This window comes from Rattus norvegicus, assembly GCF_036323735.1.
Source record: "Rattus norvegicus strain BN/NHsdMcwi chromosome Y unlocalized genomic scaffold, GRCr8 chrY_unlocalized_5, whole genome shotgun sequence".
Taxonomy (NCBI): domain Eukaryota; kingdom Metazoa; phylum Chordata; class Mammalia; order Rodentia; family Muridae; genus Rattus; species Rattus norvegicus.
Genome location: NW_026947408.1, coordinates 593408 through 665496, shown reverse-complemented (window position 1 = coordinate 665496; position 72089 = coordinate 593408). Strand labels below are relative to the sequence as shown.

Genomic DNA, 72089 nt, shown 5'->3' with positions numbered 1-72089 from the left:
AACAACATTTTTCTCTTCTTTGGCTAAACCATATATGTCATGCCTAGGCAAATTCTTCTAAAAGCAAGGTCTTTACTTTGAAAAAGCATGTATGGATATATGTATATGTGTATATATGTCTATATATGTATGTGTACATCAGGACATATGTATATGTCATATACATGTGTGTATGTGTATATACATATATATGTGTATGTTGACACAGTTAAAATATGTATATATATATATGTATATATATAGATATATTTGTGTGTATGTGTGTATGTACATGTATATACATATAAATATGTAATATAAAAATGAACTCTATTTTCTAATTTTATGAAACTTTATTGCTAAATACATTAGCACTCAAGAATTTTAAAACCTGCTCTATAAATTTGATTCATTTTAAAATCACTATTCAGAAAATAGATTCAATGTAGGTGATTAATTATTATACTATCAAATTTCCTTATCTATTTGATAAAAACACTAAGACTTAATTTAGTAATGTCACTGTACATATGTTTTAGCATGTGACATATCTCATTAGTTTTTCTAGCATGTGATATAATTTCAGGATTCTAGACCTATGTAAGGTAGAAAATAAAACAAATGGATTGCTATATGTGATAGATCAGAGCAATAGATAGATAGATAGATAGATAACTAGATACATACATACATATATACATACATACATAGTTACAAAGATGAAAGATCACAGATGAAAAGTAGACAAATATCACATACTCAGAATCATCGATCATGAAATAACTAGTATTAAAATGTGAAAATATCTTCCTATATGAAGCAAAATTTTAAATGTGAATTACGTTCATATTTTAATACCTAAAGGGAGATTTATCAGCCATAATATTTAAAATATAATGTCTATTTGAAATATCCTCTCAGGTAATTAAGAGACATTAAATACTTAACTTCCTTTACATTAATCTGTTAAATTATCCCATCATCTTGTCTTTGTTACTTAAATGGAAAACATCAAACTTTGTCTCCATGTTAAAATCTTCGTTACTTTCCACCCTGCTCTGCATTCTATCTCAAATCCTATCACAATGTTTAAGTCTCTAACAATTCCTCATGTGCTCTCATGAAAATTAATCATGATCCATCATTTTTTATCTTTACTACCATTGTTCTCTTACAGATAACTATTATTTCTCTGTCACCAATGTGATCACTATCCCCTTCTCTCTTTCAAGTACCATTTTCTTTTCTTTTTTTTTTTTTTTTTTTTTTTTTTTTTTGGAGCTGGGGACCGAACCCAGGGCCTTGCGCTTGCTAGGCAAGCACTCTACCACTGAGCTAAATCCCCAACCCCTCAAGTACCATTTTCAACATCAACCATTTTATAGTTTCTCTTTATTTGAGAAAATAAAATGATCTATTTTTCCCCTAATAAATTATGTACCAAGAGTTTTTTTTTTTCCATTGAAACTTTAGACAAGAAAAACAAAGTTGTTACAAAGTTCTAGTTCTACTCAGACCTAAAACAGAAACCTGGCTATGTGACAGGAATCATAGGAAGAACACTTCTGGAAGAGAACGCAGAGTTGTAGAAGAAGACCTCGTGCAGGGAGGTGCTTCATTCAATTGTAAACAAAAAGGGTAAAAGACCTGAACTTTCATATTGAGTGAAAGTTGTTGAAGAATATACACAAGTGATTCTGAGTGGGTTACAGAAACAGGTTAATTTATAAATCCATGGTAAATACTAGAAAAATGGCATCAAATTGTAAAAGAGCAGAAAAGGAAGTAAAGTTAAAAGTTGGTACAGGTTTCAATATGGATGTTGGTAATTTGAACATGCTGAAGATTATTGGACGATTTAATGGGATGAATGCCTCAGATACATTAACAATATTGCACGACCCTATAGCGAAATTACACAGTGTGAGAACATTAACAATAACCTTTGACAAAAATCTGTTCATGTATGGGTATATTCTTTAATGTTTCTTTTTGAAAACATTCATTTAATTAAATAAAATTCAATAACGAACCGAAGATAACCCTTTTCATCTCTGACATATCCAATCTCTAAACAGGGGTATAGTGGATGAAACTTCATACAGCATTTGCCTACTCCAGGTATTATTAATTTAAAATAATAAGCAGAGGAGTGTATCATATTTGTGGGCATTGGTTACTAAGGCCCAATTATCTCCTCAGAAGATTACCATTAAAAGCAATCTAACATAACTTTGATTCCATTACATATTTAAAATCTTAAATACTAAGCTTGCTTATCATTTTCACAGCAGAGGACACCATATGTAATTACATCATTTTTACATGTCAATATGAGTCACTATACCTTTCTGATTTTGATACATACCAAGCTTAACAAAGTGGAGACAGTACGCTTTACAGCAATCCTTACATTTCTCCTATGGTACACTACATGTGGTCCATATTACAATCGATTAAATTAATAGTTTAAGTAAATGATAATGGCATGTCAATGTAGATTTTGATATTTCATACAATAAAAAAATCAAGATACAATAAATAATTACTTACAGAATTTACTTTTACAGGGAGACAGTAGGTTAATAATACCTTATACTATCCACCCTAATTCATATTGAGTCAGTGCTGGAATATGAGTAACAATGTTTGTAAAAAGAATAAGTACTTTTCTGTATCTTTTTAACAGCAATTGGACATAATCAATAAAGAAGTATCAGATAAATGTAGAAATAATTCAAAAACTTTTTAAAATTTTAGTGAAAGATATTTCTAGAACACCTGAGTTCATTTCTGAGGCTCCATATAACTAGCTAATATAGTGCAGAGCACTTGTATTCCATGTGTATAAACAATATTCATCTCCATAGGAAATAAATGTTTTAAAATCTCAAAAGCTATATTTCTTTAAGAGTAAGATTTTTGAGGTTTAAGATTACAATTTTTCCCATTTTTATTAAATTTGGTATTTACTATTTACATTTCATATTTTATTCCTTTCTATGGTTCCAGGCATTCAGCCCGAACCTCTCCTTCTCCCCTTCTATAATGTGGTTGTACCCTCCACATCCATTCCTATCCTTAAAGCACCCGACCGTACTTTCCCCTACATGAAGGGTCCAATCTTATTAGGACCAAGAGCTTCACAATGGTGCCCCAAAAAGGCTATTCACTGCTACATATGGAGTTGGGTTGTGATTTAGTACCTGAAAGATCTAGTTTGCTGGCAGTATTTTCTTTGAGGTTGTAAGTCCCTTAGCCTCTTCAGTCCTTCCTTTAATTCCTCCAAAGGATGTCCTATGCTTAGTTCAGTGATTTGCTGTTGGCATTTGTCTCTGTGTTTCACATGCTCTAGCTGTGTCTCTCAGGAGGGATCTATATACAGTTCCTGCCAGCATGCACTTCTTAGCTTCATCAATCTTTTCAAGTTTGTGTATATATATATATATATATATATATATATATATATGTATATATATATATATATATATATATATATATGGGGGAACATGTCCAGCAGACTCTGAATGGCCATTCCTTCAGTCTCCTAAAAACAATGCCTACCTACACCTATTATTTATATTTTAGTTACTCTAAATATAAGGAAGGAGTGAATCATCTGCATTTTGGCCCTCCTTGCGTTTCATGTGTTCGGTGCTTTGTATGTTAGGTAATTTGAGCATTTGGGCTAATATCGACCTATCAGTGAATCCATACTTTGTGTGTTTTCTGTGATTGGGAAACATCACACCAGATGATTATTTTCTAGGTCCATCTATTTGACTATGAATTTCATGTACTCATTGTTTTTGATAGCTGAGTAGTAGTACTTTGTGTAAATATATGTCATTTTCTGTATCCATTCCTCTGGTGAAGGGCATCTGGGTTCTTTACAGCTTCTGAATATTATGAATAAGGCTGATATGAACATAGTGTAACATGTATGTTTGTTGTATGTTGGATCTTCTTTTGGGTATATGCCCAGGGGAGGTATAGCTGGGTCCTCAGGCAGTGCAATGTCTAATTTCTGAGGAAACTCAGGACAGATTTTCAAAGAGGTTGTACTAGTTTGCAATCCCAACAACAATGGAGGAATGTTCCTCTTTCTCCACATCCTCTCCAGCATCTGCTATCACCTGAGTTTTTGATCTTAGCCATTCTGACTGATGTGAGGTGGAATCTCAGGGTTGTTTTGATGTGCATTTACCTGATGACTAAGTATGTTGTACATAATAGAAAGCATTTTAAGAAAGGATGCTACCTAACTGTTGGTCTGGATATAGCTGAGTGCCAATTGATCCATTTCTTTCTCTTTCTTACAAGTTCGCGTCCAAGTGTATCAAGGAAATCTATATAAAACCATATATGCAGAAACCAACAGAAGGGAAAATGTCAGAAAGTGCCTAAAACACATTTGCCAGGAGAAAGTTTACAGAACAAAATACCAAAAGTTCAGGCTCCTAGATCACCAGTCAATATATGAAATTTCAACAATCTTAAAATTTTTGTTAACGCAAAGATCACTGCCAATAGGATAAAACAGAAATCTACACATTTGGAAAAGATTTTAACCAACCCTATATCTGGTAAAGTGCCATAATAATAAATATAGAAATAATTCAGAAAGGTTAACTCCCACACACCAAAGTATCCAACTTTTAAACTGGGTTAGCAAGCTAAAACAAGAATTCTCAACTGAGGTATCTCAGTAGCTGAGAAACATATTAAGAAATCTTCGAAATCCTTAGTTATCAGAAAAATACAAACTGAAATGAACTTGAGAGTCTTACATTACACCAATCAGTGTGACTAAGACAAAAAACTAATGCAGTAGCAGACTAGGCTATGATGTAGAGAAAAAGGAACACTCCTTCACTGCTGGTGGGATTGGTATATGTATAGCCACTTTGGATATCAATGTGGAGGTTCAGAGAATATTGCAAATAGCATTGCCTGAAGACCCGGCTTTACCAATCACTTCAATGCAAATACTCAAATATGATCCACATATAACAGTGACAAGTGGTTGAACATGTTCAGGGCAGCCTTACTTATATAAGTCAAATGCTGCAAACAGTCATGATATACGTCAACTCAACTTAGGAATAAATACAGAAAGTGTGCTATATTTAAACAAAGAAATACTACTCAGGTATTAAAAATGAGGAAACCAAGAACTTTGTAGGCAAAGGGATGGACCTGGAAATTAGTGAAGTAACAGAGATCGAAAAGGACATAACATGGGATGTATTTAGTGAGAAGTGAATGTTAGCCAAAAAGATCAGTATACCCAATACACAAATCATTTATCACATGGAAGGTAAAATGTTAGAAGGCCATACTGCAGATTCTTGCAACCGACTTAGAATTGAGAGCAAAATGATAATAAAAGAGAGAGGAATGGAGGGACTTTGCTAGAAGTAGGAAGGGTGGACAAAATGGGGAGTGTAGAAACAATATAAAGACAAAAGAGAAATCTAAAGGAACATTGGAATAAATAACAATAAGCATCAGTGGTGGGTGTTGAACTTGGGCATTTCCAGGAAAGTCACAGATGCCAGGGATGCAAGAGGATTCCATAAATTTACTGGGACTATGGTAGTTGAAATAGTAAGCAGCAAAGAGATAGAACCACAAGAGACTACCTCCTGTAGCTAGACATGCCCACCTGTTAAGAGAAGGTGATGCCCACACATTTCAAAATCTTTAACTTATAAATGTCCAAAATGAAAAAAAAATGCAAAGACAAAAAAGGAGCAGAGACTGAAGGAAAGGCAATCCAGAGACCACCAGACTAGAAGAACAATTTCATCCACAGACTCCAAATCCTCAGATGACTCCTGATATCAAGATGTGCTTGCAGATGAGACCCTAATATGTCTGTCATCTGAGGGGCTCTGCTATTACTGGATGGTGACAGATTCACATACACATAACCATTTGACAGAAACTTAGAGCCAGAAAAGCATGGCTAGTGGATTGCCTGAAGGATCTGAAGGGGATTGGAACCCAATATGAAGAACAACACTATCAATAAAGTTTACCCTTCAGAGTCTCAGGAAATTTAGCACAAACAAATGTATATTTGTGCCAGTAGATGGCTTCTGCTACATAGATTGTAGAGCATATGGAGAAGACTACTGCCTCATCTTCCATTTCTGGGAAGGGAGTCAATTGGTCCTGTGGAGATGCCATATCCCAGAGAAGGGGGATGGTAGAGGACTAAAGTGGAAGTGGGTATGTAGATGGGGGAGCACCACCTTAGAAACTAAGAGGATCAAAATGGCTTGTGTGATTCAAGAAAGAAAGGCCAATTGGGGAAATGACATTTGAAATGTAAACAAAGGAATAGATTATTGTATACATATAATGTTTATAATATAATATGTTCATGTTTCCAACAGAGACATTCACATCTCATTCCTTAAGGACTATACAAAAGGTTTGCTCAAAGGTAAAATCCATATTTTGGGATATACTTATTATTGAAAAATTACATAGATAAACCCAATCCATATTTTATCTTCTGTCCCTGTACCTATAATAAATCTTTATTAACTTTGATAAAAATAAAAAAAGTGTTTCTACTCCATTACTGACAACTGACAGAAAGAGAGGAAGACTGAGTATTACATACTAATTTACACCGATACACACATATTCTCAATAAAATCCGTGCGAACAGATTCAAGAAGACACTAAAAATAAAAATATATACACATATATGTCAAATCTAATTCTAATATGATCTTTGTGATAGGATGTTGCATCTTTAACTCAGAACTTTAATCAAGATCTATTCTTATTTTTATATTTTTAGTCATCTGCAGATACATCTTTTTTAGGAATGAATCCTTCGCACTGGAGACCAGAGAAGAGACCTGCAGTTGCATGATTAATAAACATCAAAGCAAAATATAAAAGTCTGAATGGAATAAATATTTTAGGACAGTGTTTTGCAAGCAAATTCTTTCATAGACAGTCTTTGAAGAGCTCTGAAATTTTGCATTTCATATTTGAATTTTCTGGGACTCTGACTAGAATCAACTCACAACTGTTTGGGATTTTCTTGGCAATTAACCAGTTTGTGAACAGAGCTGAATTTATCATATGCTCTTCCATCTACATTAATATTGCTACAGTGAGGAACAACTATGGTAAAACTCTTCATCTGATTTTTCAAACAGCATCCTCATACCACTGCGGACTTTTGTGCTTGTGGAGGGAAAGGTTGAGAACACCATTTGAAAGTTGGAAATGCTGAAGTGGGAAAGGCCTGTGTGTGGATCATACACAACTTCAGAATATCCATTGTTTTAATATTCACTAGGAAGTGGACTTCTGCAAAATGACTTCAGCAGAAAATCATGGTAGAAAAACGGTAATTGATTCACTGGAGATATAGATGCACTGGATTGTTCAACATGGGCTTAGAGGTAGAGACATGTGAGCACATAAAGTATGGAGAATCAATCCTGTGTGATGTTAAGTTTCCCTACCCCATGGTTTCATGCAAACAGCATTATATTTAAGCACTGAGGAATAGAATAAAAGTCAATTTTTTGAAAATCCAAGTCACAAAAAGTACTGTCCTCCTCCATGATGCACATAAACTCTCAGGTGCACTGGCCTTCACATGCCTGGATGACAGCTGTCAGCATGGGATTTACTGCCATCCTTTTCATAACAGCAGAGCTCCAATCTGCTTCAGCCACGTCATCAGCTCCCAATTCTGATGGAGGGAGACTAGTTCACTGAGTATGCCTATGAAATCTTTGATTAGCTTAAAGACCTAGGAACTATTTTCACTCCAGTGAGCTGTTATAAGTAATCTTGAATTGAGTTGGTATTGTTAGTGGCTGTGATGTCTACAAATCCCAGAAGACCATGTTTCAAAGGGAGTTGATTGAGAATTTCTTGGGTATTTTTGCAATACTGGTAGGTGGGCTCGATGAATAGGAACATCTTCCCAGACTGGGTCTTGCAGTTCCCATACTCCTGAGCCATGTTGTGAGGCTGCAGTTTACCTGAAAGGAACGTTCTATTGAAAAATGGTAATCTCAATGTATTCTGAACAATGCATTATAATTGAAGACCATAGAAAACATGGAAGAAAGAAACTTTTACTTTTTCTAGCTTACACTCACATTCCTACCAAACCCTCACATACCATAGAACCTGCTTACTGAGGATTTAATCATATAATAATGAACAGATGAGACATCCAGGCTTGTGGACTTATCAACTACTGGATTCTTGGACTTTACAAATATCCATCCATTGTTAAATTATGTGGACCACAGACTGTGATCATTGTGATAAATCCCTTTTCTCTGTACAAAGAGATTCATCCTCTACTCTCTGTTAGGGAACAGCGGCTTCTACACCTGGAATCTAGAGAAGACCTTTTACAGCAGTTTGTGTCTAGTAAGTGTTTCAGCTCAGTTACAAATTACCAATGGCCACATTCCCTTAGCATGATTTTCATATGATGCTTTGATACAGTGCTTCTTATTTCCTAGAGTTCTTGGCAACAGAATTCAAATAGCAAAAGTAACCTATCAATGAAATCCACAGTAATATATTTTCATGAGTGCATTGGAAAGAATTATTATAGGATAAACAAGAATTGGAAAACTAGATTCCCTTCCTTCTGTAGATCAAGACCAGGAAACCACAACTACAAAAAATCTGAGACAAGTTGTCTGAAATTTGTTCTTTTCTTCAATCATGGGGCTCATGGGGAAGGAACTCAGGTCTCAAGAGTTGGCACAAATTTCCTTAATTTCTGAGCCAGGTCAACTGCTGAATACCTCATTCATGAACCTGAAGAAACTCAGTATCCATACTGCTATAATGTGTATATATCTATGTATCATTCATAGGATGGACACGTTTGGCTGTTGCTTTGAAAGCAACAGTCTGGAAAGACACAGAATTTATTCTTTCACACATTAATTCTCAGGCTGATGGTTGGTCTCAAAAGTTCATTCCATGAGTTATTTTACAAAAATCATTCACTGATCTGAAAGAAACACTTTTTAAATGTTGGGATGTCTTCTAAAACAATATCAACAATCCTTCTCCATACCCAGTTTTGAACTGAATCATTCTCCAAAGATCTGTTGACTGTGCTGAAGGATGCATCCCCCCAGACTAGATTGAATCCTGCTCTTAGCACTGCATTTATGATACATAAGCATGATTTCCTTACCACTTTCAACCCCAGGAGATTTTTTACAATTCTTAATTTAATCTGATGAGTCTAATCTACATCATAACACAGGATGAGAATGACAGTTCTGCTCCAAACCTTGCAATAAGCGATGCTAAGGTTTGATTGTGCATCTACTAATGCCCTCATGGATGACTGGCAGTTTAGACAGTAAGCATTCCTATTCCTTATATGTATTTTTTTTTTCTAGAAGGGAGGGAAATGGAAAGGAGGAGAGAGGAGAGGAAGGGAGAGGAGAGGTGGGGGGGAGAAAGGGGAGGGGAGAGGATGGGAGTGGAGTGGCCATTTATGTATTTCTGTAGTTCTCACAAACCTTCTTTCTTTGAATGAGTTTGTTCAAGTTCAACTAATGCAGTACAAAAGGAAGGACAAAAGTCATGGGCAGGTTCTGGAGAGATAGCTCATCCATTTTTTCAAATTTCCTTAACATAGGACCAAAAGGATAACCCAGTTCCAAGTGGAATTCACTAACCTTGACTGGATTCTGGGGTAATTGCATGTATGAGGTGCATAGCACTTACATCAAATGAAAAATTATGTATAAAAGAAATAATAGCGCTCTCTGCTCCCAAACCTCATGGGAGAGAGACCTCACCGCCTGGTCAGGTGAGCCCTCCTGAGGCTGCAGAGTGGAAGAGACCACCAACACTGCCCACCCCTGGCCACATCCCTGGCCCAAGAGGAAACTGTATACTGACTCTGGATTCCCGTGGGTTAGGGCCCAGGAGCGACAGGACCCCTGTGCCTGAAGGGAGAGACCGGATAAACAGTTCTCTGCACGCAAATCCCATGGGAGGGAGAGCTAGACCTACAGAGAGGCAGACACACCTGGGAAACCAGAAGAGACTGCATTCTGCACACATCTTGACACCAGAGGAAAACACCAAGTGCCATCTGGAACCTTGGTGCACGGAGGCTCCCAGAAAAGGCGGCGCAGATCTTCCTGGTTGCTGCCGCTGCAGAGAGTTCGTAGGCAGCACTCCACGAGCAAACTTGAGCCTCGGAACCACAGGTAAGACCAACTTTTCTGCTGCAAGTGACGTGCCTGGTGAACACCAGACACAGACCCACAGGATCAGCTGAAGGACTATAGATAGGAATAACTACACGCCCGAAAGCAGAACACTCTGTCCCCATAACTGGCTGAAAGAGAACAGGAAAACAGGTCTACAGCACTCCTGAAACATGGGCTTATAGGACAGTCTAGCCACTGTCAGAAATTAGCAGAACAAAGTAACACTAGAGATAATCTGATGGCGAGAGGCAAGCACAGGAACTCAGGCAACAGAAACAAAGACTACATGGCATCATCGGAGCCAAATTCTCACACCAAAGCAAACATGGAATATCCAAACACACCAGAAAAGCAAGACCTAGTTTCAAAATCATATTTCATCATTATGATGGAGGACTTCAAGAAAGACGTGAAGAACTCCCTTAGAGAACAAGTAGAAGCCTACAGAGAGGTAGCACAAAAATACCTGAAAGAATTGCAGGAAAACACAATCAAACAGTTGAAGGAATTAAAAATGGAAATAGAAGCAATTAAGAAAGAACACATGGAACATAGACATAGAAACAACCCTGGACATAGAAAACCAAAAGAAGAGACAAGGAGCTGTAGATACGCGCTTCATCAACAGAATACAAGAGATGGAAGAGAGAATCTCAGGAGCAGAAGATTCCATAGAAATCATTGACTCAACTCAAAAAAGATAATGTAAAGCAGAAAAAGCTACTGGTCCAAAACATACAGGAAATCCAGGACTCAATGAGAGGATCAAACCTAAGGTTAATAGGTATAGAAGAGAGTAAAGACTCCCAGATCAAAAGACCAGTAAATATCTTCAACAAAATCATAGAAGAAAACTTCCCTAACCTAAAAAAAGATATTGCCATAGGCATACAAGAATCCTACAGAACTCCAAATAGATTGGACCAGAAAAGAAACATGTCCCGTCACATAATACTCAAAAAACCAAACGCACAAAATAAAGAAATAATATTAAAAGCAGTAAGGGAAAAAGGTCAAGTAACATATAAAGGCAGACCTATCAAAATCACACCAGACTTCTCGCCAGAAACTATGAAAGCCAGAAGATCCTGGACAGATGTCATATGGACAATAAGAGTATACAAATGCCAGCCCAGGTTACTGTATCCAGCAAAACTCTGAATTAACATAGATGGAGAAACCAAGATATTCCATGACAAAACCAAATTTGCACAATATCTTTCTACAAATCCAGCACTACAAAGGATAATAAATGGTAAAGCCTAACATAAAGAGGCAAGCTATACCTTAGAAGAAACAAGAAACTAATCCACTTGGCAATAAAACAAAGAGAAGAAAAGCACACAAACATATCCTCACATACAAATATGAATATAACAGGAAGCAATAATCACTATTCCTTAATATCTCTCAACATCAGTGACCTCAACTCCCCAATAAAAAGACATAGATTAACAAACTGGATACGCAACGAGGCCCCTGCATTCTGCTGCCTACAGGAAACACACTTCAGAGAAAAAGACAGACACTACCTCAGAGTGAAAGGCTGGAAAACAACTTTCCAAGCAAATGGTCAGAAATGTAAGCTGGAGTAGCCATTCTAATATCAAATAAAATCAATTTTCAACTAAAAGTCATCAAAATAGATAAGGAAGGACACTTCATATTCATCAAAGGAAAAATCCACTAAGATGAACTCTCAATCCTAAATATGTTTGCCCCACCTACATACGTAAACAAAACCTTACTAAAGCTCAAAACACACATTGCCCCTCACACAATAATAGTAGGAGACTTCACCACCCCACTCTCATCAATGGACACATCACGGAAAGATAAATTAAATAGAGACGTAGACAGACTAAGAGAATTCATGAGCCAAATGGACTTAACAGATATTTATAGAACATTCTACCACAAAGCAAAAGGATATACCTTCTTCTCAGCTCCTCATGGTACTTTCTCCAAAATTGACCATATAGTTGGTCAAAAAACGGGCCTCAACAGGAACAGAAAAATAGAAATAATCCCATGCCTGCTATCAGACCACCACGGACTAAAATTGGTCTTCAATAACAATAAGGGATTAATGCCCACATATACTTGGAAAGTGAACAATGCTCTACTCAATGATAACCTGGTGAAGGAAGAAATAAAGAAAGAAATTAAAGACTTTTTAGAATTTAATGAAAATGAAGGTACAACATACCCAAACGTATGGGACACAATGAAAGCTGTGCTAAGAGGAAAACTCATAGGGCTGAGTGCCTGCAGAAAGAAACAGGAAAGAGCATATGTCAGCAGCTTGACAGCACACCTAAAAGCTCTAGAACAAAAAGAAGCAAATACACACAGGAGGAGTAGAAGTCAGGAAATAATCAAACTCAGAGCTGAAATCAACCAAGTAGAAACGAAAAGGACCATAGAAAGAATCAACAGAACCAAAGTTGGTTCTTTGAGAAAATCACCAAGAAAGATAAACCCTTAGCCAGACTAACGAGAGGACACAGAGAATATGTCCAAATTAACAAAATCAGAAACGAAATCGGAGACATAACTACAGATTCAGAGGAAATTCAAAAAATCATCAGATCTTACTATAAAAGCCTATATTCAACAAAACTTGAAAATCTACAGGAAATGGACAATGTCCTAGACAGATACCAGGTACCAAAGTTAAATCAGGAACAGATAAACAGTTAAACAACCCCATAACTCCTAGGGAAATAGAAGCAGTCATTAAAGGTCTCCCAACCAAAAAGAGCCCAGGGCCAGACAGGTTTAGTGCAGAATTCTATCAAACCTTCATAGAAGACCTCATAAAAATATTACCCAAACTATTCCACAAAATTGAAACAGATGGATCACTACCGAATTCCTTCTATGAAACCACAATTACTCTTATACCTAAACCACACAAAGACCCAACAAAGAAAGAGAACTTCAGACCAATTTCCCTTATGAATATTGACGCAAAAATACTCAATAAAATTCTGGCAAACTGAATCCAAGAGCACATCAAAACAATCATCCACCATGATCAAGTAGGCTTCATCCCAGGCATGCAGGGGTGGTTTAATATACAGAAAACCGTCAACGTGATCCATTATATAAACAAACTAAAGGAACAAAACCACATGATCATTTCATTAGATGCTGAAAAAGCATTTGACAAAATTCAACACCCCTTCATGATAAAAGTCCTAGAAAGAATAGGAATTCAAGGCCCATACCTAAACATAGTAAAAGCCATATACAGCAAACCAGTTGCTAACATTAAATTAAATGGAGAGAAACTTGAAGCAATTCCACTATGATCAGGGACTAGACAAGGCTGCCCACTCTCTCACTTCTTATTCAATATAGTTCTTGAAGTTCTAGCCAGAGCAATCAGACAACAAAAGGAGGTCAAGAGGATACAGATGGGAAAAGAAGATGTCAAAATATCACTATTTGCAGATGATATGATAGTATATTTAAGTGATCTGAAAAGTTCCAAGAGAGAACTACTAAAGCTGATAAACAACTTCAGCAAATTGGCTGGGTATAAAAATTAACTCAAATAAATCAGTAGCCTTCCTCTACACAAAAGAGAAACAAGCTGTAAAGAAATTAGGGAAACGACACCCTTCATAATAGACCCAAATAATATAAAGTACCTTGATGTGACTTTAACCAAGGAAGTAAAAGATCTGTACAATAAGAACTTCAAGACACTGAAGAAAGAAATTGAAGAAGACCTCAGAAGATGGAAAGATCTCCCATGCTCATGGATTGGCAGGATTAATATAGTAAAAATGGCCATTTTAAAAAAGGAATCTACAGATTCAATGCAGTCCCCATCAAAATACCAATCCATTTCTTCAAAGAGTTAGACAGAACAATTTGAAATTTCATCTGGTATAACAAAAATCCAAGAATAGTTAAAATTATTCTCAACAATAAAAGGACTTTAGGTTTAATCACTATCCCTGAACTCAAGCAGTATAACAGAGCTATAGTGATAACAACTGCATGCTATTGGTACAGAGACAGACAGATAGACCAATGGAACAGAATTGAAGACACAGAAATGAACCCACACACTTATGGGCACTTGATTTTTGACAAATGAGCCAAAACAATCCAATGGAAAAAAGATAGCATTTTCAGCAAATGGTGCTGGTTCAACTGCAGGTCAACATGTAGAAGAATGCAGAGCGATCCATGCTTATCACCCTATACAAAGCTTAAGTCCAAGTGGATCAAGGACTCCACATCAAACCAGATACACTCAAACTAACAGAAGAAGAAGTGGGGAAGAATCTCGAACACATGGGCACTGGAAAAAAATTTCCTGAACAAAACACCAATGGCATATGCTCTAAGATCAAGAATCGACACATGGGATCTCATAAAGCTGCAAAGCTTCTGTAAGGCAAAGGACACTGTGGTTAGGACAAAACGGCAACCAACAGATTGGGAAAAGATCTTTACCAATCCTACAACAGAGAGAGGCCATATATTCAAAATATACAAAGAACTCAAGAAGTTAGACCGCAGGGAGACAAATAATCCTATTAAAAAAATGGGGTTCAGAGCTAAACAAAGAATTCACAGCTGGGGAATGCCGAATGGCTGAGAAACACCTAAAGAAATGTTCAACATCTTTAATCATAAGGGAAATGAAAATCAAAACAACCCTGAGATTTCACCTCACACCAGTGAGAATGGCTAAGATCAAAAACTCAGGTGACAGCAGATGCTGGCAAGGATCCGAAGAGAGTGGAACACTCATCCATTTTTGGTTGGATTGCAGACATGAACAATCCTTCTGGAAATCAGTCTGGAGGTTCCTCAGAAAATTGGACACTGTACTGCCTGAGGATCCAGCTATACCTCTCTTGGGCATATACCCAAAAGATGCCCCAACATATAAAAAAGACACGTGCTCCACTAAGTTCATCGCGGCCTTATTTATAATAGCCAGAAGCTGGAAAGGATCCAGATGCCCTTCAACAGAGGAATGGACACAGAAAAGGGGGTACATCTACACAATGGAATATTACTCAGCTATCAAAAACAATGACCTTATGAAATTCGTAGGCAAATGGTAGGAACTGGAAAATATCTTCGTGAGTGAGGTAACCCAATCACAGAAAAACACACATGGTATGCACTCATTGATAAGTGGCTATTAGCCCAAATGCTTGAATTACCCTAGATGACTAGATCAAATGAAACTCAAGACGGATGATCAGAATGTGAATGTTTCACTCCTTTTTTAAAAGGGGAACAAGAATACCCTTGGCAGGGAATAGAGGCAATGATTAAAACAGACACAGAAGGAACACCCATTCAGAGCTTCCCCCACATGTGGCCAATGCATATACAGCCATCCAATTAGACAAGATGGACGAAGCAAAGTATTTCAGGCCGACAGGAGCCGGATGTAGATCTCTCTTGAGAGACACAGCCAGAATACGGCAAACACATAGGCCTATGCCAGTAGAAAACCACTGAATTGAGATTAGGACCCCCGTTGAAGGAATCAGAGAAAGAACTGGAAGAGCTTGAAGGGGCTCGAGACTCCATATATACAACAATGCCAAGCAACCAGAGCTTCCAGGGACTAAGCCACTACCTAAAGACTATACATGGACTGACCCTGGACTCTGACCTCATAGGTAGCAATGAATATCCTAGTAAGAGCACCAGTGGAAGGGGAAGCCCTGGGTCCTGCTAAGACTGAACCCCCAGTGAACTAGACTGTGGAAGGAGGGTGGCAATGAGGGGAGGGTTGGGAGGGGAACACCCATAAGGAAGAGGAGGGGGGAGGGGGATGTTTGCCCGGAAACCGGGAAAGGGAATAACACTTGAAATGTATATAAGAGGGCTTGAGAGATGGCTCAGTGGTTAAGAACACCCGACTGTTCTTCCAGAGGTCATGAGTTCAATTCCCAGCAACCACATGGTGGCTCACAACCATCTGTAAAGAGATCCGATGCCCTCTTCTGGTGTATCTGAAGACAGCTACAGTGTACTTATATATAATAAATAAAATAAATCTTAAAAAAAAGAAAGAAATGTATATAAGAAATACTCAAGTTAATAAAAAAAGAAATAATAGCAATAATAATGGTAATGATAATAATCTGAACCAAACAACTATCCAAAATAGGCACCAAATACATATTCAAGGCCAACAACATAAAAACTAAGTATAAAAAAGATTTTTAAGAACATGGAATTCATTATCTCTTCTATGTGGTTCGCACTGAGACTATATCTCAATAAAGCAGAGACAGAATACGTCAGATATTCCGGAGTTTAATTTCCAATACATTGGTGAATGTTTTCATTTTCTGGTAGTCATTAGACAAATACTGTTGATTTTCTCATTAATTTGTTCTATGAGATCATTCCTAAAGTACTATGTTTTAGGAGTAGCTAAATATATGACCACAAGGATAGAGTATGGATACCTTTTCCATCATGAAATTGGTATACAGATTAGGCCACACTAGACACATCGAAAGGCCAATCCACATGTGTACCTCTGGCTTACTGGGAACAATTGTGAATCCCACACCCTGCAAATTTTAGTCATCTATCTCTACATATGGTTTCTGGGATTACAGGGTGCAACACGACACAAGAAAAAACTTGTTTCTTATGAGTTGAAAAACACATTTTATTCTGAAAAATATATATTAATTTTTTTTCAAAAAGGGTTTAATGATACAATCATAACCCAATGTGCATGATGTTATCAAAACTGCAAATTCACCAAAAGAACAAAAATTTATTAAGAATGAATAACAAAACTTCCAACCAAACCAACAGTACTAATACCTGAAGCAAACACAACTCAAACCAAAAACAAAACACAGTAATTAAGCTAAGCAGAATTCTCCAGCCGAAGGTTTAGCACCACAGTCGTACCTTGCGGCTGGCCTTGGGAACATAGTGGAAAGGCAGTCAGTCACCAATTGTAATACATTTTAACAGGTGAATCTAGCTATGCCTTTTTGAGGCCTTTACAGGTCACAGTCTTCCAAAGCTAATATGAGACTTGTATAGAATTTGGTTTCTAGACTTTGAACTTCTCCTGATGGATTTCCAACAATAAACTAGAAAATCCCTCATAACAAGAACAAATTAATCCTCTCAGACTCCTCCTGGATGCTCAGAAGCTCTTGATATGCTTCAACATTTCTTTGAAACCCTCCCATGTTTATGTTCGGCATGAAGGTAATTCCAGTGTCTGAATGGAAACTCACTTCCCTTTCCTACCTAGGCTACAGCATTTACTTAGCTCAAATGTTTACACTCCTAAGGAGATAAACATTTCAAAAATTCATCCTCTCAGTGTGTACCACTAAATATATAGCATATAATTTCTACCATTCCAAGTATTCCTTATCCATATTTCCTGAAGACTTCAGCTTTCTCCATTTTAGTAACAGGTTCTGTACCCAGCAGTCCTTGGTTACATGCAATGTTTGTCCTTGGCTTTGAACCAGCTGCTCAGTCTTAGGTACCGGACCTTACCCAAGCACAAGTTTCTCCATTTTTGAATTAAGTTGTTGCTAATACGATTTCTGAGGTTTTTCAACTTAGAGAAATCTCCAAACTCTTACTGTCCCTACAGTTATGTTTAAGAATGACATGGTTCAATACTGCACTAATGAGACCTGAGAAATTGCAGTTTCATAAAATCAAAATTAAATCACTACACATCTCTGAAATGCTGTTTCAACGTGGATTAAGTAGTTACTGTTTTCAAGTCATCCCTCTTAAACTTTAAAATGTAAGCATTACTCATGCACAGAATGCTTTCTCAAGAAAGGAGGAGGAATTCTAAATTTTTCATTGAGTTTGGGTTTAACTTACTTGTGGAGAATACTCTTCATATCTTGGATAATTCCAGCATGCCACACACAGCACAGAGGAAGTCAATTATTTGTGGGTTTTGTGTGTGTGTGTGTGTGTGTGTTTGTGTGAGTTTGTGTGTGTGTTTTTCTGTATGTGTGTATATGTGTATCTGTGTGTTTATGTGTGTGCATGCGCGTGTGTGTATAGTGTCTAATTCACTGCACAAAAAATCATGCTACGTTTTGGAGAAGCACACTTATTCAATGATACCATGGCCTCCTCAGTTTTGTATGCCTCTTTAGCATACCTAATCACTTCAAATTACACCATTTACCTATACCTCTGGGGCACAGACTAAATTCATAATATCCACCAATCTCCATAGGGATTCAGAGCTGATTGATAAATAATTTTAGGAGTCTTTAGATTCAAATTTTGTCCCAAAAGTCATTAAGTATTTATTGTCCTCAAAACTCAAATCTCAGTGGTATTTTCGACTTTTGAGTTTCATGCCCAAACCTCGTTCACTACATGCACTCCCTCCATTGTTGACAAGTTCAAGCTATGCTTTCCGAATGTCATGTTTGCTGTGACTACCTAGTTATACAGACATGTGATAGGCAAGTGATTTCTAATATAGATTTCTTAATACTCAGTGGTTCTATTCAGTATCTGTGAAGTGGGGATTCAATCTCTTTGTGCTAAATGTAGGTTCCAAACTGCCTCTGTATATTTTTGAATAGCATCTTCTATATATGCATATGCTTTTTAGGTGGTTTTTCTTTATTAACACTCCACATACCATAGCATCAGATTATTTTAAATTTCCACGTGAAGTGATATCTTGTCCGTCCTGGCTTAGAATTGTGTGGGGATATTTAGGTCAATCTCTGCATCCCTGCAGAATCTTTCTTGATATATTATCTCCTATGGATGGTGTAATATCTACAACCTTTGATACACAGCCTTTGATAAACCTTCCTTCACCTGAGTAAAAGAAAATATTTACAGCAGATGGATCCTCTAATTTTTTGTATACTACATGATTCCCTTAACTGAAATAAGTCTATGCATGCTTATTCAGGCACAAACAGATCCATGGGGAGACGCCCCGACTAAAAATGTCAACTACTACTCAGATGTTTTCTATGTATACAGTCTGAGGAACAGTCACTTCAGTTCAATTGTTTAACTGAAGAATACTAAGCCATTTTCAAAATTAAAAACAAAACAAAACAAAACAAAACAAAACAAATTACAAAGGCAAGGATTGAGATAATGCTTTTGTCTAGGTAGAACATTAATTTAAGCCTCACATACAAATGTGTGATGTGAATTAATTTCAACCAATACTCCAGAAGGAATAATATACTTTTTTGTATGGTCTCTCTGGATTAGAGTATGATATCAATACAGTCTTCTGTGACAGATTTTCAACCACATATGAACATCTGAGGACTCCAGGAGAGTAACTCTTGCTCAACAAAATAACCTTAATGTTATTTGTGACAGTGCCAGGGTCCACTTCTTGTTATGTATCAGAGATCTGACTCAATTTTAAGTCTTTCTTTATCTCGTGCTAATTTTTATGCTGCTTGATCAGAGGTTGGTTGTAATTTTCCTCCCTGCTGAATTCACAACTACAAGAAAGTGTTTCTTAAGAGAAGCCCTTGATATTCTAGAATGTAGAATGTTGTTGGCTGTGGCTTTCCATGGCTCCCACTGTTCTCTCAAGGTTCATATCAGTGAAGAAAAAGCATTCAGAATGGAAAACACTATTGTTCTGACACAGGACAGACAAAATCCACCGAACTTTCCTTGCATGGGATTAGAACACAGTGGACAGGAGATACAGTCAGCATAGTCAATTAAATGCTCCCCCTTCGTATCCAATGGACAAATGTTTACCCATCTGGTTTGGCTTATTAGCCATGCTTGCTTAGACTGCTTACCCAGTTCCCAAGCTGTGAAAAATAGACTTTTTTCTTAGCAAGGGATGAAGTCGTGGAACAACATCTTACTTTTGCTCACTGTTTCCCCGTTCCTACAAGGTAAGCAGATTCCTCCAAAGGAGATTCCATTTCCATAGTCTCCCTCCATCAGATCTGAAGCTCTGAGCCCAGTAAACAAGAATATGTCCATAACCATGACAAAGTAAAACTTTTCTTTCTTCAGTGCTGGGGAGGATGGGAAGCTGTGATGGTATCTTCTTTATTGTAGGATATCTTGAGACAGGAGAGGGGAAAGAGCTTTGGAGGAGGGGAAATCTTGATCCCTTTAGAGTTTAAGTATAATAATAATAATGGTAATCATCATCATCATCATCATCTTCATCACCATCATCGTCAAAAGTAATTTAGACTGGCAAGATGATTCAGCATTTAAGAGTCCTAACTGTTTTTCCATAGGTCCTGAGTTCAACTACCAGCAAAATCATAGTGGCATAAAACCATGTATAATGGCATTAAACTTCCACTTCTGTTGTGTCTGAGAGTTACAGATACTCATTGAAAACAAATAAAATAAAACTTTAAATAAAAAAATAAAAGTTTACTTATCTAAGTTTAAGTTACTATGCTTCTGTAGCTTACCAACTTTCTGTGTGTCTGAGGACAGAAAATACATTCTCTGTCTATTAAAATCCATGATGAGAGCTCACACATTACTTTCCGTAACCCAAGACACTTATTCAAACCACTGCTTCTGCATTTCTGAGAAATAAAATAGCTTCCTATCACACTACTATCCTTTCTTTATGTTGTGATTCTGAGAGGAACATAAGAAAATTAATTTGTACATGAGGACATTACAGTTGCATTTTCCTGTGGTCTGAGAAAACTGAGGTTATCACACAGGGGTCAGGACTGTCTACAAAGAAGTGGGTACAATGACTACTTCTCTTCAAATGCTGTTGGTGCAATGGTTACCTATGCACGAGAATTTTCCAACTCACATGTCATCTTCTGGAGCTCCTTAGTCAATTTCTACAAACTTCTTAATCTGTTGCACTTGCTCACTGATGCTGGAAGGTTGGGATGATGCCTTCCCCGGAGACCCTGTAGATAAACACAAAGGAACATGCATAGTAGTAGCCCAGACACAGGAGAAAAAATGCAAATTCCCCAATAAAGCATGACAAAAGGGGAAGTCTACAGACACGAGGAAGCACTGAAAGAGGAGGAAAGCTCTAGTCAAGCTGGATCTATTAGCTATTTTCTTTCTCCCAACCATGATCGATAGACATATGCCTCACTTCCTTCTGCAGTCCCCCTGGCCCTTAACAACAAAATCTGGCCAAGACATGAAGAAATGGAGGACATTTTCAGTACATATCTGATGGGATGCAGGTAAGTCCTGGAGTCATTAGTGTTTAGGACCCCCAATCCTTAATCATGTATGTCCAAGACAAAAAGAGATATTGATGCATGTCAAGGGTAGAAGCCCTTGTCATAAAATTCCAATGGCATGTCCAGGAATCCTCTGAAGATAAAATTCAATACTCTACACTGAGAGTCAAAATTTTTATTCCTGTGGCTCTTCTTGTAATTCTTCCTCATTCAGAATGAAAGTAAGAAACTCATAGTAGACCAGCTGCATGCTTGACAATTCCTGGTCTCTGCCAAAAAATTATCAGATATTCTTCATGCATGAATAGTGAAAAGTCAATTCTCAAACACAGCCCACAAATGGTCCTCACCACCTTAGGTAGCACACTCAAAATGACAAAGAAGAAAATAAACTGAGAACATAGTTCAGAATGCTTGTCAGTGATGCGATGATTCGACACAGTTAATCCATCTCAGGGACATCTTCTGTAGATAAATGACCAATTTCTCCAATTTCTTCATCTATTCCTCCTGATTAGTAATATTGGAGGGTTGGGATGATGTCTTCCCAGTAGGCCAGGAACATAGATAAATACAATTAAGCAAAGACTTGGGGAAGATCCACAAACTACAACAGTTTGGATAGGGGAGTAAAAAATACAGAAAAGTTTTAAATTCTGATAAAAACTTCCCTCAGAGCCTCAAAAATAGCTTTTCTTAGCCGTGAGGGTGGTTATGATGTGATCAATGGTTCACAGTTGTGGCTACAGGTGCACTGATTAACATATGTGTAATTTGAGTCATCAAAAGCAAACACTCAGAGAAAGCATGATGGGTCAATCTTGGAATGAGCAATTAAGAAGTGAAACTGAAGTATAGAGAGGTATCATCTGGAAGAAACAGACTGACAGAGACAAAGACAGAAAGACAGACAGACAGATACAAACACACACAAACACACACACACACACACACACACAGACACTCACACACAAAACAAAGCAGAAGTCATAGGGAAAAATATGTTGTGGATCATTGGCAAGGAGCTTCAGCCAGGGAAGAAAAATCAAATTCTTCATTTGGGGGCCACATGTGACAACGTCTATACTCCTGAAAGGCAGTCACTACTACATTTATATACAACATCCATTAGGAAAATACAGACAGGGAAGTGTAACATAAGGGAAGAGACTAGGTATTGTTACACGATGCATGTTTATTAAAGCCCCATGTTACCTTTCTCCTGATGCTGGTAGTCCCTGTAAAGAGAAGCCATGGTCATACTGGCATGCATTTCTTTTATCTCTGAAAATTTTTCTTCCATACATGATCGTTGGCCCTTAGGCTTGTTGGGAGCTATTGATATTCTACATCTTCTCAGTGGTTAAAGTTCTAGTCTAGTAGATTTGGACATCAGTTATATTTTTAATTGTGGTTCTACAATAGAGAGCAATTTCAGATCACACTGGAGTTTATGAGAGAATAAAGTGCTTGAACTGAAATGAAATATATTATCATTAGTAAAGATTATTGTAGGAAAGCTGAAAAACAGGAAAGAGAGGCAGACAGAAGGAGAAAGAGAGATGAGACTGAAAGACAGAGAAAGACACATACACAGAGAGACAGAGTGTAAAAATATGCCTTGTGTATATGAAGCCAGAAAATAATTTGTGAATCTAGGAGACAACACATAAATGACTGCCTGTAAATCCCAGTAACTAAGAAAGAAGCCTGGATCCAGTTGTGCTATTGAGATCATACAAGATTGGTATATACCAATGTGAGACACTAGACTTCCATGTGCAAATCCTTAGCTGAGAAAATGTAGTTATGGTTGTCCAGAAAACAAAACAAAACAAAACAAAACACAGATTTGTCCTCTCTGTCCCCATTCATTACTCTGATCTCCAATGTCACAAGAGGATAAATGGTCTTCCACTTACCCTGAAAAGTAGCTCACAATGAATAGCAGCTATCTTCAACGTTCCATCATCTGAGCCTACCCTTGTCTTGTGGATGGTACTCAGGAAGCTAACTGACAGGTTAAACTTTGCCTAGCTGGGTGTCAAATTTCAGACATGATACCACAACCTGTGATTGTCAACACTTCCATGTTTCTAATGGGAGGACAGTGTCACAATATCCTGATACTCTCTTGTCACGCTTTTTTTTTTTTTTTATTAACTTGAGTATTTCTTATATACATTTCAAGTGTTATTCCCTTTCCCGGTTTCCGGGCAAACATCCCCCTCACCCCTCCCCTTCCTTATGGGTGTTCCCCTACCAAACCACCCCATTGCTGCCCCCCCCCATAGTCTAGTTCACTGGGGGTTCAGTCTTAGCAGGACCCAGGGTTTCCCCTTCCACTGGTGCTCTTACTAGGATATTCATTGCTACCTATGGAGTCAGAGTCCAGGGTCAGTCCATGTATAGTCTTTAGGTAGTGGCTTAGTCCCTGGAAGCTGTGGTTGCTTAAGGTTGTTGTACTTTTGGGGTCTCGAGCCCCTTCAAGCTCTTCCAGTTCTTTCTCTGATTCCTTCAACGGGGGACCTATTCTCAGTTCAGTGGTTTGCTGCTGGCATTTGCCTCTGTATTTGCTGTATTCTGGCTCTGTCTCTCAGGAGTGATCTACATCCAGCTCCTGTTGGTCTGCACTTCTTTGCTTCATCAATCTTGTCTAATTGGGTGGCTGTATATGTATGGGCCACATGTGGGGCAGGCTCTGAATGGGTGTTCCTTCAGTCTCTGTTTTAATCTTTGCCTCTCCCTTCCCTGCCAAGGGTATTCTTTTTCCTCATTAAAGAAGGAGTGAAGCATTCATATTTTGATCATCCTTCTTGAGTTTCCTTTGTTCTAGGATCTAGGTTATTCAAGTATTTGGGCTAATAGCCACTTATCAGTGACTGCATACCATGTATGTCTTTCTGTGATTGGGTTAGCTCCTTCAGGATGATATTTTCCAGTTCCAACCATTTGCCTACGAATTTCATAAACTCATATTTTTTGATAGCTGAGTAATATTCCATTGTGTAGATGTACCACATTTTCTGTATCCATTCCTCTGTTGAAGGGCATCTGGGTTCTTTCCATTTTCTGGCTATTATAAATAAGGCTGCGATGAACTTAGTGGAGCACGTGTCTCTTTTATATGTTGAGGCATCTTTTGGGTATATGCCCAAGAGAGGTATAGCTGGATCCTCAGGCAGTACAATGTCCAATTTTCTGAGGAACCTCCAGACTGATATCCAGAATGGTTTTACCAGTCTGCAATCCCACCAACAATGGAGGAGTGTTCCTCTTTCTCCACATCCTCGCCAGCATCTGCTGTCATCTGAGTTTTTGATCTTATCCATTCTCACTGGTGTGAGGTGAAATCTCAGGGTTGTTTTGATTTGCATTTCCCTTATGACTAAAGATGTTGAACATTTCTTTAGGTGTTTCTCAGCCATTCGGCATTCCTCAGCTGTGAATTCTTTGTGTAGCTCTGAACCCCATTTTTTAGTAGGGTTATTTGTTTCCCTGCGGTCTACCTTCTTGAGTTCTTTGTATATTTTGGATATAAGGCCTCTATCTGTTGTAGGATTGGTAAAGATCTTTTCCCAATCTGTTGGTTGCCGTTTTGTCCTAACCACAGTGTCCTTTGCCTTACAGAAGCTTTGCAGTTTTATGAGATCCCATTTTTCGTTCTTGATCTTAGAGCATAAGCCATTGCTGTTTTGTTCAGGAAATTTTTTCCAGTGCCCATGTGTTCGAGATGCTTCCCTAGTTTTTCTTCTAATAGTTTGAGTGTGTCTGGTTTGATGTGGAGGTCCTTGATTCACTTGGACTTAATCTTTGTACAGGGTGATAAACATGGATCGATCTGCATTCTTCTACATGTTGCCCTCCAGTTGAACCAGCACCATTTGCTGAAAATGCGATCTTTTTTTCATTGGATGGTTTTGGCTCCTTTGTCAAAAATCAAGTGACCATAGGTGTGTGGGTTCATTTCTGGGTCTTCAATTCTATTCCATTGGTTTATCTGTCTGTCTCTGTAGCAATACCATGCAGTTTTTATCACTATTGCTCTGTAATACTGCTTGAGTTCAGGGATAGTGATTCCCCCTGAAGTCCTTTTATTGTTGAGGATAGCTTTAGCTATCCTGGGTTTTTTGTTATTCCAGATGAATTTGCAAATTGTTCTGTCTAACTCTTTGAAGAATTGGATTGGTATTTTGATGGGGATTGCATTGAATCTGTAGATTGCTTTTGGTAAAATGGCCATTTTTACTATATTAATCCTGCCAATCCATGAGCATGGGAGATCTTTCCATCTTCTGAGGTCTTCTTCAATTTCTTTCCTCAGTGTCTTGAAGTTCTTATTTTACAGATCTTTTACTTGCTTGATTAAAGTCACACTTAGGTACTTTATATTATTTGGGTCTATTATGAAGGGTGTCGTTTCCCTAATTTCTTCCTCGGCTTCTTTCTCTTTTGTATAGAGGAAGTCAACTGATTTATTTGAGTTAATTTTATACCCAGCCACTTTGCTGAAGTTGTTTATCAGCTTTAGTAGTTCACTGGTGGAACTTTTGGGATCACTTAAATATACTATCATGTCATCTGCAAATAGTGATATTTTTACCTCTCCTTTCCCGATCTGTATCCCCTTGATCTCCTTTTGTTGTCTGATTGCTCTGGGTAGAACTTCAAGAACTATATTGAATAAGTAGGGAGAGAGTGGGCAGCCTTGTCTAGTCCCTGATTTTAGTGGGATTGCTTCAAGTTTCTCTCCATTTAGTTTAATGTTAGCAATGGGTTTGCTGTATATGGCTTTTACTATGTTTAGGTATGGGCCTTGAATTCCTATTCTTTCCAGGACTTTTATCATGAAGGGGTGTTAAATTTTGATAAATGTTTACTCAGCATGTAATGAAATAATCATGTGGTTCTGTTCTTTCAGTTTGTTTATATAATGGATCACCTTGATGGTTTTCTGTATATTAATCCATCCCTGCATGTCTGGGATGAAGCCTACTTGATCATGGTGGATGATTGTTTTGATGTGCTCTTGAATTCGGTTTGCCAGAATTTTATTGAATATTTTGCGTCGATATTCATAAGGGAACTTGGTCTGAAGTTCTCTCTTTTTGTTGTGTCTTTGTGTGGTTTAGGTATAAGAGTAATTGTGGCTTCATAGAAGGAATTCGGTAGGGCTCCATCTGTTTCAATTTTGTGGAATAGTTTGGATAATATTGGTATGAGGTCTTCTATGAAGGTTTGATAGAATTCTGCAATAAACCCGTCTGGATCTGGGCTCTTTTTGGTTGGGAGAACTTTAATGACTGCTTCTATTTCCTTAGGAGTTATTGTGTTGTTTAACTGGTTTATCTGTTCCTGATTTAACTTCGATACCTGGTATCTCTCTAGGAAATTGTCCATTTCCTGAAGATTTTCAAGTTTTGTTCAATATAGGTTTTTAAAGTAAGATCTGATGATTTTTTGAATTTCCTCTGAATCTGTAGTTATGTCTCCCTTTTCATTTCTGATTTTGTTAATTTGGACACACTCTCTGTGTCCTCTCATTAGTCTGGCTAAGGGTTTATCTACCATGTTGATTTTCTCAAAGAACCAACTTTTGGTTCTGTTGATTCTTTTTATGGTCCTTTTTGTTCCTACTTGTTTGATTTCACCTGTGAGTTTGATTATTTCCTGCCTTCTACTCCACCTGGGTGTATTTGGTTCTTTTTGTTCTATAGCTTTTAGGTGTCTGTCAAGCTGCTGACATATGCTCTTTCCTGTTTCTTTCTGCAGACACTCAGTGCTATGAGTTTTCCTCTTAGCACAGGTTTCATTGTGTCCCATAAGTTTGGGTATGTTGTACCTTCATTTTCATTAATTTTTAAAAGGTTTTAATTTCTTTCTTTATTTCTTCCTTGACCAGGTTATCATTGAGTAGAGCATTGTTCAATTTCCAAGTATATGTGGGCATTCTTCGATTGTTATTGAAGACCAGTTTCAGATCGTGGTGGTCTGATAGCACGCATGGGATTATTTCTATCTTTCTGTACCTGTTGAGGCCAGTTTTTTGACCAATTATATGGTCAATTTTGGAGAAAGTACCATGAGGTGCTGAGAAGAAGGAATATCCTTTTGCTTTAGGATAGAATGTTCTATAAATATCCGTTAAGTCCATTTGGCTCATGACTTCTCTTAGTCTGTCGACATCATTGTTTAATTTCTGTTTATATGATCTGTCCATTGATGAGAGTGGGGCGTTGAAATCTCCTACTATTATTGTGTGAGGTGCAATGTGTGTTTTGAGCTTAATAAGGGTTCTTTTACGTAAGTAGGTGCCCTTGTATTTGGGGCATAGATATTTAGGATTGAGAGTTCATCTTGGTGGATTTTTCCTTTGATGAATATGAAGTGTCCTTCATTATCTTTTTTGATGACTTTTAGCTGGAAACTGATTTTATTTGATATTAGAATGGCTACTCCAGCTTGCTACTTCTGACCATTTGCTTGGAAAGTTGTTTTCCAGCCTTTCACTCTGAGGTAGTGTCTGTCTTTGTCTCTGAGGTGTGTTTCCTGTAGGCAGCAGAATGCAGGGTCCTCGTTGCGTATCCAGTTTGTTAATCTATGTCTTTTTATTGTGGAGTTGAGGCCATTGATATTGAGAGATATTAAGGAATAGTGATTATTGCTTCCCGTTATATTCATATTTGGATGTGAGGTTATGTTTTTGTGCTTTTCTTCTCATTGTTTTGTTGCCAAGACGATTAGTTTCTTGCTTCTTCTAGTGGATAGCTTGCCTCCTTATGTATGGCATTACCATTTATTATCCTTTGTAGTGCTGGATTTGTAGAAAGATATTGTGTAAATTTGGTTTTGCCATGGAATATCTTGGTTTCTATATCTATGTTAATTGAGAGTTTTGCTGGATACAGTAACATGGGCTGGGATTTGTGTTCTTTTAGTGTCCGTATGGCATCTGTCCAGGAACTTCTGGCTTTCATAGTTTCTGGCGAGAAGTCTAGTGTGATTTTGATAGGTCTGCCTTTATATGTTACTTGACCTTTTTCCCTTACTGCTTTTAATATTCTTTCTTTATTTTGTGTGTTTGGTGTTTTGACAATTATGTGACGGGAGGTGTTTCTTTTCTCGTCCAATCTATTTTGAGTTCTGTAGGCTTCTTGAATGTCTATGGGTATCTCTTTTTTTTAGGTTAGGGAAGTTTTCTTCTATGATTTTGTTGAAGATATTTACTGGTCCTTTGAGCTGGGAGTCTTCACTCTCTTCTATACCTATTATCCTTAGGTTTGATCTTCTCATTGAGTCCTGGATTTCCTGTATGTTTTGGACCAGTAGCTTTTTCCGCTTTACATTATCTTTGACAGTTGAGTCAATGATTTTTATGGAATCTTCTGCTCCTGAGATTCTCTCTTCCATCTCTTGTATTCTGTTGGTGAAGCTTGTATCTACAGCTCCTTGTCTCCTCTTTTGGTTTTCTATATCCAGGGTTGTTTCCATGTGTTCTTTCTTGATTGCTTCTATTTCCATTTTTAATTCCTACAACTGTTTGATTGTGTTTTCCTGGAACTCTTTCAGGGATTTTTGTGTCTCCTCTCTATGGGCTTCTACGTGTTTATTTATGTATTCCTGGAATTCTTTTAGGGATTTTTGTGTCTCCTTTCTATGGGCTTCTACGTGTTTATTTATGTTTTCCTGGAATTCTTTCAGGGATTTTTGTGTCTCCTCTCTATGGGTTTCTACTTGTTTATTTATGTTTTCCTGGAATTCTTTCAGGGATTTTTGTGTCTCCTCTCTATGGGCTTCTACTTGTTTATTTATGTTTTCCTGGAATTCTTTCAGGCATTTTTGCGATTCCTCTCTGTAGGCTTCTACTTGTTCTCTATGGGAGTTCTTCACATCTTTCTTGAAGTCCTCCAGCATCATGATCAAAAATGATTTTGAAACTAGATCTTGCTTTTCTGGTTTGTTTGGATATTCCATGTTTGTTTTGATGAGAGAATTGGGCTCCGATGGTGCCATGTAGTCTTGGTTTCTGTTGCTTGGGTTCCTGCGCTTGCCTCACGCCATCAGATTATCTCTAGTGTTACTTTGTTCTACTATTTCTGACAGTAGCTAGACTGTCCTATATGCCTGTGTGTCAGGAGTGCTGTAGACCTGTTTTCCTCTCTTTCAGTCAGTTATGGGGACAGAATGTTCTGCTTTTGGGCTTTTAGTTTTTCCTCTCTACAGGTCTTCAGCTGTTCCTGTGGACCTGTGTCTTGAGTTCACCAGGCAGCTTTCTTGCAGCAGAAAATTTGGTCTTACCTGTGGTCCCGAGGCTCAAGTTCGCTCATGGGGTGCTGCCCATGGGCTCTCTGCAGCGGCAGCAACCAGGAAGACATGTGCCGCCCCTTCTGGGAGCTTCAGTGCACCAGGGTTCCAGATGGTCTTTGGCTTTTTCCTCTGGCGTCCAAGATGTGTGTGCAGAGAGCAGTCTCTTCTGGTTTCCCAGGCTTGTCTGCCTCTCTGAAGGTTTAGCTCTCTCTCCCATGGGATTTGGGTGCAGAGAACTGTTTATCCGGTCTGTTTCCTTCAAGTTCCGGTGTATCTCAGGCAGGGGTCCTGCCGCTCCTGGGCCCTCCTCCACGGGAGCCCAGAGGCCTTATACAGTTTCCTCTTGGGCCAGGGATGTGGGCAGGGGTGAGCAGTGCTGGTGGTCTCTTCTGCCCTGCAGCCTCAGGAGTGCCCACTTGACCAGGCGGTTGGGTCTCTCTCTCACGGGGTCTGGGAGCAGAGAGCTGCTGCTGTCACGCTTTTCATATGCTTCATGTGACCCAGTTGATAGCCTCCTTCATCTTAATCACAGATCAACAGGATGCAACTTTGCTTCAGAGCCTTCATGTCTGGCCACAGAAGCCACGAGAAAAATGTCACAGTCAACAGTGATAATGTAGCCATCCCAGGGCATTTCCTCCAAGTTTTACTTTCAACTGTATTATTTTTTGCAGATTATGCTACTCTTTCTAGAAGGTCATGATGTGGGAGAATATTTGGATGCTGCCCCATCCACAGTTTAGAGATTTCTTACATAGAATCTTTCTCTATACTTGCATACAAACTAACCATTTAAGCACACAAACTGAAACACACACACACACACACACACACACACACACACACACACAAACACAAACACAAACACAAACACAAACACGGTATACAGATAATAGAGAAGAGCTTATTGAAGAAAAGTTAGGTCAGTTGGTCTACTATATAAAATGGGAAGGGCTTTTCTAAAATCTATTACCCTAGAATGGAGGATGTTAAAATGGGAAAGAATAGTGAGTCGCGCTTTCCCCGCAACTTGGCCACATGAACAATGATGTATGAGACAATAGATCTGCATAGTCAAAGCCAAAGACCAGAAGCATACACAGTCAATTGAAGATGAATACAGCTCATCTCTCTGATTCTAATGGAAGAGTTCAGTTGTTTCCCACACCTCTCCTGAAGAGTATTTCATTTCAGTCCAATGCTAGCACACTGAAGGATATTCAAGAACATACCTGACAGGTGATCTTTTGACCTAGGTTAATATAAACATGAAGCAAGAGTGTCAGCATTCCCAGAGCTCTGCTGAGCAGGGGGTGCTGATTTCCTCTGGATCACTTAGTAATGCTTCAGAAATCCAAGAAGTCAGCCTTCTCAGACTTATTCACAGCTGCACATGTGGTATCTTGTCTTCACAACACCATAGCCTGTAGATACAGAAACCAGGATGAAAACTGCAAACTTCACCAGCCTACATTTCTTTGACAGATGCCCAGAATCTCTGATAGGTCTCTCTAGATCCACGACTATAGATAGGCATGCCTTGTAGGGGTATAACATGGTTGTTTAGTTTCCCCATCTACTGTTCAGAACACGTAGGGAAGTCAGTAAGGAGCCAGTCCTTGTTTTAGTTTACTAACTGACAGTTCTTCACTGTAGTAGAAAACTGCCTGCCAAAGGACACTTTTAGGACAAAACCGCAAGGAACAGATTTGGAAAAGGTCTATATCAATCCTCCATCTGATAGAGGGCCATAACCAATACATACAAAGAACTCAAAATTTAGACTTCAGAGAGACAAATATCCCTATTAAAATTATATTCCAGAACTAAACAAAGATTTCTCAACTGAAGGAAATCAATTATCTGAAAAGATCGTAAAGAAATGGTCATCATAGAAATGTAAATGAAAACAACTCTGAGTTTCCACCTCACAAAGTCAGAATGACTGTAATAAAAAAACTCAGGAGACAGAAGATGATGATAAGGATGTGAAGAAAGAGGAACACTCCTTCTTTGTTGGTTGGATTACAAACTGGTTCAAACATTCTGGAAATCAGTCTGCAGGATCCTTAGAAAATTGGACATTGCAGTAACTGAGGTCCAAGCCATACCACTCCTGGTCATATACCGAAAAGAAGACATACAAAAAAGACACATACAGAACAATGTTCATAGCAGCCTTATTTAAAATACCCATAGGCTGGAAAGAACCCAGATGGCATTCATCAGAGAAATGGATACAGAAAAATATGGTACATCTACACAATGGACTACTAATCAGCTATAAAACAATGATTACAAGAAAGACATAGACAAATGGATTGAACAAGAAAATATCCTGTGTGAAGCAAACAAATCACAGAAAAACACACATGGTATGCAATCACCAAACGTGTGTATTGACCCAAAAGCTCAAATTACTCATGATACCATCCACAGACCACTAGAAGGTCAAGAAAAGGAACCCATTTTATGCTTGCTTCAGTCCGTTTTAGAAGGGGGAAAAATATCTATGAGTTTACAGCAGATACTGAAGGAATATAAGAATATAAGATTGATATGAATATAGGATTGATGAAGCTAAGAAGTACATGCTGACAGGAAACAGATTTAGATCTTCCCTGAAAGACATAGCTAGAGCATGTCAAATACAGAAGTGAATGCCAGTGGCAAACCAGTGCACTGATCCAGACCTCCTGTTGGTAGATTTTGAGAAAGGTTTACAAGAACTGAAGGAGATTTCAAATCCCATAAGAACTACAGTGCCAATGAACCAGAGCTTTCTGGTTCATTCAAACCAATATTCAAATCTGTACATGGAAAGACCTAAAGATCCAACTGCATATGTGGCAGAGGATGGCCTTGTTGGGCACCAATGTAAGGAGAAGCCGATTGTACTCCATTGGTTTGACTCCCAGTGAAAGAGAATGACAAGGGGCAGTAAGGGGAGTTTATAGAAAAAGGGGAGGATACTAGTTAAGCTCTATGGAAAGGAACTTGGGAAACGAAATAACATTTGAAATGTAAATATGGAAATATCCCATTAAAAATTCATTAAAATTTCCTGAAAAAAAAATAAGAAATAAAGAAAGGAAAAGGAATAAAAACTTACTGACTCAGAAATCTTAAGGGTAACTGTTAGGGAATGCTACTCAGAGTAATAGTAGTGAAAAGAGTGAGATGATGAAGTCTCAACTAGAAGCAATTCTCCTTCCCAGATATCAGTTTCAGACACAAACTGCACTAAAGGAATCCAAAGCATGGAGGAGTTTACACTGAACTGAGGACACAATACTTGCCTTTGCCTTCTTCCTTAGCACCTTTTTGTTCTGGGCACAAAGAAATGCCTTGAGCTTTCAGGAAAACTACTTTGTCCTTCCCAAGACTTAGCTTTTAGAATAAAGAAATTAATTATATAAACTCAATAACTTCCAGGAACCATAATAGGCAGGGAAGTCTACATACTTTGAGAGGCTCCCAGCTACTGATTCCTATATGTGGAAGGCTATGATTTAGGCTTTCTCTTTGAGGAACCCAGTCAACCCCTAAGCAGGACTCACTGAGCTTTACCAAGGAGCACATATTTGTTCTTTTTATACCAAGACAGAAGGCCAGCTTCCTTCTCCCTATCCCTGCACCTTGATCTTCTCTCTCACAAATGGCTGTTTACTTTGAATTATAGGCCAATTAGTAAACCCTAGAGGTAGAGGTACTTAAGGAATATCTGAGAGGCAGTTAATGTCACGACAACACTTGTGACATCACAGAAGAATCTACTACTCTCCAGGTTACAAGAGATTTTTCGTTGAGGACTTAATGGTGATGTGACTGAGAACTGCCTTGTCCTACCTGCTAAACAGCTTTCCTTACATTGACCAGATTAGAGGGTGCCCTTTCCAGGAGTGTCTCCTGTGACACAGTGGAAACCTTTACATACATCTCTCTAAACCTAGAGACTTCTCTTTGCTTCATTAGTGGTTACATATTCTGAATGGAGATAGTCAGGGGCTTGTTACTGGTAGAAAAAATTAGGAACATGGAGGGGAAGAGATTCTTCTAGATAATATTTTTAATCCCAGTCAATTTCTGTGACATACAAATCAATTTTCTAGGTTTTCTCTGTTTCCTATGGCCAGTGTTTTTCCTACAGACCTTTAAATGAATGAATATTTTACTACATTTTCCAATTTTACATTCCTTGATAGTGAACTTTATATATATTTCTGAATGTTTACTCAAAAATTCCATTTTCCAATTTCATTATTTTGCAATTGTTTTGGAACAAAAGTGGGCCCAGTTATAGAGTCATTATAACAGTGTAAGTATTGTGTTCCCATTTCAATGATAAACTCCCAAATCCACATTTTATCCAAAAATTACCAGACATCAGGAAAGCAAAGGACAACATGAACTATTGAATGTGTTTCTGTAGTCCCATTAGACATCAGTTCTCTAATATCTACCTTCCTGTGTTACCAGGGACAGACTTGAGGGTTTTGGATATTTTACCATGATTCTTTTTTCAGTCCAACCCTAAGATTCAGGAAGATGGGCAAGGAGAGGGATGGCTTTAGGTCCATGGAAACATCAACTTCAATAGGTTCATAAGAACAGGAGGGAGTATATTTGACACTGTAATTTTTGGATTCTAAATTCTTGACCTAGATCTGCTTATTCATGCTAAATTTCCAAATAACCTCATAGCTGTAAGGACCATCAAGAATATATACATATATATATATATATATAATTTCATCTAACAAAATTAGATAAGAATGATTAAGCTTAGAAGTGCATGCTGAGAGGAACCAGGTATAGAACTTTACACAGTGACCCAGCTAGAGCATGCCAAATACAGAATTGAATGCTAGTGGCAAACCAGTTAACTGAAAACGGACCTCATTTTGGTAGATTTTGAGAAAGGATTACAAGAGCTGAAGGGGCTTTCAATCCCATAAGAACAACAATGCCAATGAACCAGAGCTTTCTCTTACCAAACCAATATTCAAAGACTGTACATGGACAGACCTATGGCTCCAAAAGCGTATGTAGCAGAGGATGACCTTATTGGGCACCAATGGAAGGAGAGGCCATTGGTCTTCCCTGGGATTGACTGCCTGTTCAAATGATTTTCAAGGTATAGTAAGTGGGGTAATAGAACAAGGGGAGGGGAACTGATAAGGGATTTTATGGCCAGGAAATTGAAAAAGGAAATAATATTTGAAATGTAAATATAGAAATATTCAATAAGAAAAGAATAAAATTTGCTAAAAAATAAAAAAAAATGAAAGAAATAAAAGAAAAGAAAAGTGCCAACTAATCACACTTATTGACTCAGAAATCTAAATGGTCTTGTCAGGGAATGATAATCAGAGTAATACAGTCGAAAGTCTGATGTAATGAAGTCTCAACTAGAAGCAATTTTCTCTCCCAGATATCAGTTTCAGACACAAACTGCACTCTAGGAATCCAAAGCCTGGAGGAGTTTAAATTGAGCTGAGGACACAATACTTGTTGTTTCCATCTTCCTTAGGAACTTTTCCTTCTGGGCAGAAAGAATAGAATCCATGAGCTCTTAGAAAATCAACTCTGTCCATCCCAGTACCTGACATTTGGAATATAGATATTAATGATATAAACATCTCTGATTTCCAGGAACCATAGCCAGCAAGTAAATCTAGATGCTACTGAGTGGATCCAGGCTCCAGCTTCCCACGTGTGGAAGGCTGAGATCAACACCATCTCTTCAATGAACCATAACTATTCTGAGAGAGCATTCAGTGAGCGTTCCCATGGACTACATATTTCGTCGATTTTTTAAACTAAAACAAAAGGCCAGCTTCATTCTCTCCATCTCTGATCTCTTCTTCTTCTTTGTTCACCTCCCAAATGTCTGTTTACTCTGAATTAGAAGACAATTAGTAAACCGTAGAGGTACTGAAGGAATATCTGAGAGGCAGAGCAGTCACAACAACACCTGTGACATCACCGAAGAACCTAAGACTCTTCTGGATAAAGAGATTTTTCAGGAAAAGCCTAATGGTGATGTCACTGAGAACTGCCATGGCCTTCCTGCAGAACAGCTTTCCTTACATTGACAAGATTAGAGGGTGCCCTTTCCAGGAGTGTGTCCTTTGACACAGTGGAAAAGATTACATACTACATCTCAATAAAGAAAGTGACTTCTCTTTGCATCATTAGTGGTAACATGCTCTGAATGGCGAAAGTTAGTTAGGGACTTGGCATGGGTAGAAAAGATCTAGGAACTTGGAGTGGAGGAGAATCTTCTGGATAATAATTTTATTCATTGGATCATTCCTGTGAAATACAGTTCAATTTCCTAGGTGTTTTCTGTTTCTTAAAGGACAGTATTTTCCCAACAGACCTTTAATTGAAAGAATATTGTATGACATTTTCTTACTGTACATTCCTTCATAGTGGACTTTACATAGATTCCTGAATGTGTATTCAAACATTCTGTTTTCCAATTCAATATTTTGCAATGATTTTGGCAACAAAGAATGCCCAGCTATAGAGTGAATATAAGATTAATATTGTTTACCTCTTCGAAATGATAAACTCCCAAATCCTCATTTTATCCAAAATTTATCAGACATCAGTAAAGCAAAGGACAATATGGACTACCTAACGTGGTTCTGTTGTCACATTAGATATCAGTTCTCAAATATCTTCCCACGGCCAGACTTGAGGGTTTTGGATGTTCTACCATGATCTTTCTTCAGGGCAAATATAAGATTCAGGAGGATGTGCTGGGAGAGGAATTGCTTGAGGTCCAGTGAAACCTCAACTTCAATAGGTTCAAAAGAACAATAGGTAGTCTATTTGGCATTGTCATTTGTGGATTCTATATTCTTGACCAAGTGGCACAGAATCCACGTTAACATTCCATGTACCCTCATAGCGTTAGGAGACAACAAAAGTGTGTGTGTGTGTGTGTGTGTGTGTGTATATATATATATATATATATATATATATATATATATATATATATATATATGCATGCCACCAAAACTAGAGAAGATTGATGAAGTTAAGAAATGCATTCTGCCAGGAACTGGGTGTAGATATTGCCTGAAAGACACAGCTAGAGCAGGTCAACTATATACATGAATGCTAGTGGCAAACCAGTGAACTGAAGACGGACCTCTTGTTGGAACATTTTGAGAGAGGATTACTAGAGCTGAAGGTGCTTTCAACACCATGAAAACAACAATTACAATGAATTAGATCTTTCTGGTACTAGACCAATATTCAAAGAATGTGCATTGACAGACCTATGGCTCCAACTGCATATGTGGCAGAGGATGGCCTTGTTGTGCACCAATGGAAGGAGAAGCCCTTGGTCCTACCTAGGTTTCTCTCTCAGTTCATGGGCATGCCAAGTGGCCTTAAGGGGTATTAAATAATTGCAGAAACTGCACATACTGTGGCCATATTCCGGTATTCAGGACACAAGGAAATTAATTTGATTAATCATAGGTATGCAAGGAGATACTTCAGGAGAAGAAGAGGAAAGGGAACTTGGGCCTGACTGATGCACAGCATGAGTTCACCAATCCTAAAAAGAAAGAGGAGAGATGTAGTTCTTCCTCATCTTAAAAAATGTGTAGAATCTTTTTAATGTTTTTTCTCTCCAAGCTTGGTTACTGGAAGATTGATATAATTTATTAATTTTTATTTACATTATAATTGTTGTTCCATTTCCCTGTTTCACCTCCAGGAACCAAGTATCTCATCCTTCTTCCCCTGATTCTATGAGGGAGCTCCTTACCCACCTACCCACCTACTCCCTCCCGCCTCCATTTCCTGACATTCCCCTACCCTGGGACATTGAGCCTTGACAGGAAAAGGGACCTCTACTTCCAGGTCGATCCTCTGCTACATATGTGACAAGAGTTATAGGTCAATCCCTCTGTACTCTTGGGATGTTGGTTTGGTTCCTGTTATTTCCTGTGGGAAGGTTATTTTTAAAGTTGTCACAGATATAATTTTAAGGAATCAAGTGCAAACGAGAGAGGAATGTGTTGTTATAAACCTAAACACACATCTATGGAAGGAAACTAATTAGAATGGCCAGGAGTTCTTATGATGCCCTGCCATACTTTTCCAGATTTCCAGTGTTTTTTTTTCCCTGAACTCAGCCATTTAACCTTAAAGGAAGGCCATTCTAAAAGAATCCATACACACCTCCTTGTGGTTTTCAGGAAATAATAAAGATAATATCCCCAAGGAGTGAATGGCTTTTTAGTTTTAATAAAAAAATCTCAATTCACAGTGACAAATAACGGAATGGTCAGAAGAGACAGAGATAGACAACACATAAACAAATAAATGAATATAAGGAGACAATAAATGGTGGCTACAACAAAATCATGCACTTGGGAAAAGTGTCATTTGGAGACATCTCCCTAGAATCTTGATGTCTGTTAGAGGCAGTAAAAATGGCCATCACTATGTGTTCAACAGAAGGTTTTAGATCCAGTATTACTTCTAAAAGTAACAAAATACATGAAAATTTCTATAGGAAATGTAGACCAGGGTATCACAGGTCCCTCAATCACTCTGTTGAGTTTCTTTATCTTGGTTCCCTGTGGAATGCCTCAGGTAGCACCTTGAAAAAAACCTACACACATCAGGGTCATAGTACATGATGAAATGTATAATTTGCTCAAACTGGTTACAATTTCAAAAAGATAAATCTATGGCTTCACGATATTACAGGGTAAAATCGAAAGACCACTCAGAATGACCAAGGCTTGGAGGGAAATATTTTAGGAAGACTAACTCTAAATGCAAATTACCAGATTCAGTTTTAAAGAAAAAGTATAAAAGAACAAAAATGCATCCTATTTGGCTAATGCTGGGGGAAACAAGAAAGTTTAACAAGAGTCAAGAACATGCGGTCAGCTAGGTCAACTTCAACTTCTCAGTTTCTAGAAAAGAGTTGGGTTCTCTGCCAGAAACATTATCAGGCCAGTTGGTAGAAATGAGAGACAGCTTGCACTTGGAAAAGATGGAGAGATGTTTGTCCTCATAGCCAATGTAAAAAGAAAATAGTCAAACTCGTGCAGAATGACAAAGGGTGCAAACCCTTCAGGCATGGAGATTGGTATCTAATGAGGTGCTTCTGTTGGGGGAAGAAAATAAAACAGGGTAGTGAAGAAGGTATTTATAAATACAACCTAAGGTTGTATTTACACATGGTTGTCTATATAACCATAACTAGAGTAGAAAATGATTAATAATTGAAATCAATAATTCCTTCATATTTTGTTAATAAAGTGTTTCTATAGATTTTTGTGTTTTCTTTCCTCCATTTATTTATCATGCAATATAATATCAATTAAGACAATACAATCATTTTCATATTCATTTCAAATTTGAGATACTAAAAGAATGTGCCATGAAACCCATTGCACCTATTCTAAATGTATAACGTGTTTGACATTGTGGAATTGATAATTATATCACATTCAGTATAACTATGACCTGGTTAAATATATAATGCATTTCTATTTGTAAGTAGGATCATTCTATTTTATCAAGGCACCATTATAATCTGGTTATTATTTTCATTTACAAATTATTCACAATATAGGAAAATATGATGTTGTCTCAAGTTGACAAGAAGTAGACTCGTGATGGCTATTTTCGGTTGCCTACATGAATGCAACAGGAATTATCTAAAACCATAAAATAATTGGCATATCTTTGAAGCACTTCTGGTTTCATTCAAAGTGACAAGATCTACTTCTAGTCTGAATATGTAAAATACAAAAACACACCATGAATCCAGATATTTAATCCTGCTACAATGTGGTCAATTCCTTCTATTGGAAGCCTATAGGAGGACAAGGAAGAAAGAAATGCTTGTTCTTATCCTGCTTGGTCTGTCTTGATAGCAAGTTTATTTCATTACTGGCATTAAATCTTAATTCGAAAGAATGCCAAAACCACTGAAGACAACTTAAGACATCATTCTTGGTGACACAGCAATTGGAAGATTCTTGACCTTAACTTTCACAGCCAGCCATTGTTGGATTAGCTGTACCAGAGCCTGTAAGTCACTCAAATAATCTCTCCTCTCCCCATATGTGCACAAACACATACAGGCACACACACACACACACACACACACACACACAAACACACACACACACATATATATGTATATCTATATATGTATATCTATGTATATCTATGTATATATATATATGCATATCTCAGATCAATACTTCTCTGTCTGTTTATCTACCTACCATGATACCTAGATACCTAGACATATAAGTAGACACATAGATTAATATTAGGTTGTGTGAAATCGGTATAGACCCAGGATAGAGTAGGTGCCTCCAATCATGTCACAGGTACTTGGTGCTTAATTCTTCTCAATCCAAGATATCTGTTACTGCTGTGGAAGCAAACTTACTCCACAAATTAGTCCTCACTTACACAGGACATAATCAAAACTGTGTGTGAGTTTATAGGTATCTTAAGAATAAAGTTAAAGAATGCCAGTAAAGTATTTGGGTTTCAATTAAGCTTCATGCATTTAGACTCTGTCTTTAGCACTACATTTCAAGGCTTAAACGACGCTTGTGTTCCCTGAGGCCTACCGGCACAATGGACAACCAGGAAGACACTGCTTCAAGCACTTGCCAGCAAATCCCCTGAAAGCACACTCTGCAGGAGTAAACTACACCCTGAATCTTGCACTCCATTTTCTGATGCACAACTCTGACTGCTTTCATGGAGACCAGCTCTGACAAGGACTAACCAAGAAAGATCCTGACCCAATTCCTTGTGTAACAAGACCCCTTAAAGCACACTCAGGAACCTTAAATATCACCCCATTCCCTAGGGTCCATTATCTGGAGAACAACTTCCACCTTCTTTGCTCTAGATTAATGTGGTAACTGGGTTCCCAAACAAAACCTATACTAGGTAACATAGAAACAATTTTAGGACCCAAAACCAAAGAGGCCGCATAGGCCGTAAAAACCTGTGGATAGACCCCTACTGGGTTTGAACCTTTGCAAGTAACCTGTGCTCTGGGACACTCAGAGCAGAAGTCAGAAAGAAAACAGGAATCAATGGAGTGGGGCATCCAAAAGCACTTTTCCAACAATGATAATCTCAGAAATCATCATGTAAATCCATAATAACTGCAAAACCAAGAGGGCTAAAGGGCAACATAAGATCACAATCAATAACACCCAGGGCAATTGGTATAACCATGTTCTAACTATACTAAAGCAGCCTGTTGAATATTAAATCACAGCTGCAGCAGAAAATGACCTTAAATCTAATCTTATGAAGATTCTAGCTAACTTTAAAGAAGTAATGAATAATCCCTGTAAATAAATATAGGAAAATAAAATCAAATGGGTGAAGAAAATGAATAAGATTGTTCAAGGCCTGAAAAGAAAAATAGAAGAAATAAGAAAAACATAAAATAAAGAAACCCTGGAGATGGAAACCCTACGTAAGAGAACAGAAACTATAGATGCAAACATCAACAAGAGAGTACAAGAGATGGGAGCAACAATCACAGGCATATAAGACAGATGGAATTAATCTATCAGCAAAGATAAATATTAAATATAAAACCTCCGGGAAATATGGGACACTATGAAAAAAGAAAAAAACAAACAAACAAACAAACAAACCTAAGTGCAATAGGAATACAAGGAGAAGATTCTCAGTTTGAAAGTCCAGGAACTATTTTCAACCAAGTAATAGAAGAAAACTCCCCTAAACCAATGGAAGAGATGTCCATGAATGTACATGAAGTTTACAGAACAAGAAATATGTTGGATTAAAAGAAAAGAAAACAAACAAATGTGTCCACATAATAATCAAATCTTAATATACAGAAAAATGATATTAAACGGTACAAAGGAAAAAGCCCAAGTAACAAACATAGGCAAACTTAACAAAACTATATTAATTTTTAACAGAAAGTCTAAAAGTCAGAAGGGCCTAGGCAGATATCTTACATACATTAAGAGAACACAGATATAGGAAAAGATCACCATGGACTAAAGCTGGCATTAAAAATCAAGGAAAAGTCTCTACAAACTCATGTAAATTAAACAACTTTTTACCGAATGACTGATGGCCTCGAGAGGACATACAGAAATTAAAGACATTCTAAAATTCAGTGAAAATGAAGGAGTAGCATACACAATCTCATGAGAAACAATGAGAGAATTGCAAAGAGGAAAGATCACTACAAAAATGGCCTTTCCAATGCAATCAGAGAGATCACATACCAGTAACTTAAAAACACAGGGAAGACCTCTACAAGAAAACAATCAAACAAACAAACAAACAAACATGCCACAGGGGCAGTTATCAGAAGGCAGTTATCAAACTCAAGGCTGGAATCAATAAATAAGAAAAAAGAAGACAGTAATATTAAAAAGGGTCCCAAGAGTTGAGAAAATTAGCAACTTAGCCAATCTAATTCAAACGTGGAGGAACATTCTCCTAACTAACAAAAATGAAGGAAGACATAACGAGGAACAATGAGATAATTCAAAGAATCCTTAGGTTTTACTTCAAAAGCATATACTCGGGCTGGGGATTTAGCTCAGTGGTAGAGCGCTTACCTAGGAAGTGCAAATCCCTGGGTTCGGTCCCCAGCTCAAAAAAAAAAAAAAATACTCCTTAACATTGGAAAATCAGAATAAAATAGTCAATTTCAAATTTAAATCAAGATCAGGTAAACAACTTGAATAAAGGTAAAGCCCCTAAGGAAATACAATCATTAAAAGTCTCCCAACTAAAAAAAAGGGTGCATAGCATGGCAGGTTAGAACACATGTGGGAATCCCCCTTCTCTAAGGTGAAGGATAAGGAGCAATGGAAGAGGAGCATGTGAGTGTGGGAATGGGATGAGAGGACTTGGGAAAGGCTGTAATCCAGATGCAAAGGGAACAGATGAAGGGAATTAAAACAAAGGAATTACTGGCCATATGACTTACTTCTCCCACAGATTTTCTTACTGTGTAGCAGTCTTCCTATCCCTAACTTATGTCCCTTGTCTCACACACCTGTGGGCCCCCCAGACATGGGCACAGAGCTGTGACACTGAAGAGCCTGGAGAAATATTTGTTGATTGTCTGCTGAGAAGGAGGCCAGCTGTAGAACACACCTCCTGTAATATTTTGATTTTCCCTGTCTAGAAACCTTCTAGGACACTTTTCGAAGCTGATTTCTACCAATTGTGGATGACAGAATCTTTTCTTCAGTCCTTTAAGGGGAGAAAATGCAAAGCTGGGAGTGGGTGGGAAAAGCTGCTGAATCCTGAGTGCACGTTTTGTGTGGAGTTCCTCTACTTGCTTTCTGGTAAATCAGGGAAGAACCAGGCAAAAGGGTGCTTTCCTGGTGTACTAGAACACTGTAATCTAGATTGTATGCAACAGGGCCACCAGGAGAAATGATGGTTAGGAAGGCAAGAAATCACCAAAGAGCCTTGTAAGAGTGCATTGTCCTTGGAAGTATGTCTGTCTAATGCATAATGCACAGCAGCATCTATGCCTCTTTTAATGTCACAGTCGGAGCCTGGCTATATGAGGCAATTGTGGCACACTGACTGTCCACAGGACCTCTAGGACATATGATTCTTTTTACGCTAACCCTGATCTCTGTAAGGTGACCTTGGAGCTTTGAGACAATAGGAAGACATAGCACAAAACACACACACACGAACACACACACACACAAACACCACCACTTCCAACAACAACAACTACAAAATCAACAAAAAATAAACAAAGAAACAAACAAACAAAAACAACAAAGAGGTAATTTGTTGTAGAAAATAATTTAATCCCAATATGGTATTTTTACCCTGCCTTTGTCCATTTAATTCCCTGTTAAAAGACACACACATACACACACACACACACACACACACACACACACACACACACACGCATGCACACACACACACACACAAACACACACCACCACTAGCACCACCACCACCACCACCAACAACAAAAACAACAACAAAAAAACAAACAAACAAAAACAAAAAACAAAGAGGTAGTTTGTTGTAAAAAATAATTTACTCCCATTCTGGTGTTTTTACCCTGCCTTTGTCCATTTTATTCCCTGATAAAACACACACACACAGACACACACACACACACACACACACACACATATTTTATATTAAGATAAGCCATTTTGAGAAATCGAAATGCCCAGATATTTACACTTTATCTCATTAAAATCTATTTTCTATCTATAATTCCACACTATTACTATGTTTTATCTGGCCTTCTCTTGATTCCAATTGACCAGATGGTATGTCCATGCCTTTTTGAACCAAAAACCATTGCACGTTCCTCTTCTTTTCACTCTGTTCTCTCTTCTGGGTCTCATCTGCCTTCCTACCCCACCCTGACAGTAAATTCACCCTCAAGACTTCCAATAATCCGTTTTGGCTCCTACAAACATCACAAATACCTGTGTGTGTGCATGGGATTATGCATGTGCATGTGAGGGTCTGTGTGTGTGTGTGTGTGTGTGTGTGTGTGTGTGTGTACATGCATGCACACATTCACATGATTAAAACATAAACATTCTTTGAACATAAAAAGAAAACTCATAACTCATTTGAACCAGCATTCTTAGATGAGTTTAGCCATCATAAAAAAAATTATTTTCGCAACTGGTGGTTTTTACATACTTGTTGGGAATGCAAACTCAAGTCCTCATATTTGCATGACAATGAAATCACCAACTATGACATCATCCAAACACCTTACAATTACATTTTATAAGCTTCTTAGGTTTACTGATGTGTTAGTTACAGATTCAGATACTATCTGTCTAAATACAAGTTGTATGGTTGCTTAGATATTTTTAAGAGTCCTCAGATGCCTGATAGTGCTGAATCGTGCCTTTAATTGCAGTACATGATCAAGTTTCTTTGTTCTGGGTGAAGGTCCTCACAATGACTCTGCATTGCTCTGGAATGGCCTCTTGTATTTACATTCTTTTGTGCTAATTTAGCAATAATCCAGAATCATCCAACCTAGCTGTCAAACATCACATTATATGATGTTTCCAAGTCAAGTGATTGCTAGGTCCTACTTGCCATGGCATATCACTGTGTTGAAAATCTATTGGAGCCCTCAGGAATGCTTCTTCAAACTTGTCATCAGCTGCTGTTGTAATACACAAATCCTATGATACATAGCCTTTCACCTGTGAAAAAGAATAACCTTTACAGCAGGCTGATCGTGTACCTTGTTGTACACTATGTTATTCTTTCAGCCAACACATGCCACTGTGTGCTTATTAGATGTCACAAACACTATGGGGATACATCTGGCTTTCCAAATTTCTCATATAAAACCAGGATGAACTTTATAAACCCTTTTTCAGGATCAGACCTTTATATAGGCTTTGAAACATAACAATAAACACTGATTTTCCTTATGGAAGAATAAATTCCTGACAAGAGGAGGGAGAGATTGCTGTCATCTCTGTTTAACAATAACCTCAGCATGCCATGTGTGTGATATGGAGTAGCTTCAATACTGTACTGTGGAAATAATATGATGTTTTTGGTGTACTCTGTCTAAATGACAGTGTGACATCCATATAGATTCCTGTCCTAACAAATATGGAGGCCTGAGGATTCATTCAGCTTGCTAAAGCCCCTAATAGAGGAACTTTGCTCACCAACTCCTTGTTGTTGTACCCCTTATTGAGCAACTTGCTAGTGGGTATCAAGGAACAGAACAACTTTGAGATTATATATATATATATATATATATATATATATATATATATATATCACCAATCCTACATGTGACAGAGGGCTATTACCTAATACATACAAAGAGTTCAAGAAGTAACTCTGCAGAGAGACAAATAACCCTATTAAAATTGTGGTCCAGAACTAAACAAAGATTTCTCAACTGAGGAATATCAAATATCTGACAACCATCTAAAGAAATGTTCATCATTTTTAGTCATCAAGGAAATGTAAATGAAAACAACTCTGAGATCCCTCCTCACACATGTAAGAATGGCTAAAATAAAAACTCAGGAGACAGCAGATCTTTATAAGGATGTCAAGAAAGAGGATTGCTCCTTCTTTGTTGGTGGGATTACAAACTGGTTAACCACTCTGGATATCAGTCTGGAGATTCCTCAGAAAATTGGAAATTTCACTACCTGAGAATCCAGATAGAACTCTACTTGGCATATAATCCAAAGATGCTCCAATATACTTAAAGGACACATCCTCAACTGTGGTCATAGCAGCCTTATTTATAATACCCAGGAGCTAGAAGGAACCCGAATGGCATTCATCAGAGGGATGAATACAGAAAATATGGTATATCTATACAATGGTGTACTACTAGGGTATCAAAACCAATGATCTCAAAAAAGTTATAGACAAATGGAATGAACTAGAAAATATCACACTGATTGAGGTAACCCAATTACAGGAAAACACATATGGTATGAAATCATCATAAGTGAATATTGGCAAAAAATCTCAAGTTACCCAAGATGCAGTCCACAGACAACTGGAAGCTCAAGAAAAGAACACACAAAATGTGCATGCTTCACTCCTTTTTAAAAGGTGGAACAATACTATCTATGAATTTAGAGCAGAGACTGATGGAATCCCATTCAGATCATGCCGAACTTGTGGCAGAAATATATATATATATCACTCACCAAAATAGATAAGATTGATGAAGCTAAGAAGTGAATGCTGACAGGAACTGTACATAGATCTTCCATGTGAGACACAGCTAGAGCATATCAAATACAGAAGTGCATTCTAGTGGCAAACCAGTGAACTGAAAGCAGACAATAATGGGGGTTATAAAAGAGGAGGGGGACCTGTCAGAGATCTTATGGGAAGGAAATTGGGAAGGGACATAAGATTTGAAATGTAAATATAGATATACCAAATTTAAAAAGGAATACAATTTGCTAAAAAATAAAAAAAATGAAAGAAATTAAAGAACACTGTGAAGTATTCACAGCTATTGACTCAGAAATGTAAACGTCATTGTAATGGAATGATAGAGTAATACTAGTGGAAAGACTGAGATGATGAAGACTCAACTACAAAAAGTTCTCTCTCTCAGATATCAGTGTCAGACAAAAACTGCACTATAGGTATCCAAAGCATGGAGGAGTTTACTCTGAGCTGAGGACTCAATATTTGTCTTTCCCTTCTTCCTTTGGACCTTTTTCTTCTTGACAAAAAGAATAAAGGCTATGAGCTCTCAGGAAAACAACTGTGCCCTGCCCATCACTTGGTTTTTGAATAGAAAAAAAATAATGTTATAAACTCTCTGACTTTCAGTAATGATACGAACAGGAAACTCCAGTTGCTTATGAGAGGCTCCCAGCTTCTGATTCCCATATGCGGAAGGCTCACATCAAGGCTAACTGTTCAGATATCCCACTTAATCAATACTAAGGACTCTCTGAGCTATCCCAAGAATCACATATTTCTTCCTTTTTTTATACAAAGACAGAAAGGCAGCTTCCTTTTCCCCATCACTGATATCTTAATCCTCTTTTTTCTCCCTCCCCTATGGCAATTTACTCTGAATTAGAGGTCAATTAGTAAACCCTAGAGGTACAGCAGGAGTATCTGAGAGGCAGTTGCAGCCAGGACAACACTTGTGACATCACAGAAGCAGCTAGAGGCTTCCAGGTTACAAGAGATACTTACGGGAGGGCCTAATGATGATGTCACTGAGACATGCCATGTCCCACCTGCTAAACAGATTTCCCTACATTGACCAGATTTGGAGTGCCCTTTCCAGGTATGTCTCCTGTGACACAGTGGAAACCTTTAGGTAGTCCATCTCTCTAAAGCTAGAGAAATCTCTTTGCTTCATTAGTGGTTACATGCTATGAATGGAGAAAGGTAGTCAAGGTTTGGCATTGGTAGAAAAGATTTAGGAATATGGAGTGGAGGAATTCTTCTAGATAATAATTAATTCCCAGGTTCATTCCTGTGATATATAGTTCAATTTTCTACATTTTCTTTGTATCCCAAAGGCCAGTATTCTCCCTACAGATATTTAATTGAATGAATATTGTATTTCACTTTCTTATTGTACATTCCTTGATAGGGGACTTTATAAATATTCCTTAATGTGTACTCAAAAATTCTGTTTTACAATTCCATTTTTGCAATGAATTTGGCAACAAAGGGGGCCCAGCTATAGAGTGAATATAACAGTGTAAATATTTTGTAGCGAATTCAAATGATAAACTCTCAAATCCTTATTTTATCCATAATAGTTTTGGTGCATATATATGTGTGTGTGTGAGTGTGTGTGTGTGTGTGTGTGTGTGTGTGTGTGTGTGTTTGTGTGTGACACATGTCCAGCAGTCTCTGAATGGCCATTCTTTCAGTCTCCTAAAAACAATGCCTCCCTACCCCTCATATAGATATTTTATTTACCCTTTAAAGGAAGGACTGAAACATTTGCATTTTGGTCTTCCTTCTTGAGTTTCATGTGGTCTGGGCATTGAATCATAAGTAATTAGAGAATTTGGGCTGATATCCAATTTTCAATGAGTGCATACTTTGTGTGTTTTTCTGTTATTAGGTAACCTCACTCAGGATGATATTTTCTAGGTCCATCCATTATGCTTATGAATTTCATACACATTGATTTTGATAGCTGAGTAGTAGTCCATTGTGTAAATATAGGCCATTTTCTGTATCCATTCCTCTGGTGAAGGGCATCTGGCTGTGGAAGCATGGTCAACCTCAAACATCTCTGTCACTCTAGCAAGCAGATGTTGTCACAATTTCAAATCACATCAGTCACCGAAAATAACCTGGGTAAAAATCTCTTACAGAGGGATGGCAGCCATTACTGGAGAAGGAAGTGGCTTTGATGTCCATTAGAAAAATCTGCTCATGCCATGCCATTCAGTCAACCCAAGCATTATGGGATGAAGAGATCTAGCTTTAGAGAATGAATGTTTAAAGTTTCCTTGGGAAATTTTAGCCTGTTCGCAATGGTTCACTGTTAACAGGAAATATTTGAAGTGGAATACTATACAGCTATGAAAAATAAGGACATTGTGAAGTTGTGGTCAACTAGATGGAACGAGTTGAGAAAATTGAAACTCCTCTGGGTGAGATCATTGAAGACCTTGAGAAAAAGGAACACTGGGCATGGATCACTGAAGAAACAGATATCCACAGAAAATACAAGAGACATGACTGAGGAAGAGACAGCTGTGTCTACTGGACTATGGATCAATGGTTAGAGCCCCTAAAAGGGGAGATATATATTAACAGAGTATTTGATCCACAAATACTGTAGAGGAAAGCTTGTTGGCATTTCAGAAACCAATGAGCCTATAAAGAAAACACACAATCTGTTTATTATAATTATAATCTATAAACGTGTATTGGGTAGATCTAACATTATCATAACTTATACCCCAATCATAAAACCCTGTGCTAAATGTGCATTCTCCAGGCCATATGGATTGTTTCCAACATTACTTCCTCCTCTTTATCTTCAGCCCTCTCCCTTCCCCTCTTACCCTCTTCTGCCTCTTTACCTAACACCACCATCAAACCTCCAGTACCAACTTTCCCCTCTGGCTATCAGTAATAAGCTCTAGTATTTACTGACCAGTTAAAATTTGAAGAAGGTTCATATGTGATCACCTGAGTCCAAGATAGGGGGATAGTCATTGGCGAACCTCCTTTGATGAAGCAGATAAATATCAGGATACAACTTGCTTTTGCTGGTGGAAGAGCAAATCCGTATAATGCTTTGCATATCTATCCAGTAGATTCTGAGAAAATGGGGAATATTCTTCCTAAAGACACAGCTATACTACACCTGGTCTTATATCTGAAAAGACCTCTGCCATACCCCAAGGACATGTGCTCCATAAGGTTCCTAACTGCTTTTTTCATAATGAACAGAAAAGAGAAATAAGCCAGATGTGCCTCAAACAAATACTGGCTACAGAAAATGTGGTTCATTTACACTATGCTATACTACACAGCTAATGAAAAATATGGACATTGTGAAGATTCGGTCAAGTAGATGGAATGAGAAATTATTATTCTGAATGAGGTAACTGAGACCCAAAATAGCATGTACATACTCATGTAAAAGAGGGTATTAGCCATAAAGTACAGAATTCACACACTATGATCTATGGAACCAAATAGGGTAAACATGAATAAAGACCCAAGAAAAATGCTTGAATTTCACACAAAAGGAGGAATAAAATAATGAGAGGAGGCAGGTGGAAGAAAAGGATTGGGTGGCTGAGTGTATGGGAAGGGAAATGAGGTTTGAGAATCATTTCTTGGGACAGATGGGCAAGAGGGACAGAGGGCCAAGGAAATAAACTGAAATCAGTGACTGTCCAGGGTGGGTGCTATCTGTATGATTTTTCTGCAGTCTGGGATGCGTGAGGCTATCCCTGCATCCAGGAGGGTGACTTTAACTGAGACTCATAACAGTGGGGATACGGAGATTGAAATGGTCACTTTTCGTAGCCACAGAGGACCTAAGGTGGAAGGATAAGGACACAAATCCACCCCCAAAATATTTACCAAGAATTTGCACTTTCTATTAAAGACACAGGGACAGAGATGGAAGAGGAAATGAGGGAATGGCAAAAGGATAAGTGGCCGGATGTGAGACTTATCCTATGGGCAGACGGCAAACACTTACATTATTTATGGTCCTTTCTTGTGTTTGCAGACAGGAGGGTAGAGTTATTGTCCTCTGCAGGGCTCCACCGAGCAGCCGACTGACACCGGTGCACAGATGCATGGCCAAATTTCGGATGGAGCTCAGTGAGTCTCACTGAAGAACTGAGGGAAGGACTGAGAGAGGCAGAGGAGCACAATGGTCTTCATGTGGGTTCACTAAACCCATCGTCTGTCTGCGTATTCTGTTTTCCTACCAAGGCTGCGTTTTCAGGACCTGGTGGGAGACGATGAGTCTAGGCCTGCAGAGACTTGATGTGCAAGAGGAGAGGTTACACCCATAGGTTTCCCTCCACCCTCTCAGAGGAGAAGGGGAGAGGGTACAAGGAGGGACTGTAATTGGTGGGGGACTGGAGGAGTGTGGTGACAGGGCAGCATTCAGAATGTTACCTGGTGAATAGATGCAACCATTCTAGCAAGGGGCAAAGGCATGACATCATGGGTGTGGAGCATGACATCATGGTGGTTGGGCATGACATCATTGGGGTGGAGGAATGACAGCATAGTGATCAAGGCATGATATCATGAAGTTTAAGAGGAAATAGATGAAACTAAAAAAAGTCAGCACAGGAGGGAACTGAGATCTAGATACACAAACATGGCAGGCGTTTACCTATGCATTGTATCGGCTTTGAGATAAATCATATTCTATCTACAATCTACAAATGCAGAGAGAACACAGGAAAGAAGAAGGCCCGTGAGGGAAAAGCATCGACCTCTCTGAAAGGAAAACTGGAACAGGTTCTGTGAGTGAGTGAGGGCGAGTGAGGACAGGAGTGGAGGGTCAGCGGGGATGATGGAGTGATAGCACGGTGCTGAGAGAACTGGCCAGAAATAGGGGATACGGTTTAATGTGAAAACTCGATGGAAGCACTGGTTAATTCATCGTGTCTAGAGGGCCACGTTCCTGAGAATTTAATCTGACAGAGATACAGAGTACGAACCTGTAATCTTTTGAAATCGAGCAAGTAGGACATCAGGGGTGGGGATGGGGCACATTCAGTGGAGTCAATTTCTGAGGAGATAAAGTTGAGATCCTTGAACAAGAGACCGATGCGGGGATAGAGATTATAAAGATATAGCAAAGGAGGACTTACTGGTACCTTAAACCTGCAACTGATGTAAATGCAAACGAAAACCCCTTCCTCCTCTCCAAGGTTTATTTAGCCCTTGTTCATCCTGAGTAAAATATATGCACACAGACATAGCGTGTCCCTGAATACCTTCTAACAGAGCTGTGACACTTAAATCCTTGGAAGAAACCAAAATTCACTTGCAGGCAGACAAATCTTCTGCTGACTGACTATTTCCTGGTCCCACTTCATCCTTTCACACATGTTGTGCCCCTGGACACTCTAGGAAGGAGACAAGAGAAGAGAGTGTGTGTGTGTGTGTGTGTGTGTGTGTGTGTCTGTGTCTGTGTGTTTTGTGTCTGTCTGTGTCTCTCTGTGTGTATGTCTGTTTGTCTAACTGTCTATATTTCTTGCTGTGTTTCTCTGTGAATCTGTGTGTGTGTGAGAGCATGTGTGTGTGTGTGTATGGGTGTGTGTGTGTGTGTGTGTGTGTGTGTGTGTGTGTGTGTTTATCATGCATAAGCTAATCATCCTCACACAGACTGTCTGGATTCCTTTTCTTTTTAGGAGGTTGGCGAATCTTTCTCTTGTCCTAAAAGACCACTCTGGTTCTCAACTCTCTCTGTGAGGCCCTGACAGGTTGAGTAATTTTCATGTGTGAGGAGTCTGTCCTATTGAAACTTGCTTTCCTGGATACAATATCACCTGAAAAACACATCTCAACTTTTACTATCCTTACTCCGTGATCCCTTGAGGGGTTTAGTCCATTATTATTGTTGTTCTTATTATTATTTTATTATTATTATTATTATTATTATTATTATTATTATTATTACAGGATTATTCCATTATATTGCTATCTGCATTGTTACTGGTGTGCTAAAGTTCATTGACGTCAGGAAGAAAGATTTTATTTCATATGGGTCCTATTGGACGGCCATGTCTTTGTTCTTGGAACTGAAAGATTTATTTGCATGCTCCCAAGAGCAAATACATGCAAGTACAGAAAGTTTCTTGCTCTTCAACATGAGAGAGACATCAAGTTAGGGAGGAATAAGACAGTTTTCCACAATGTTTCAGGCTTTGGGGATTGGTAGACATTACATAACCGTCTTTTTATTCATAGCAAGAATAGTCAAAATTATTAATAGAAGGCAGAAACTTTTAACAACATATTTTTGCTGGCTAATTTAAATTCACATATTTCATTTCTAAAACATTATACATTCTCTTTCAGGTTCTTCTTGAAATTCTTTGAAGAAGTGAAAACTGGTATGTTTATCTGTTCACATTCATAAAGCATCACCGTTGCATTAGTATTGAACAGACAGCACAACCGTCAAGAGACAAACTGACTTTCTTGCCAAAGAAACAAATCTTCACGTAAATGGAGGCAGTTTCGTTCTTAGGTACAATAGTTTAAAATCCCCTGAGAATGTTTCCTACAGGTACCCTTTCCTGTTTATTGTAATATCCTAGGAAATGGATTTTCTCTTTGCATTTTGTTTCAAGTGTTAAGATCTACAAGAAAGTTTTGACTGTGTGTACTATTTGGAGATGTTGTCTTTTTTCTTTCTGGGTTGTAGACTCTCAGGCATTTTCTAATCCATCTCACACAGTAGGGGCTGCAAATGAGATTTGTCTTCAGCAGGAATAAAGGAAAGAACACAGGTAAGGTAATACATGACTCCCTGATGTATTTATCCCCTCTGAGTCTGAGATGACTGTTCTCATCAACCTGTATTTCTAAACGTTAACTTTGAAACAAAGTACACTCACATGAGTGTAAGCCTTTGTACTTTACATTGTGTAAATATTTGCAATAAAGGGAGCTTTAAGGTAATAAATTTGTGTGATGTGTGTAACTCTTTTAACAGATTCCCTTGTATAACTTAAAAGAATATATAAATGGTTTCCTTCATGTTGAATGTAATGAAGACAGTGTCTCTTCTAACAATATATGTAGTAATTTTGACCTCTATAAAAATTAACATGTTCATGTCTTCCCTAAACATCCACCACAATTACTTATGGGATACTTCTTACACTTACTCAGTGTTTTTTCCTAAATATTGACTTTAAAATGTATTTAGCATAATAGATATTGAGAAGGGTGGAGGGTGGGAGGAAACTGAATGGGAGGGGAGGTGGGGAATGGAGTGGCCTTTGGAGGAATTAGTTATAGGGAAAGCAGGGAAAAGAGAATGGAAATCACAAGTGTGGGGTGCACATCTCTAGGAGGTGCCAGAGACCTGGGAAAGGCGAGGGTACATGGTGTATATTTGGGGGACTGTAGCAGTGGGGATACAGATCTTTAATTTGCCACTTCTGTAGCCAGGAATGACTCCCAGTGATGTGACAAGGACAAAAACCTACCCACAAAACTTTCAATCAAAATGAACACAGCCTACAAGATCTTCAGATACGAAGATAGATAGAGCAGACATGGAAGGAACTTCCAACCAATGTTTAGCTCAGATTGAGCCCTACCCGTGGGCAATCACCGATACCTGACACTATTAAAGATACTCTACCGTGCTTGCAGACACAATCCTAGCATAACTGACCTCTCTGTGACTCCACCCCCCAACAGCTGAGAGAAATAAGTGTAAAGATTCACCACCAAACAAGAGCTGGAGGTTGGGGAGTCTTTAAAAAATAAGGTGAAGAATCAAGGCCCAGATGATATGTGGGACTCCACAGCAAGACCAGTAGAGTCAACTCACAGTGACACTTGGGGTCTGCCAAAGACTGAACCACCAACCAGAGAGTGAACATAGACTGAACCTGAGCTCCCAGGACATAGGTAACAAATGTGTAGCTTTGTCTTTTTATAAGTGCCCCGGACAATGAGTGTTGGCATCCCATGAAGATGGAGCACCCATTTTGGGATGTAAAGTGAGTAAATAAATAAATGAACTTTAAAAACAAATATCCCATCTACAGACAGCATGTTTTGGGAAGGCCCAATACTAGCTGTTCGGTACCTGCATGAAGACAAAGCCTGTGGAGTGCCTATATCCTTAGAGGCCATAATCCTTTTCATTCTCTTCTTCCATCAGAGTCCCCAAGCTCCACCGTGGTTTGACTAGATGATGCCTGCTTCTGTCTGAGTCAGCAGCTTAGTGGAATCTCACAGAGGGAAGCCATGCTAGACTGCTGTTTGCAAGCATAACAGAGTCATATTAATAGTGTAAGGGATCGGTGCTCATCCATGGGGTGGGTCTCAATCTGCACTAACCATTGGTTGATCATTTTTCACTATCTTCTCTATGCACAGCCCTTTCATTTCTTGTGGTCAGAATGAATTTTGTGTCTAAAGTTGGTGTCTCTTTATCATTCCATTTGGGTTGCTCTCTGGTGACAGCAGATGGTTTCTTTAGGTCCATATCACTGAGACTGTGATTCTCAGCTAAGGAAACACCCATTGATTAATGGGCATCTCTTACCCCAGCTCTCTGCCTCTTTCTGGAAATCACTTCTAGCTCCCCACCCCAATCCATCTAGGATGCTGTGTCTGGCCTCAGTATCAGGAGATGTGATCATAGAGACTGGATATGCAAGGGGAGGAGCTACCCGAGGGTTCCCCTCCTGCTCTAAAGAGAAAGGGATGGGCAAAGGATTGTGAGAGGGGTGAACTGGAGGGGGGCAGGGTGCAGCATGTAAAGTGAATAAATAAACAAATTAATGTGAAAATAACTAAGTCTACTTGAAGGTAAGAAGCAGGTGTGTGTGTGTGTGTGTGTGTGTGTGTGTGTGTGTGTGTGTGTGTAAGTAAGTATGTAAGTAAACTTGAAGGTAAGAGCAGTTGTGCATGTGTCTCTGTGTGTGAGTGTGTGTGTTTCTGTTTGTATGTGTGTTTGTGTGAATATATATGAAGGTAAGAAGCAGGTGGGTGTGTGTTTAATAAATTATCACATTTGAGAAAACAGTGGTCTATGGTGAAGACAGGACAGCTTAGGAACTATATTTACAAAGAAGTGGCATTTGCTTAAGATGAAGAAATGATTTGGTGATTAATAACATTATGTGTTCTTCAAGAGAATTCAGGACCGAACCCTAGCTCCCAAGTGACAGTTCACAAGTGGCTGTAATTTCAGCATCATGGAATCTCACACCCTCTTAAACCTCCTGGACACTAGGCATGAATGTATTGCACACACGAATAAGCAGATAAAACTCTAACATATGTACAACAAAAACTATGAAAACAGAAGAGCAGTTCCTGGTTCACATAATTTGATTTTGGTGAATATTCATAGTGATAAACACAGTCAAATAAACACTTTATTGATCTATAATGCAATCAAAGCCACTAAGGTTAATGATCACATGAGTCACTTAAAATCTATTTATTTAAAAATTTGCAATAAAATATGCAGTTATTAAATTAAAATTTTATTAATATACAATTAAACATTAGTATTCTCATATAGAGCTGAAAATAATACTTTCCACATATTTGTTTGGCTTTTATAAATATTTCAGTTTGTGGTCTGTTTGTTGTTGGTTTTTGTAGGAGTTCATTTCCAGGTATTAACCCATAAACTCTATAAACTCATACCGAATACACTACAGGAACTGAGGCTCTCTTGTGTTGAATCCAGGAAGGTTGCTCTCTGATTTCCTTCTTATCTGATCAATTTTATCTACGTACATTACAAGGATATTTTTCCTCTTGGATTCTTCCTGTTTTGTAAAGCTGATAGTTGTTAGCTGATAAGTGGAGATTATTTAATATTTGAAGATCATTTTTGAATGATATTTCCTGATGTCTGCATTATCAATGTTGTAGATTTTCAAATGCATGGCCATATGAACAGCTATTCAGGGACTGAACATGCCTTATAACTCCTGTTGTTTTGACTCTTTGAAAGAAGAAATCAGAAAAGGATGGTGATTGGGTTAAGGGAATCTGTGGGGGAAAACAGGAAAAATGACAGCATTTGAGACATAAATAAATTAATAATATGAATCAATACAAAAAATAAAGCAGAATTCAAACAATACAGGAAAAGGAGATTTAATTGATAGGAAACAGTATGGTTTTATATCGTAACCTAATTACTAAATTTTATATACTTTAATCAATCTAATGACTAATTCTCAAAAAATTAGAAAATTGAAAAAAATGTTAAAAGTAATTTTGTAGGTTGATCAAATCATAATAACAATGTTTCTAGAACTGTACACTATCTATGCCCATTTTCAATCCAGAAATCCAGTTGACATTTAGTTATTACATATCTTATGTTATTCTATTCTGTGATAATTCATTACTATTTTTATCTTATGTGACTACACCTTTGAAGAAAAATACTTTGCTGAAATGTCTCTGAATTTGGATTTGTCCAGTTGTTTTTCTCTTATAGGTTGAGATTATATGTATTTGACACAGATACCAAAAAGTGTTTTTTGCTTTACTTATCGCAGTTATACATTAGGAGGATGCCTGTCATCTTAACAACACCCAATTATGTAGCAATGAAATTATTTTAAATTATTTTCCTTTCATAGTTAAAATATTTTAATGTATTTTCTTTTGTAATTCTTTTTAAAGTAATAGAAATAATAGGAGAATTACTTAATGCCTGTGGAAAGACTGTATGTCTCTTCAAAACTTTAGGATTTGTTTGTAGCATCTCAGTCATTTTTTTAACCAACATTTTGACCTGAATGGTCCTTACTGCTTATAAGTACACTCAGAACAATGAGTCCGAGGAGAATATAATTATTGTCTTTCTGGTTGGGTGACTCATGCCTAAAACAATACTGTAGTTTTAGTGTCATGGTTATTTTTTTAATGTGTTCCATATTTTCAGCACACTTAAATGGAATTTTATTTTTGTTTCAATATATTTCTAAAGACTCAAATTCTAATTTTACGTTATTTCATTTTCTTGTTTAATAGCAACCTGAATCTAATTATCTGACACTAGCCGGCTTTTCTATTTGTATTCTGTCACTTGTAAACCCACATCAATTCTTGTATAATGTGTTCATGCATGCTTGTTTGTGTGTGTGTGTGTGTGCGTGTGTGTGTGTTTGTGTGTGAGTCTGTGCATGTGTGTATGTGTGTGTTTATCTGAAACTATGATATTTATGTTGAGAAACATCTGGCTGAAATTCTTTACCACTGCCCTATAGATCAAAAAATGGGGGAAAGACTACTCCTGTTCTAAGATCATAGGGCCTGGGTGCCCAGAACTGAAGTAGGGACTGACCAAATGTTACACAAAGCAGAGCCTAACAATTCACTGTCCCGAGAACTACTTAGCAGTTCCAGTCCAATGCAATGAATTTACATGTACTGAGGAATATGGAATTGTAGCACAATGAGTTGAGATCATTTACAAACAATTTGTGGAAGATTTCCAAATAGCTAAGAATGGGTACAGAGAATTTTCAAGGACCCTGAGACATTAACATGTGGTTTAAACGCTGCCCGGATGAAAACATTTAAGTACTGGACTAATCTACTAAAGTAATTTAGTAGCAAACATATATTACAATTGTTTGCAATTAAGCATGGTGGGGAACAAAGGGAACACACTAAAACAAAGTTATGTTTCTAAAAGTTTGTTTCAAGACAGAAAGAAAGACCAAAGGGATTTTGTTTTGTTTTGTTTTCACAGACTTTGCACCTTTTTAAAAAGCACTTTGGGATCTTTAATTACCTTCTTATTATCAGAACTTTCATCAGACCCAGAGTTCTTCTCAGTGCTGCCTTGACTTCTTGGTTCATTAAGGTATACGTGATGGGATTCAGCATGGATGTCACAGTGGTATGGAAGATGAGTAAGAATTCATCAACTCCTTGTGGGTGGTTAGATTTGGGTCTCAAGTAGTTTTGTCCCAACCCTACAAGGCAACCTATTCCCCATGAAAAAAATGCCAAATGGACACATACCTCATGACTCATTTGGGTTGAATAGTGAAGTGGGGCCATACAGTGGCCAAAGGCCATGGCTGCCAATAGGCAGCACTTTGTTATACCTAAAATTGTGAAGAACAACATCTGTGTGACACATCCCTCCAGAGAGATTACTCAGATCTCACTTACAAGGCTCTCCATAAATTGTGTATGACAGAGACAGTGTAAACAATTTCCAGGATACATAAGTTCGCCAGAAAGAAGTACATGGCAGTGTGTAGAGATGGACTAATGTAGATAGCAAAGGATATGGGAACAGAATGAGGGTGAACAGGATGAAGCATTCTCCAGGAATCTCAAAGTATTTGACAGACAAGCCCTTTTCCTGCCACAAAGAGCAATTGACACAATTGAAACTCATCTCCTGGAAGATAGCAGTAAGCCATTAGAAGGATTCTTGCAGATGAAAGATATTAATTTTTTAATACTTTTAGATACTCACTTACATCAGAGTCAAAGTCTTTTCTGTAGTCACAAAAATCAAAGCATAGAAGTGATTTATTATCATAGATTTTCATATCTAATACTTTCTTTCTTAACACCAGGGGATTTTCCAAAGTGTGCTAAGCATTGAGCCAAGTGTCCAAATATTTACAAAGATGGTGCACACTTGTAGTTGTGGCACTAATGAAGCTCAGGCAGAAGCTTTACCATGGGTCTGAGTTCAGTTTCACATGCTGTATAGGCAATCATTCAAATTAAGGTAAAGAAAACCCTGACTTTATCTCATTTTTTTTACCCATTCTTATCATTAACTAGTTATCAATGTTATGCAGAAAAACAGATGAACCCACTCACTACTATGCTTACTTGTTGCCACAGTTATAGTCTCTCCAACCACCCTGTGTGTGTGTTGGGCCCCGATTATTCCCTGATTGCTATGATGAATATTCAAACCCACACAGTAAAGGTATCATTTCCTCAAGACTCATTATTTTTGAAGATAAAGTAAAATCAAATAATCATTTGATAAATAAATGATTACTGGTTTTAATACATAGAAAAGGCAAGGCACATCTCGATGTCCGCACAGTAACGAGGTAGTAAAATGAGCCTTGAAAGTGAAGAAGGATCAAGCAAACAACACCATACCACTCATGCCACAACCTTCAATATGACAGCTGGTATTTGTAACTGAATAGTTCCTGTCTCTTTATTGAACATGTTATCTTAGCAGGAGTATCACTGTGTAGGCATGTTTTCTTAATATTGTTCATGATATTCTATCAATCAAACTATAGATTTAAATAAATAAAAAATAATAAAATATGTGTTGTCTTCATATGTAGTCTAGGCTAACCTGAAATTCCTAATTCCGTCCCTCAGACACTTGAATGTGAGTATTCTAAGAGCAAACATGATGCCTGGCTTGGTAAGAATTCCGTCCTATTCTTTCATCTCAACATCTTAGAATTCCACCAAACTACCTGTATTTCTGTACACATAGTATGTATACAGTTCCTTCTTCTTTGCTCACTTTTGCATATGGCACCTGCTGTGTGCTTACTTACATGGAAAATTGTTCAGTTCCAGTACAGCCTTGTTTGTTTTCAAATATAATTCTTTGCTTCCAAAATCAAATGTGGGTTTCAGTATTTCCAAATTATTAATAAATAAACATGTTACCTATGGACATAAATATCATATAAGACACACACACACACACACACACACACACACACACTTGTATAGTTACACTTTGTTATTCACAATGTAACTGCTAAAGTAGCTCTGTTAGCACTTTGGTGGTGACTACTTTTCATCTTTTTCACATTGTAGCCTTATACGAAGACTGAATATGGACTGCAAAGTTCTTATCATTATGTTTACCATCCTTATTAATCTCTGACCTCTCATGTAATGAGAAGCTCCAGTGTTTAGCATAGTTTTGTTCCTTGGGGATTCTGCCTGTCCCTTCCCATTATATCTTCTGAAGATCAGTCTCATGTCCCTCAAATATTGGAATGTGGCAAACTCATTTTTCTCCCAGTCTGATAACTTTTCCTTTCACATGAGATGTCCTTTTCTGTTTTAAGGAGTGTATATGTCTTTGTGGAAGTTTGGGTTTTCTTGCCAAAAGATAAACCACTTTTTTTCTGACAAGAGTAGTTTAGGAGATATCACCATCCTCTTAGGCTCTCTCTCTATTCACCTGTATAATGAAATGTCTGAGCTATGTGAGTAGATCTGCACATAGTTGATCCACAAATCAAATGTGGGTTTCAGTATTTCCAAATTATAAATAAATAAACATTACACCTATGTACATAAATACAATATAAGACACAAACACACACACACTCACACACACACACAACACACACACACACACTCTTATGCCACATACACAAGTGTTCCTATATATTCATGCAGAGACTGAGACACAGAGAAACACAATAGAATAAGAGCACGTAGAGATTGTACATGAATTAAAACAATGAAGGATAATAGTATTTGTTTACATCCTGCTTCACCATTTGGTCACTTATAAACATGGCTAAGAAAAAAATGTATTCCCCATGAGTTTTCTTCTGTGTGAATAAGTTAATTTCCCAAATCACTTAAGTTGATTGGGTGTGGAATGCATGTCAGCTACATGGTTCATGAGCATGTATGCATGTCTACACACAAACATTTAGTTTTACTCTTGTGTACACTGCATTTTGGGAAATTTTTCTCCATAATACATAATTTTCCTTTCTATTCACTAATTGATCACTAGATTAATTTTCTATTGATCTTAATTAAAAACACAGCTCCCCAAAACAAGAACAAAAAAAAATTAAAACAATAAATGGTTTTCTCAGGAGTGCAGGGGACATAGTCAGTTATAAGAGCTTATTAGATCTATTAGATTAGATCTGACCCAATCAAGCAAAATTTATAAAAATCTAAATGTAGAGAAGATAGAGTTAGACTTAAAGCTCTGACAATTATGAAGCAGGAATGCTGTTGTACATACTTGACCTCTCAGTGGACTCTGCTCTTGTAAAAAAAATGCTGGAATGCTTAGGATTCTATTGTGATGCATTTCACACTTATTTGGATGTACTTTAAATATTTCTCCACATTAAATTAAAACAAACAAACAAAAACAAATAAACAACCTTCCCACAGCCAACACAGAAAATGACTACATTTTTTAATTTGAAATATTTTAAAGCAACTTCCTTTTCATTAGTAGATTCTTTATTTGTATAGGTAGCTCTCTAGTTAGAGAGTGAGTCCTTGCCTCTTCCAGTTAAATTTCCAGAATATCAACTCAAGAACCAGAATGTTATATTTACATTTGGATTTGTTCGATAAAAATGATTAATGAGAAATCCTGAGGATTCATAAAAGAAATCTTACTAAAGCTAAAAGCACACATTGCACCTGACATGATAATAGTAGGAGATTGCAACACCCCACCCTCATCACTGGAGAGATCCTAGAAACAGAAATTAAACAGAGATGTGGAGAAAGTAATAGAAGTTAAAAAACATATGGATTTAACAGATATTTATAGAACATTCCATCCTAAAAAATAAGAATATACATTCTTCTCATAACCTCAGGGAACTTTCTTCAAAATTGACCACATAATTGGTCCCTCAACAGACCTTAACAGATACAGGGAAATAGAAATAATCCCAGACATTCTATCAGATCACCACACACTAAGACTGGTCTTCAACAATAACAATATTGACAGAAAGCCCACATATACACTGAAGTTTAAAAATGCTTTACTCCATGACAACATGATCAAGGAAGAAATAAAGAAAGAAATTAAAGACTTCTTAGAACTTAATGAATAATGAAGATACAACATTCCCAAACATATGTGATAGATTGAAAGAAGAGCTAAGAGGGAAACTTATAGCTCTGAGTGCTTGTGAAAAGAAACAAGAGAGAGAATATGTCAGGAGCTTGATAGCACATGTAAAAGCTCTAGAACAAAAAGAACTAAGTAAAGCCAAGGGGGGTAGAAAGCAGGAAATTATCAAACTCAGAGCTGAAATCAACAAAGTAGAAATGAAAAGGACGATACAAAAGCAGGAACTTTTTCTTTGAGAAAAGCAATAAGATAGATAAACCCTTAGCCAAACTAATCAGAGTTCAAAGTGATTGTACTCAAATTAACAAAATCAGAAAGGAAAACGGAGACACAAGAACAGAATCTGAAGTAATTAAAAAAAATCATCAGATTCTACTATAAAAGCCTATATTCAACAAAACTGCAAAATCTGGAGGAAATGGACAATTTAGTAGACAGATAACAGGTAGCAAAGAAAATCCGGAATAAATAAACTATCTAAACAACCCCATAACTCCTAAAGAAATAGAAGCAGTTATTAAAAGTCTCCCAACCAAACAGAGCACAGGTCGAGATGGGTTCAGTGTAGAATTCTATCAGACCTTCTTAGAAGACATCATACTAAAACTGTCCAAACTCTTCCACAAAATTGAAACAGACAGCGCACTACCACATTCCTTATATAAATCCAGAATTACTCTTATACCTAACCCACAAAAAGACTCAGCACAGAAAGAGGACTTCAGACCAATTTCCCTTATGGATATTGATGATAAAATACTCAATAAAATTCTTGCAATCTGAATATTTCAACACATCAAAAAAATCATCCATCATGATCAAGTAGACTTGAAACCAGGGATGGAAGGATGGTTTAATATAGAATAATTCATAAATGTAATCCAACATGTAAACAAACTCAAAGATAAGGAGCACATGGTAATTTCATTAGATAGTGAGAAAGCATTTGACAAAATTAAACAACCCTTGTGGATAAAAGTCCTGGAAAAATCACGAATTGAAGGCTCATATAAAAACATAGTGTAAGAAATATACAGCAAACCTGTAGCTAACAACAAACTAAATGGAAAGAAACTTGAAGCAATCCCACTAAATCAGGGACTAGACAAGGCTGCCCAACTCTCTCCCTACTTATTCAAAACAGGACTCCATGTCAGAGCCAGAGAATCCAGACAGCAAAAGGGGGACAAAGGGATTCAAATTGGAAGGGAACATATCAAAATATCACTATTGGCAGATGATATGATAGTATACACTTAAATGACCCCAAAAGTTCCACCAGAGAACTTCTTAACCTGATAAATAACTTCAGCAAAGTGACAGGGTATAAAATTAACCCACACATAACAGTAGCCTTCCTCTCCTCAATGAATAAACAGGCTTAAAAAGGAAAAAATGAAATCACACACTTCACAATAGTCCCAAATAATATAAAATATCTTGGTGTAAATTTAACCAAGAAAGTGAATGATCTGTATGATAAGAAATTCAAGTATCTGAAGAAGGAAATTGAGGACAATCTCAGAAGACAGAAAGAGCTTCCATGCTCATGGATTGACAGGATTAATATAGTAAAGATGACCATTTTACCAAAAGCAATGTACACATTCAATGCAATATCCATCAAAATTCCTACGTACTTCTTTAATAGAGATAGAAACAGCATTTGCAAATTCATGTGGAATAAGAAAAAGCCAGGATATTTAAAACTATCCTCAACAATAAAAGAACTTCACAATAAAAGAACTGGCGTAATCATCACCCTTGAACTCAAGCAGTATAACAGAGCAATAGTGATAATTACTGCACGGTATTGGTAAAGAGACAGATGGATAGACCAGTGGAATAGAATTGAAGACCCAGAAATAAACCCACACACCTATCATTTGATATTTGGCAAAGGAGATAAAACCATCCAAAGAAGTAACATAGCATTTTCCAAAAAGAGTGGTGGTTCAACTGGAAGTCAGCATGGAAAAGAATGGAAATTATCCCATTTTTATGACCATGTACTAAGCTAAAGTTCAAGTGAATCAAGGACCTCCACATCAAACCAGATACACTCAAACTAATAGAAGAAAAGGTCGGAAAGAGTCTTGAACTCATGGGCACTGGAGAACATTTCCTGGACAAAACACCAGTGACTTATGATTTAAGATCAAGAATTGACAAATAGGACCTCATAAAACAGCAAAGCTTCTGTACAGCAAAAGATACTGTCATTAGGACAAATCTATAATCAACAGATTGGGATAAGATTTTTACCAATCCTATATCTGGTAGCTGGTAATATCCGAAATATACAAAGAACTTAAGAAGTAAGGCACTAGAAAGCAAAAATTCCCTATAGAAAATGGGGTACAGTGAATTACAAAACATTCTCAGCTGAAGGTTATCAAATGGCCAAAAAACAACTAAATAAATGTTCAACATCCTTAGTCATCAGGCAAATTAAAATCAAAACAAATCTGAGATTCCACGTCACATCAGTCAGAATGGCTAAGATATAAATCTCATGTGACTGGAGATGCTGGTGAGGATGTGGATAAAGAGGAAGACTCCACCTTTGTTGGTGGGATTGAAGACTGGTACAACTCTTTTGAGGTTCCACAGAAAATTGGACATTCCATGACCTGAGGACCCAGCTATATCTCTCTTGGGCATATACCCAAAAGTTGGTCCAACATACAACAGAGAAATATATTCGACTATGGTCATAGCAGACTTATTTAAAATAGGCAGAAGCTTGAAAGAACCCAGATGCACTTCAACAGAGGAATGGATACAAAAATTGGTACATCTGCAGTACAGAATATTACTCAGCTATCAAAACAATGACTTCATGAAATTCATAGGCAAATGTTATAAACTAGAAAATATCATCTGGAGTGAGGTTACTCAATCACAGAAAAACACACTTGGTATGCATTCATTGATAAGTAGATATTATCCAAAAAGCTTGAATTACCCATCATGCAATACACAGACCACATGAAACTCAAGAAGGATGACCAAATGCAGATGCTTCACTCCTTCTTTAAAAGGGGAACCAAAATACCCATGGGAGGGGATAAGGAGGCAAAGTTTATTACAGAGATTAAAGGACCTGCTTTTCAGAGCCTGTCCCACATGTAGCCCATGCATATTCAGACACAAAAACTAGATAAGATGGATGAAGCTAAGAAGTGCAGGCTGACAATAACTGGATATTGATACCTCCTGAGAGACATAGACAGTATATGTCAAATACAGAGGCAAATGCCATCTGCAAACTAGTGAATCAAGTACCAGACCTGTGTTGTAGGAATTAAAGAAAGGATTGAAAGATCTGAAGGGATTTGCAACCCCATTATAATTACCATGCTAACCAACCAGATCTTCCTGGTACCAAACCACTATACATGGACTGATCCATGGTTCCAAATGGATGTAGAAAAGGAAGGCCTTGCTGGATACAATGGAATGAGAAAGTCTTGTTTCTGCCAAAGTTGGAGCCCCACTGTAGGGGAATGTGGGGAGGCATGGGAGGGCGTGGGTGGGAATGTGAACCCCTTATAGAAGGGTAGGGGGAAAGGATAAGGGGCTTATGGACTGAAAAACAGGGAAGGGAATAACATTCAAAATGTAAATAGGAAATAGCCAACAAGGAGAGAGAGAGAGAGAGAGAGAGAGAGAGAGAGAGAGAGAGAGAGAGAGAAAGAGAGAGGGAGGGAGGGAGATCAGGGAGGGGAAAGAGGAGGTGGGTGAGGGAGAGGGGTAGGGGGAAAGGGAGAGGAGAAGGAGGAGGAGGAGGAGGAGGAGGAGTTGAAAAAGAAAGAAAACTAAACTTTCATTCTTCCCCATCCCCTCTCTTCCTCAGGTGTTGTTTAGTCGATCATGTTAGTGAGAGGTTATGAGTGTAATTTCTCGTGTTACTTTGAGACACCATCTCATAGTAAAATTAGTCTCTTACAATCTTCTCGCCCCCTCTTCTGTAATGTTCCTCAGCCTTGAATCAAGTGACATTTTGTTAATAGAGCCTTGAGACTGGATTTGAAGTTTCTCTCCTGCTTTTTGATTGGTTGGGATTTTTTTTTCTTACCCCCTTTACCCCCATTTTATTTTATTTTTTTTGTTTTTTTTTTATTTTTTATTTTTATTTTTTATTAACTTGAGTATTTCTTATATACATTTCAAGTGTTTTTCCCTTTCCTGGTTTCCGGGCAAACATCCCCCTCCCCCCTCCCCTTCCTTATGAGTGTCCCCCTCCCAACCCTCCCCCCATTGCCTCCCTCCCCCCATAGTCTAGTTCACTGGGGGTTCAGTCTTAGCAGGACCCAGGGCTTCCCCTTCCACTGGTGCTCTTACAAGTTTATTCATTGCTACCTATGGGGTCAGAGTCCAGGGTCAGTCCATGTATAGTCTTTAGGTAGTGGCTTAGTCCCTGGAAGCTCTGGTTGCTTGACATTGTTGTACTTTTGGGGTCTCGAGCCCCTTCAAGCTCTTCCAGTTCTTTCTCTGATTCCTTCAACGGGGGACCTATTCTCAGTTCAGTGGTTTGCTGCTGGCATTCGCCTCTGTATTTGCTGTATTCTGGCTGTGTCTCTCAGGAGCGATCTACATCCGGCTCCTGTCGGTCTGCACTTCTTTCCTTCATCCATCTTGTCCAATTGGGTGGCTGTATATGTATGGGCCACATGTGGGGCAGGCTCTGAAGGGGTGTTCCTTCAGTCTCTGTTTTAATCTTTGCCTCTCCCTTCCCAGCCAAGGGTATTCTTTTTCCTCATTTAAAGAAGGAGTGAAGCATTCATATTTTGATCATCCGTCTTGAGTTTCGTTTGTTCTAGGGATCTAGGGTAATTCAAGCATTTGGGCTAATAGCCACTTATCAATGAGTGCATACCATGTATGTCTTTCTGTTATTGGGTTAGCTCACTCAGGATGATATTTTCCAGTTCTAACCATTTGCCTACGAATTTCATAAACTCGTTGATTTTGATAGCTGAGTAATATTCCATTGTGTAGATGTACCACATTTTCTGTACCCATTCCTCTGTTGAAGGGCATCTGGGTTCTTTCCATTTTCTGGCTATTAAAAATAAGGCTGCGATGAACATAGTGGAGCACGTTTCTCTTTTATATGTTGAGGCATCTTTTGGGTATATGATTGGCTGGGATTTTTACTGTGATCTTTGCTGCAGAGACTGTAATTACTCTGTATATAAGGACACATGGCTATGATTGTTGTTAGGTATGATACTGGCTTTAGTATGTAACCACAGCTTCAATAACCTTATATATGTGGATAAACTATCAGTACCATCCATGTTCACTGAACAGGACTTAAGCAAAATTAGAGAGCTGTTGGCTATCACCAAGCTATTCATGCCACTGCACTGCCTTTGTGGCTATCCTGCCATGTGCTTGGCAAATCTTCCTGTATAAGAATATTGGCTTTCTGATAGGCAGGAGAATGGTAAAGATAAATTTCATTTTAACATATCAAAGGAAATTAAATTTTTTCCTGCTGTAGCACGTTTAATTAATTGAAGCAAAAAAATCTATTTACTTGATGTTATGGAAATATCATTTAACAATATAATCTTAACTCCTTTTAAATGATTAAAAGTCACATGTAGTTGGTAGCTGTCATACTGTATAAAATTGGCATCAGTATTGGGACAATGAAATATTCTCTGTTTTATGCAAATACATAGTAATAATGAACAAAATTATGTACCAAGGTTCATGCTGAAGGGAACTAATTACATTTATTGAATTTTATAAGATAATTTCATATTAGCTAGGGATCAAGTGCATAATAATTATGATTAAATTATTACTTAAATAATAAAATAAGCATACTAGACTTACCAACTGGACATTGAAAACAAAATATATTAGAATAATCAAAAATATTTTTTAAAACAAAATGATGGAAACATTGTATATATAAAAGCAGCCTGGAGCTATATGTCACCTTAATGTTTTACAGTGTGTTCTAGTGAGGTCCCTGAGCAGATAAAATTTTATGCCATGAAAAACCAAAAACCTAAATTTGATACCTACACATATATGTTTGGAAGATTTCCATATTCACTACATGACTTGAACACATAAAAGCTTACACAGAATATTAATAATGAGACTAATGAGAACAATAATAATAATAAGAAAAAGAAAAACATAACTCCAGGAACATTTTAAAGAAATAATGTTTTGGCTTGGCCTTAAAATGGGAATTTCAACACATTTTCTTAGTACATTAACTATTCAAAGAAAAACTAAAAGGCTCTTATTCATTCTATATGAAAGAAAAACACATCTGATCAATTGTGTAAAGAAAGAGAGAACTGTGAACTCTAAAATTAATATAGTCATTGCAGAGGAATGAAACAGACACTGAGCCAAGGTTCTATAAGTAAACATATGGAGGATTTACTGCATAATATTAACATATTTAATCTAACACATCTTACTAAGATAAAGGAAAGAAAGCTGGAAATTGCCTGAATGTAGTCTCAGCACCTAGAATGTGGCAAGATGTCCCAAGTTCAAAGATACCCTGAAATACATGAGAAAATTATAAATAGGTTTGTTTTTATTATGTAATAAGTGTTGTAGTATTAGCTTAGAGGTTAAGAGCACTTACTACTCTCTAGAGCAAACATGTTCAGTTTCCAACACACATGAAGCCACTTGCAACCAGCTGTAAAAGCTGCTGCAGGGTATCTGACATCTTCTGGTCTCCGCAGGTGCCTGTGTTCATGTGCACAAGTTTATACACAGACATTCACACATAACAGATCATTAAAATAAAAAAAATTCATGAATGTATTTTCTGCACAAATTATGAATAGTAAGCATTCTACATATGCAAACACAATTGATGCAAAGTAATAAGAATAGAGAAAATTAAGGATTTAATTCTTACACAGTTCAGTAAGCATAAAACGCTAAACTTCACGATTGTATTGCAATGTAGATGCTAAAAAGAAACGAGCATTTGAATTTATGACTAAAAGTATTATAAAAATTATTTTATTTATTTACATTCCTGCCATTGCTCCCTCTCCAGGTCCTCTTCCACAGTTCCTAATCCCATTCCACTTCCTCCTCCCCTACTCCAAGAGGATGCTCCCCATATCCTGCCAGTCATCCCTGGTCCCTGGGGGCTCATGTCGCTCCAGGATTAGGCCAGACCAGGCAGTCCTCTGCTATACATGTGTCAGGGTCTTGGACCAGCTCGTGTATGATACCTGGTTGGTGGCTAAGTGTCTGGGAGATCTCAGGGGTGGGGATGATTCGAGACTGTTGGTCTTCCTATAGAGGCTGCCCTCCCCTTCAGTTTCTTCAGTCCATACCCTAATTCAACAAGTGACAGAAATCAGAGACTGATACCGTTTTTAAAATATGTGCATGATTAATTTTGAATGGTATACTATGGGTTCTATCATATAAAATTGATTACAAAATGTATTTATTATAGTCTTCTGAGATGGCAATTTGGCAGTATTTATACAAGTATTACATTACTTAACAGCCTTGACATCATTCCAACAACGTGTTTTGTAATTTATACAAAATACAATGTAAATAATCAACATTGAGTACAGTGACTGAGTCAGTGTTCATGCTGATTTACAGTAACGAACTTTAGTTAATGAAAATGAAAATAATCTGAATTACATAGGTAGGCTATTATTTAAACATAAGAATATACTACCATTTCTTAATTGCCTGATGTTACATGAAGAATTTCCCCATGTACATGTATTCAAGATATATTGTTAAATGAAAAACAAATAACAGAATATTGCATTATGTTGTCAAATTTCATAAACAGAAGATTTACATATATCCTTTAATTTTGTCCATGTATAGTAAACCTCCAATAAGGGCAGGGGAGGCAGGTGACAGAACACTGGGCGTTTTAGGTCAATTTGAGCTATGCAATGAGACCCAATTTTTAAAACAAATAGAGCAGACTTGAGAGAATATCTCCCAAACTTTCTTGGTGGTTACATTTAGAAGTTTTAAGAAAGCAAGTTATTCTTTGACAATTCCGTAGACGCACAACACATGTATGGAAGCCCTCTACACTCTCAACCTCATCCTCCCCAAGCAACATACCCTCTTTGGACTAAACCCTGATAGCACTTGCATATCTTTATTATTTGTTTCATAAACCCCTGGATTTAACCTGAGCCATTTCGGTGAACATGGGTGTGAAGCTATACATTTAACCACTAATAAGACACCAGTGGCTACATCATTTTTTTCTCCAGCACTGTCCTTAGTTACTTTGAATAGGCAGGGTCAATATCATTTAGGGTCTGTTCAGATAGATTGTGACTTCTTGAGTGTCACAACTGCATGATGTTCAGAAGACAGCAACTCACAGAAATCCTTATCTCTTAATTAGCCCTTGAAAGAATCCAAGCCCTGCACTTCACATTATCTCTAAACCAGAAGTTATCTCCAATGGGTAATCATTTGAAAATGAAAACTTAATTTTCTCCAAGGGAATCTCACTGGGTACAAAAATTAAATTTAAGTTTAGACTGTGTATAAAGCACTAAGGGAACTCAACCTTATCTTTGGAGGTTCCTTGTCTCATAATGGGTCAGGACTTTTTCTTCATGATTTCTTCTTCCTTATGTTATTTGTTTATGTATCTATTAATTGTTACTCTGTATGTTTTGTGTATATATTTTCCTGGTTTTATGTTTCCATAGAATTCCTGAGTGTGTGATTGGAAGTCTGGGTCCCTGTGTCTGTACCTGATTCTTGTACCTTGTACTGGTTCTTTTCTATCTGCTTGTTTTGTTCTACTCCAGTTCATTAACTTGCATTTTATTTTTATCGCTGAGATGACTGTTTGTTTTCTAGTGAGAGTCGGAAGAATGTAGATACAGATGACAGGAGAGGAATAGAAGAAGGAGGGAATAGAGGGAAGGCAAGTCATAACTCAAATATATTGCATGAATAAGTCTAATTTTAAGAAAATAATTTTTAAAACATACTTTCTAGGGCCTGTCTGCGCCATTTTCACAAATTTTAAACCCTTTCCAAGGCACAGAAAATGATTTTTTTACATCCAATCTGGGACTGCCACTATGGGAGTGAAGCCTCTATAGAGTTGCAATAATGCAGTAGGAGAGTCTTTAAATGCTTCCAGAGACATCAATCGACTGAGGTTCAGTGGGAGTTTCACATGATGGTTGTTACAATTTTTTAAATGGAAGATATACATTCAGTTTTCATGAAACTCTTCAAGATCGAATTAAAAGTTGTATGGGATACAATCATGGCATAGGTTTGTTCCTTTGAAATTTTCAAAATTAACCCAAATAATACTAAAATGCCATAAGTAAATCAGAACATATTGTATCCTATGCCCATGTCAACATGACAATTAAGAAATAGAAGTAGATGTGTATCAGTGGATAAAATCTCTTTCTGTAGAGGCACTATAATATTTCTGGGACAATTTCATTTTGTTGGTAGATGGGTTAAATCAAAGTCTGATAATGAAGACCTTGCTGTAAAAGACCATTCTATTACTAAGGGACTCTCAAACCCTGTTGTATAGAATGCTAGCATTTCATTCAATCATCTGAAGCAACTTTGGCAATGTCTTTATGACATTAAAATGACTGCACAGCAGTTAGTGTTCATCAGTATCTCTTCTTCAAGCAGAATACTTCTCATTTCATCTTTGGTGTAACAAAAAATTCCAAATTCAATTTCATG

The 72089-nt window shown here is 37.7% G+C and overlaps 2 long non-coding RNA genes across 3 annotated transcripts; one reads left to right on the top strand and one right to left on the bottom strand.

Moving 5' to 3' along the window:
* Nucleotides 1-16784: 16784 nt before the first annotated feature.
* LOC134484766 (uncharacterized) lies at nucleotides 16785-54757 on the bottom strand. 2 transcript variants are annotated; one of them, XR_010062533.1, is made up of 4 exons: nucleotides 54588-54757; nucleotides 30973-31164; nucleotides 21040-21142; nucleotides 16785-20311 (listed from the first exon to the last, which is right to left on the bottom strand). It is a non-coding gene; the product is annotated as an uncharacterized LOC134484766 (long non-coding RNA). The 2 variants fall into 2 exon arrangements; XR_010062532.1 differs by having other exon boundaries at nucleotides 16785-21142.
* On the top strand, nucleotides 48361-53150 carry LOC134484765 (uncharacterized). The gene is made up of 2 exons (XR_010062531.1): nucleotides 48361-49048; nucleotides 52838-53150. It is a non-coding gene; the product is annotated as an uncharacterized LOC134484765 (long non-coding RNA).
* Nucleotides 54758-72089: the final 17332 nt, after the last annotated feature.